Genomic DNA, 71,140 nt, shown 5'->3' with positions numbered 1-71,140 from the left:
CCGTATCCTATCCCTCCCCTCCAGCGTATCTACCACTCCTCCCAGTTTAGTATCATCCGCAAATTTGCTGAGAGTGCAATCCACACCATCCTCCAGATCATTTATGAAGATATTGAACAAAACCGGCCCCAAGACCGAGCCTTGGGGCACTCCACTTGATACCGGCTGCCAACTAGACATGAAGCCATTGATCACTACCCGTTGAGCCCGACAATCTAGCCAGCTTTCTACCCACCTTATTGTGCATTCATCCAGCCCATACTTCCTTAACTTGCTGACAAGAATACTGTGGGAGACCGTGTCAAAAGCTTTGCTAAAGTCAAGAAACAATACATCCACTGCTTTCCCTTCATCCACAGAACCAGTAATCTCATCATAAAAGGTGATTAGATTAGTCAGGCATGACCTTCCCTTGGTGAATCCATGCTGGCTGTTCCTGATCACTTTCCTCTCATGCAAGTGCATCAGGATTGATTCTTTGAGGACCTGCTCCATGATTTTTCCAGGGACTGAGGTGAGGCTGACTGGCCTGTAGTTCCCAGGATCCTCCTTCTTCCCTTTTTTAAAGATTGGCACTACATTAGCCTTTTTCCAGTCATCCGGGACTTCCCCGGTTCGCCACGAGTTTTCAAAGATAATGGCCAATGGCTCTGCAATCACAGCCGCCAATTCCTTCAGCACTCTCGGATGCAACTCGTCCGGCCCCATGGACTTGTGCACGTCCAGCTTTTCTAAATAGTCCCTAACCACCTCTATCTCCACAGAGGGCTGGCCATCTCTTCCCCATTTTGTGATACCCAGCGCAGCAGTCTGGGAGCTGACCTTGTTAGTGAAAACAGGCAAAAAAAGCATTGAGTACATTAGCTTTTTCCACATCCTCTGTCACTAGGTTGCCTCCCTCATTCAGTAAGGGGCCCACACTTTCCTTGGCTTTCTTCTTGTTGCCAACATACCTGAAGAAACCCTTCTTGTTACTCTTAACATCTCTCGCTAGCTGCAGCTCCAGGTGCGATTTGGCCCTCCTGATTTCATTCCTACATGCCCGAGGAATATTTTTATACTCTTCCCTGGTCATATGCCCAACCTTCCACTTCTTGTAAGCTTCTTTTTTATGTTTAAGATCCGCTAGGATTTCACCATTAAGCCAAGCTGGTCGCCTGCCATATTTACTATTCTTTCGACTCATTGGGATGGTTTGTCCCTGTAACCTCAACAGGGATTCCTTGAAATACAGCCAGCTCTCCTGGACTCCTTTCCCCTTCAAGTTAGTCCCCCAGGGGATCCTGGCCATCCCTTCCCTGAGGGAGTCGAAGTCTGCTTTCCTGAAGTCCAGGGTCCGTATCCTGCTGCTTACCTTTCTTCCCTGCCTCAGGATCCTGAACTCAACCAACTCATGGTCACTGCCTCCCAGATTCCCATCCACTTTTGCTTCCCCCACTAATTCTACCCGGTTTGTGAGCAGCAGGTCAAGAAAAGCGCCCCCCCTAGTTGGCTCCTCTAGCACTTGCACCAGGAAATTGTCCCCTATGCTTTCCAAAAACTTCCTGGATTGTCTATGCACCGCAGTATTGCTCTCCCAGCAGATATCAGGAAAATTAAAGTCACCCATGAGAATCAGGGCATGCGATCTCGTAGTAGTTTGAAGGTTCAGAATTAATGACACCTCGGTTCCCATCTCTCCCTCCAGAGGGATCCGGGTGCAACCTCTGCCCCAGGGACTGGCTGCTGCATGGGGACAAGTGCTACTGGCTGTCTAAGGAGCGTAAAGACTGGACTGGGAGCCGTGACGACTGCTCGGGGAAGAGCTCTCGCATGCTTGTGATCCAGAACCGGGAGGAGATGGTAACATAAAATACAGGCTCATCCAACTCCAGCTGGAGAAAGACGTGTGTCAATAGTTACAATGCCAGTGTAGCCTGACTCTACCACCCCCCCCCCCCGGCAAATCAAACTCCACACTGGGGTGTTTTTTCCCCTTCTAGGGGTCTGGCTTATTAACATATAGTTCAGAACAAGAACCCCACAGCTTTCCCACCCCAGACTGCCCAGCTGGCTCCTGTAGGCGTTTCACTCCCAGGCTCTCTGTCTGAGAGCTCAGCAGAGCCCTTCTGCATAGAGCTACTCACACAAACCTCCTACCCCATCAAATCTCTCCCTGCCCAGACTGGCTGCCCTTGTAGCCCCACCAGGCCTGGCTCCTGGTCACCTGCTTCCATCACCTTTGCCTCTAAATCCAGGGGCACCTAGTCACAGGTGAGGCTCAACCCAGGACTCCCTTAAAGGGCCAGCTCACCCTGTGCCACCAAGGACGGGTACTGGTGTTACCATGTCTGCATAGAGAGAGCCACGTTTACCTGCACTGGACCCTGCCCACCCAGGGGAGAGGGTGAACTAACTCAGGGGCTGGTGGGGTCTCCTGCTGGCATTATGGGCAGAGCTGCTGAAGGAGAGAGCAGGCACTTCATGGGATTGTGAGGATGTGACGCACCAGGGAGGGGTGAAGTGTTGACCTGGGAATGTGCCCTGGGGATGGGAGACCTGAGAGCCTGAACCTGAGCCAGGAGTGTGAGGGGGAGGTAACACCTCTGCCCAGGAATGTGGACAGAGGCTGCAGGAGAGAGCTGCTAGGAGGGTTTAGTTTTCAGTTTGGGGCTGGGTGGAGGAACACAGGGAACCCCAGGGCTGGGGTCTAAGCTCCCTGCTCCCCCAGAAGGACTTGACTGAGGGGTCCTGGTTGTACCCACAAGCTCTGTTTTGGACTGTGTTCCTGTTGTCCAATAAACCTTCTGTTTTACTGGCTGGCTGAGAGTCTCAGTGAATCCCAAGAAGAGGGGTGCAGGGCCTGGACTCCCCCACACTCCGTGACAGGGATCACTAAGGGAATTCTAGCATGTTACAGGATACTCATCCCCACCCCCTCTGCTTTGCACATCACAGGATTTCATACAAGATGTTGTACAAGATGCAAACTACATCTGGATTGGCCTTAAAGTGACACCCCCTGGGTGGACGGTTCCCCATTAGATCCAGTGCGGAGAGTGCTGCTTGACGTTTACTCTTTGAGATGTTTGGGAAAAGCTCCCATTGTATAACTTGCTCATGTTAAATGTCCAACGTCTGTTCGAGGCCTGGTCTACACTGAAAAGTCTTAGCCCTGCTCTACACTAGGACTTCAGGTCGAATTTAGCAGCATTAAATCGATGTAAACCTGCACCCGTCCACACGATGAAGCCCTTTATTTCAACTTAAAGGGCTCTTAAAATCGATTTCCTTACTCCAACCCTGACAAGTGGATTAGCACTTAAATTGGCCTTGCTGGCTCAAATTTGGGGTACTGTGGACACAATTCGACAGTATTGGCCTCCGGGAGCTATCCCAGAGTGCTCCATTGTGACTGCTCTGGACAGCACTCTCAACTCAGATGCACTGGCCAGGTAGACAGGAAAAGACCCGCGAACTTTTGAATCTCATTTCCTGTTTGGCCAGCATGGCAAGCTGCAGGTGACCATGCAGAGCTCATCAGCACAGGTGACCGTGACGGAGTCCCAGAATAGCAAAAGAGCTCCAGCATGGACCGAATGGGAGGTACGGGATCTGATCGCTGTTTGGGGAGAGGAATCCGTGCTATCAGAACTCCGTTCCAGTTTTCGAAATGCCAAAACCTTTGTCAAAATCTCCCAGGGCATGAAGGACAGAGGCCATAACAGGGACCCGAAGCAGTGCCACGTGAAACTGAAGGAGCTGAGGCAAGCCTACCAGAAAACCAGAGAGGCGAACAGCCGCTCCAGGTCAGAGCCCCAAACATGCCGCTTCTATGATGAGCTGCATGCCACTTTAGGGGGTTCAGCCACCACTACCCCAGCCGTGTTGTTTGACTCCTTCAATGGAGATGGAGGCAATACGGAAGCAGGTTTTGGGGACGAACAAGATGATGATGAGGAGGAGGTTGTAGATCGCTCACAGCGAGCAAGCGGAGAAACCGGTTTTCCGACAGCCAGGAACTGTTTCTCACCCAGGACCTGGAGCCAGTACCCCCCGAACCCACCCAAGGCTGCCTCCTGGACCCAGCAGGCGGAGAAGGGACCTCCGGTGAGTGTACCTTTTAAAATACTATACATGGTTTAAAAGCAAGCATGTGAAAGGATTACTTTGCCCTGGCATTCGCGGTTCTCCTGGATGCACTCCCAAAGCCTTTGCAAAAGGTTTCTGGGGAGGGCAGCCTTATTGCGTCCTTCATGGTAGGACACTTTACCACTCCAGGCCAGTAACACGTACTCGGGAATCACTGTACAACAAAGCATTGCAGTGTATGTTTGCTGGCGTTCAGACAACATCCGTTCTTTATTTCTCTGTGTTATCCTCAGGAGAGTGAGATATCATTCATGGTCACCTGGTTGAAATAGAGTGCTTTTCTTCAGGGGACACTCAGAGGAGCCCATTCCTGCTGGGCTGTTTGCCTGTGGCTAAACAGAAATGTTCCTAGCTGTTAGCCACAGGGAGGGGGGAGGGTTGAGAGGGTAGCCACGCGGTGGGGGGAGGCAAAATGCGACCTTGTAACGAAAGCACACGTGCTATGTATGTAATGTTAACAGCAAGGTTTACCCTGAAAGAGTGTAGCCACTGTTTTATAAAATGTGTCTTTTTAAATACCGCTGTCCCTTTTTTTTTTCTCCACCAGCTGCATGTGTTTCAATGATCACAGGATCTTCTCCTTCCCAGAGGCTAGTGAAGCTTAGAAAGAAAAAAAATCACACTCGAGATGAAATGTTCTCCGAGCTCATGCTGTCCTCCCACACTGATAGAGCACAGACGAATGCATGGAGGCAAATAATGTCAGAGTGCAGGAAAGCACAAAATGACCGGGAGGAGAGGTGGCGGGCTGAAGAGAGTAAGTGGCGGGCTGAAGACAGGGCTGAAGCTCAAATGTGGCGGCAGCGTGATGAGAGGAGGCAGGATTCAATGCTGAGGCTGCTGGAGGACCAAACCAGTATGCTCCAGTGTATGGCTGAGCTGCAGCAAAGGCAGCTGGAGCACAGACTGCCTCTACAGCCCCTGTGTAACCAACCGCCCTCCTCCCCAAGTTCCATAGCCTCCACACCCAGATGCCCAAGAACGCGGGTGGGGGGGCCACCGGCCAACCAGCCACTCCGCCACAGAAGATTGCCCAAAAAAAAGAAGGCTGGCATTCAATAAATTTTAAAGTTGTAAACTTTTAAAGTGTTGTGTGGCATTTTCCTTCCCTCCTCCACCACCCCTCCTGGGCTACCTTGGTAGTCATCCCCCTATTTGTGTGATGAATGAATAAAGAATGCATGAATGTGAAGCAACAATGACTTTATTGCCTCTACAAGCGGTGATCGAAGGGAGGAGAGGAGGGTGGTTAGCTTACAGGGAAGTAGAGTGAACCAAGGGGCGGGGGGTTTCATCAAGGAGAAACAAACAGAACTTTCACACCGTAGCCTGACCAGTCATGAAACTGGTTTTCAAAGCTTCTCTGATGCATACCGCGCCCTTCTGTGCTCTTCTAACCGCCCTGGTGTCTGGCTGCGTGTAACCAGAAGCCAGGCGATTTGCCTCAACCTCCCACCCCGCCATAAATATCTCCCCCTTACTCTCACAGATATCATGGAGCACACAGCAAGCAGTAATAACAGTGGGAATATTGGTTTCGCTGAGGTCTAAGCGAGTCAGTAAACTGCGCCAGCGTGCCTTTAAACGTCCAAATGCACATTCTACCACCATTCTGCACTTGCTCAGCCTGTAGTTGAACAGCTCCTGACTACTGTCCAGGCTGCCTGTGTACGGCTTCAAGAGCCATGGCATTAAGGGGTAGGCTGGGTCCCCAAGGATACATATAGGCATTTCAACATCCCCAACAGTTATTTTCTGGTCTGGGAATAAAGTCCCTTCCTGCAGCTTTTGAACAGACCAGAGTTCCTGAAGATGCGAGCGTCATGTACCTTTCCCAGCCATCCCACGTTGATGTTGGTGAAATGTCTCTTGTGATCCACCAGAGCTTGCAGCACTATTGAAAAGTACCCCTTGCGGTTTATGTACTTGGCGGCTTGGTGCTCCGGTGCCAAGATAGGGATATGGGTTCCGTCTATGGCCCCATCACAGTTAGGGAATCCCATTGCAGCAAAGCCATCCACTATAACCTGCACATTTCCCAGGGTCATTACCCTTGATATCAGCAGATCTTTGATTGCGTTGCCTACTTGCATCACAGCAGCCCCAACAGTAGATTTGCCCACTCCAAATTGATTCCCAACTGACCGGTAGCTGTCTGGCGTTGCAAGCTTCCACAGGGCTATCGCCACTCGCTTCTCAACTGTGAGGGCTGCTCTCATCTTGGTATTCATGCACCTCAGGGCAGGGGAAAGCAAGTCACAAAGTTCCATGAAAGTGCCCTTACGCATGTGAAAGTTTCGCAGCCACTGGGAATCGTCCCAGATCTGCAACACTATGCGGTCCCACCAGTCTGTGCTTGTTTCCCGAGCCCAGAACCGGCGTTCCACAGCATGAACCTGCCCCATTAGCACCATGATGCATGCATTGGCAGGGCCCATGCTTTCAGAGAAATCTGTGTCCATGTCCTGATCACTCACGTGACCGTGCTGACGTTGCCTCCTCGCCAGGTATTGCTTTGCCAGGTTCTGGTGCTGCATATACTGCTGGATAATGCGTGTGGTGTTTAATGTGCTCCTAATTGCCAAAGTGAGCTGAGCGGCCTCCATGTTTGCCTTGGTATGGCATCCGCACAGAAAAAAGGTGCGGAACAATTGTCTGCCGTTGCTCTGACGGAGGGAGGGGCGACTGATGACACGGCTTACAGAGTTGGCTTCAGGGAGCTAAAATCAACAAAGGGGGTGGCTTTACATCAAGGAGTATTTCAGGCAGGACTTCATGGAGGGTTCCAATAAGAAATGGTGCACCTAAGTTATTGTTCTTATTGGAACAAGGAGGTTAGCCTGGCCTCTGATTGATACATGGCTAGATTTACCTCGCTGCACCTTCTCTGTGAGTGATTGCAGTGTGACCTAGAGGAATGAGTCCCCTAGACGAGGGAGGAGGCAAATGAGTACAAAACAAATCTGGTCTATTTCTTGTTTTGATCTATCTTTTCCATCTATCTTTTACATCTTTGGCTGGCAGCAGACGGTGCAGAAGGACTGCATGCCATCCACATCTCATGGCTGCTCAGCAGAAGATGGTGCAGTAGGACTGCTAGCCATCCTCTTCTCTTGCCTGCCCAGCAGAAGATGATGCAATAGGACTGCTAGCAATCCGTATCACCTGCCTGCTCACCATAAGACAGTTCAATAGGACTGACTGCAGGACTAAAGAGAATGACCTGGTCAAGTCACTCCAAATTTAGTCCCTGCGCCCATGTCTGCCCAGGCGCTCCCAGCCGAAGTGGCCAGGAGCACCTCGGACATGACGAGGACGGCTACCAGTCGTACTGTACCGTCTGCTGCCACAAGGCAATGGGTTGCTGCTACTGTGTAGCAATGCAGTACCACGTCTGCCAGCACCCAGGAGACATACGGTGAAGGTTACCTGAGCGGGCTCCATGCTTGCACAGGTAACTCGGGAAAAAAGGCGTGAAACGATTGTCTGCCCTTGCTTTCATGGAGGGAGGGAGGGAAGGGGGGCCTGACGATATATACCCAGAACCACCTGCGACAATGTTTTAGCCCCATCAGGCATTGGGATCTCAACCCAGAATTCCAATGGGCAGCGGAGACTGCGGGAACTGTGGGATAGCTACCCACAGTGCAACGCTCCGGAAGTCGACTCTAGCCTCGGTACTGTGGAAGCGCTCCGCCGAGTTAATGCACTTAATGTACTTAGAGCATTTTCTGTGGGGACACACACACTCGAATATATAAAACCGATTTCTAAAAAACCGACTTCTATAAATTCGACCTTATTCCGTAGTGTAGACATACACTAAGCAAGTCATTTTTAAGTCAGGAGAAACTTGGGGTGCGCAAGACAAATCAGACTCCTGAAAGGGGTGCAGTGGTCTGGAAAAGTTGAGAGCCACTTCCCTAACTCACCTCACAGCCTGGGACGTCTTCTCAACTGACGCTCCGCAGGGAAGTTAGAGATGAAGGACAACACCAGAGCCCAGCTTCCCATTAGCGGGAGGGGGAGGAAAAACTCACCCCTGGGCCTTTCCTTGTTACACGGACCCACAATGACATGGACTCTCTCTCACTCTGCAGCTTCTCAGGCTCTGCTGCTGGGAACAGCTGCGGGTGGATAAGAGGCAGCCAGGTTCTGTCTGAGACGTGTGCCGCGGAGCTCAAATGGATCTGCCAGAAAGAAGCGGCCCTGATATAAACAGTGCAAATAAGGATCCACATTTGTGTAGCTGTAATGTGAAGTACCCCCTGTTTAGTCTCCTGGGTACGGCCCTACCAAATTCACCCATCCAGTTTGGTAAATTTCATGGTCATGAGATTTTTAAAAGTCTTTTAAATTTCACAGTTTTAGCTATTTCAATCTGAAATGTCACCCTGTTGTAACTGTGTGGATCCCATCCCCGAAGAGGGTCATGGGGGGGGTCTCAGGGCTATTGAGGGAGGGGTGTCACGGTATTGCGACCCTGACTTCGGCACTGCTCCTGGCAGTGGTGCGACCTTCAGAGCTGGGCTCCCGGCCAGCAGCCACGGAGCTTTCTGCTGCTGGGGGAGGTTCCTGGCGGTGGCTCTGATCTGGCCCTGGGAGCAGCCCATGCAGGGGACGAGGTCCGGTTCCTCCCCAGCCCAGCCCGAACTTGCAGCTAGAGCCTGGCACACGGTAGGAGCCCCTGCCCGGGACGCTCCCAGCCCTTCCCCTCCCCCGTTCCAGAGTCCAGTACTCAGAGGTTAAAAGGGCCTGGAACTGGCGGGTGGCGGGGTTCCCTCCTGACCACCGCGCTCGGAGTAGTTGCCTGCATCACCCACCCATAAGGTTGGCCCTTCCCCCCTCCCCCCACATGCCACCCTCACTTCTGCACTGTTGCTGGCAGCAGCGCTGCCTTCAGAGCTGGGCACCAGACCAGCAGCTGCTGCTTTCTGGCCCCCCAGCTCTGAAGGCAGCATAGACGTAAGGGGGGCAGTACTGGGACATATCCCCTCCTCCCCCGGCCAGATTTCACAGGGGAGACCAGATTTCACAGTCTGTGATGCATTTTTCATGGTCATGAATTTGGTAAAGCCCTACTCACGGGGCGGGACTGGGGCTTTAGGCAGAGCAGAGCTCTGGGCGGTGCTGGGACTCAGGTGCCCAAAGCAGTCACAGTTCCTCTCCTTGGTCCTCCTCACTGGGCTGGGGCCTTGGGGTGTAATTTTTAACTGCCCCAAACCTGCAGTAAGTTAATACCCTGCAATGCTTCCCAGGGTACCCAGGGCTGGGAGGCACCTCTCCACCGCCTGCCCTTTGCCTGAGGGAGCCTTGTCTGTGCCTGCCAGGGGTCAGCTCCCCAACTCCAGTGGCCACACGCACTCACTGCTGGGCCTGCCGTCACTGCAGGGTAGCAATAGGCCCACTCTGCCCTCAAGCCCTCTGAGCATCAGTCTGGAGCGTCCAGTCCCTGGTCCCCTGGGCATTGGCAGGATTCACAGATTCACTATTTCCAAAGGAACAGTTAACATCCTCTGCCCCAGCTTACCAGCTCCAGCTCAGATCACTGCTCCACTTAACACACAGCACTGTCCTAGGCTCACAGTGAAATCACACCTCAGTTCAACAAAGCCAAGAGTCGAGTGAAAGTGTTGGAAACAAATGGTTACATATATCAAAGTCACAACATACATTCTAGAGCCGAGACTGAACTAACAAGATATTCTCCTGTCTAACCAAGTACAGCTCACCCGAAATCCTTGCAGCACTTCACAGCCAGGCAGGCTCGGACCCTTCTTTCATGAGACATGCATGCTGTCAGTTTGTCTCCAAGGGGAAGGATCCAGTATGTCTCTGCACACCGAGAGAGATCAGACTGATCCTTTGTCTTTATGCTTAAACACGACAGATGGACACAAACACACAGCCCCCTGCTGTAAGTTTCTTCCTGTAGATTTCCCCTTTTTGTGGATTTTGCACTCTAATTTTGCACCTGGCTCAGTGCGCAAAGAGACATCCTATGTCAGGCTCACAATACACAGATGGCCAGACAGGGAGGGAACCTCAGTTGCCTCCTGTCTGAAAGGAGCATCTGAGGTACATCACCTCCCGTGACCTGCCTTGACTCCAAGACCTTAAGGGCACCATTGTCAGTCTGGAGACACAGCTCCTTACATAGTATCTGTACAGAGGTCTTGCTCCGATTATGGTGACCATTGGGCTACTGGCCCTTGATACAGACCTCACATGCCCCCTTTGGTGAACTATTCTGTAGACCACTGGTTCTCAACCAGGGGTATATGTACTCCTGGCGATATGCAGAGGTCTTCCAGGGGATACATCAACTCATCCAGATATTTACCTAGTTTTAAAACAGGCTACACAAAAAGCATGAGCGAAGTCAGTAGAAACTAAAATTTCAGATAGTGACTTGTTTTACACTGCTCTATATCCTATACACTGAAATGGAAGTACAATATTTATATTTCCATTGATTTATTTAATTATACGGTAACAATGAGAACGTCAGCCATTTTTCAGTAATAAAGACAGGATTCAGAGTAGCAGCCGTGTTAGTCTGTATTCGCAAAAAGAAAAGGAGGACTTGTGGCACCTTAGAGACTAACCAAATATTATTTGAGCATAAGCTTTTGTGGGCTACAGCTCACTTCATAGGATGCATAAAAGTGGAAAATGCAGTGAGGATGTTTTTATACACACAGATCATGAAAAAATGGGGGTTTATCACTTCAAAAGGTTTTCTCTGCTCCCACCCCCCACCTCTGTTCCTCAGACGTTCTTGTTAAACCCTGGATTTGTGCTGGAAATGGCCCACCTTGATTATCATACAAAATGTAAGGAGAGTGATCACTTTAGATAAGCTATTGCCAGCAGGAGAGTGGGGTTGGGGGAGAGAAAACCTTTTGAAGTGATAAACACCCATTTTTTCATGATCTATGTGTATAAAAACATCCTCAGTGCATTTTCCACCTTTATGCATCCGATGAAGTGAGCTGTAGCCTATGAAAGCTTATGCTCAAATAAATTGGTTAGTCTCTAAGGTGCCAAAAGTCCTCCTTTTCTTTTCTCAGTAATAATGTCTGTAATGCTTCTGTATTTTTTATGTCTGATTTTGTAAGAGAGTAGTTTTTAACTGGAATTTCACTTTTTAAGTAAGGTGACAAATCAGACTCCTGAAAGAGGTACAGTCATCTGGAAAGGTTTAAAATGACTGATGTAAAGATGAGACCCAGCGGATTCCTGTAAAACCTTCTGTGCTGCCTGCCAGTTGGCACCAAGGGGTCCCTGGGTCACATACGTCTTTCCGCCAAACTTCATCTCTGGGCAGGCTCAGCTCCTCTCTCCTGCAAGGAGGGAACTGGAGCCAAGGCCATGCAGTAGTGCTGTCTGCAGTGTCTTGAGAGAGTGCGCACCAACCTCAGGGCAGACTGCTGGGAACCAGGACACAAATCCAAACTGGTTGAGAATTCTAGACATAGATTTCACCAACCAAACATGCAGGGTAATCTCCTCCGGCATCCTAACAACCTAGCCATGCAGTCCCCTTGGGTACTCCGATCTGTCTTGCAAACCAGGTGAGCCTGCCTTTGTGAGACGGATGGTCTCTTGCACTCAGAATCACAACAGTATTCAGGTTACTCCCAGTCCCACAGGTTCAGGCACCCCAGGTGAACTGCACCTTAGACATCACACCAAAGACAGCGCATGTAGCCAGTCTTATTCTATGATAATTTATTAAAAAGGAAATAAGATTTATTTACAAGGCTAAAGCGGGTGAACATACATACACAACTAAGCTACAAAGTTTCAAAAAGGTAACAGAAGCATCTATAGCAGTGATGCTCCGAGCTCAGTGGTTCAGGAGCCAAATTAGTGACCAACCTTACCCAAAGAGACACAGTAGCGTGAATTCATTGTTTCATTTACTATAGTACTTCTCCTATTTAAACAGAAGGGCAGGGGAAATATTTAGATTTTTATATAAATGCTCGCAGCAAATAACTTAGTGGCTAATAACATAGTAAAAGCATCCTGACTGGTTAACAATGAAATCAGTGTTTTAATATCATGTGCTACAAAGAGCGGCAGGAGACACATTAAAGAGTCACTTGCAGCTCGTGAGCCGCAGTCTGTGTATCACTGGTCCATTATAAACTCTGTCCTTTAGGGCTAACCCAGGCTAAGCAGCTGGGGAACTCTTGCTTATGCCTAGAAAACCTTGCCCCCCAGCATCAACGAGCTACATTCAGTTCCTTCTTGTATCCCACCTCCTCCCTTGTGCTCTGAGCTGCTGGAGATCAGCACTTCACACTCCTAAATGCCTCAATTCACTCTCCTGTCTGGTGATTTACACAGTCACAGAGGCTCCCAAAACAAACGCTCCAATATTACCTTACAATGTGGGATACAGAGGTCAGAAGAAATGAGATTAATGCTGCAGCAGCTCACAAGCATTCAATAAAGGCTGAACGCAGTCTTATAATGCTAATACCTATTTTAACACACAGGTGAGCCAGCCTGATCTGTGGGGGAATGTCAGGGCAGTGAAAGTGGAGGCTGGTGCCTTGGCTCAGTTAGCTCTGTCCAGCTGAGGTAGGTTGGAAAGGCTGGATTAGAGCCATTCCGCTGGCGGAAAAAGAGATGGCACGGGTTGGGGGGCAAGATGTGCAAATGGCATCTCTGGTTTTCACCTGCATCCACAGTGCTCTGCCCAGTCATGCGCAGAGCATTCCCCGATATTCTGGAATTGCTCAGATGTGATCTTGTAAAGAGATTAGTCTGGCTTTTCCGGGACTAATTCCACAGTACTCTCCTTATGAGCCCCCTACCACGGCAGCCTCCTGTGCCTGTGTACATGCATCGGGTTTGGTGCAGATCCAGTGTCCCTCACTGGTGCATCGCAAGCTGCTGACCGCACTCAGATCGTTCAGATACGCGCAGTCTCCTCCTCCTCTTATCACAAACCTGCAAGACAGAAGCCAGGGAGCTGGTGTCAGGTCGGAGTTGGACATTTCCCATCAGTCACAGGCAGGGAGAGACGCTCTCGCACAGTGCAGGGAGCTGCTGCACTCACAGCCCCTCACAATTCCCCTTCCTGCACCTGCCACAGGCCCCAGCTTGAAAGGGGGCAGCGGGGCAGCAAGGCCAGGAAAGGTTCTAAGATCAACTGACCTCCATGGAGCATTTATGCCAGGTGGGTATTAACCCAGTTCCTACTCTCTCCCCCGCTCCCCCCGACCCCGGCCCAGCTGGGTCTGGATGGGCCCCTGCAGGCCCAACACACCCAAACTGCCCTGGGCGCAGGTTCCAGGTGACTCTCAGCGTGGCGAGGAGCAGCCGTAACGCCGCACAGAAGAGCTGGGTCCAGGGCTCCATGGACAGTTTACATCAGTTCTCAGGCCAGAGGCCTGTCAGGACAGGCTGTATTGCAGGGGGCGGCTGGAGTGAAATGCCAGCAGCACAAACCCAGCGGCCATGGGGTGACCCCAGCCACTCACACAGAGCTTCCCGTGAGAGCTGGAGGCCAGCGCTTCCCACCTGGGAACAGGGTGGGATCCAGGCCCACAGGCAAATCCTCCCCCATGGTCCCATCCTAGCTACTCACAGCTGTCATGTGCTGGGCTGGGAGGAGGCCCAGCACTACTCTTTGGGCAGGCCGGGATCTCCCTGCCCTCAGGCCACCAGCCTCTGGCTCGGGGTGAGATCTGCCCCAGAGAAGGGAGAGCCCAGCTCACAGCCACCTGAGCAGATGGCTGTGGGTGGCTCCCCCACCAGCATCACCCCAGACGAGCTCTGAGGGGATGGCAATGATGCACCCAGAGCCTTCTGCTGGGTGGGGCGCCCACAGGGTGGCAGATTTCAGGGTTAACACCCCACTGAGATGCCTGTTTACCCAGTTCCGGTAAATTGGCGTCACATTAGCTATCCTCCAGTCATCGGGTACAGAAGCGGATTTAAATGGTAGGTTACAGACTACAGTGAGTAGTCCTGCCATTTCACATTTGAGTTCCTGGGACTGGTGACTTGTTACTGTTTAGTTCCTCAATTTGTTCCAAAACCTCCTCTAATGACACCTCCATCTGGGACAGTTCCTCAGATTTGTCACCTAAAAAGGACGGCTCAGGTTTGGGAATCTCCCTCACATGCTCAGCCGTGAAGACTGCTGCAAAGAATTCATTTCGTTTCTCTGCAACGGCATGGTGCCAGCTGCGGTGTGGACAGACCCCAAACAGGCCGGCTAACAGATGGGCTCCTGAGGCAATCACAAAGACAGACTGCTGCCGACACCAGGGCATCCTTGCTGGAATATGTGAAAATATCTGGCTGGGATCAAACAACAAGTCATCAACTGACTTGTTTTCTAAGCCTCCTCTGGGCACATTTTCCAGCTTCCCATCAATCGCAAAGGGCTCTTGTAAAAATGCCATTCAGCTGTAAGTACATAAGACTGGCAACACTGGGTCAGACCAATGGTCCATCTAGCCCAGTGTCCTGTCCTCCGATACTGGCCAGCGGTAGGTGCTTCCGAGGGAATGAACAGAACAGGGTCAGTATCGAGTGATCCATCCCATTCACACCCAGCTTCTGGCAGTCAGATGTTTATGGACACTCAGAGCATGGGCACGATTTGTGGTTTCTCGTTCCCTGCTCAGCAGCCCAACCCCCTGCCAGAGGCGGTGCCATGATGATAAAACCCCCTTAAACGCCATCAGCCCCTCCACCCCCCAAGGCTTCAGAGACCTGATCTGTGACGGACCCCACCCACCGGGCACCACCCACCTGTGACAGGCACCCAGCTGGGGTTGACAGGAGGAAAAAACCCTCCCTCCCCACACATACCTCCTGCAATCAAGAGCAAGTCGAGAATCCTAACAGGAGTGGGGAGTTGGTGTGCGGGGGGAGAGAAACAGGATGGACTGAATAAAATCAAGGCAATTAAATCACCAAGTCCAACGCCACAATTGAAATGATCAATTTTAATCAACTTTTCCATTTATACTTCAGTAATTTTCTAAGGCCAAGTGCCCACTCAGTGGGCGATAGAACCATTAAAACTTCATGTCCAAAACTTCCCCCACGGGGGTGGGGGGGGAATTGTGCGAGTGGCCCTTTCCTTCCCCCTTTTTCATTGGGAACGCAGGCAGGGGGAAGATTCCCATGGCAGCTGGGGTTAAGTCCCAAGTGTTCTTCTGCCTTTGTTTCCCAAGTGATAGTCCCAGTGGATAGTCCAGTGGAAAAGGTCTCAGAGCGAATCTCAATTTTCCCTGGCAGAGCATTCTTCTGCAGAGCCCAGCCCCATCACTACATGCTCACAGAAATACCAAGTCCCCCGTCTCCAGACAGACAGAACACACACTAGCCTGCTGGCTCATATGAGGACACCCACCTCACTTTAGTGTAACACACTGACAGGATTTGATAGCATCACCAAAAATAAGTTTATTAAGAAAGAACAGAGATTTAAATTGTGCTAAACATGGACAATAGAGAAGAAAATTGCTACAAATAAAACAAAATAAAGCATGCTTTATAGTGCCTGGAACTGAACAAGTCACAAACAAGGCTTCAGGCAATTTCTCTCCAAAAAGCTGTACTTAGAGTCCTCAACCCATGTGGCTGGGGGATCCACCTTTCACAAGAGCATGGGCCTCTTTGTCCCTTAAATGTTGAACAATGAAGCTGTCACCTTTTTTCTATTTTAAAGTACAGAAAACATTTGAAATCTATTCTTTGAAAACTAACCAAGGTAAAGTTCCTCTGCCCTGCTGCTGCGTCTTTAGGCTACGGGCGCCAAGACCCTTCTTTGTCCTCTGGTCACTTTGCTTTTCTGATTGGCTTGATCACTTTGTTTACCTTTAGATGTGAATGTACTTTTATTAGCCTTTGCTTGTAGTCAGGTGATGTTATTTTCTCATCCACCTGTTCGCTTGATCCAGGCAGGCAGGTAAATCCACCTTCCTTTGTCTGGGGCAGGCTTGTTTATCAACTACCTCCACAACAACACATTTCCAGCACACACAAAACTCTTCATACAGAACATGTACATTCAGCAAGCAATGACCAGCATGTCACCAGTTTTTATAAAGCACCTTAGAAGACAATGTTTGGATAAACATTTGACAACAGTGCTTTGGGTGTGGTGAATTTGTCAGACCTGCTAGGATTTACTGTGACATGACATAGTGTGCAACATGACTCACAGATTGGGCATCCTGACTTGAACGTAGGGGGTGGGGGCAAAGAGGGGAGCTGAGCAAGTGCCCATGTACTCACAGACTGCACCACGAGGCAGCCAGATGAGGAGGCAGATTGAGGTTCCACCACCTTCTTCCCTCCAGCATTTCCCACCTTTGGGAGTTGTGGCCCTAGGCACCAGCACTGAAAGCAGGGAGCCAGGCAGGTCTTAGGAAAGGCCAACCCCCAGGCAGATGGCCTGGAGATGGACTGGGACGGAGAATCCAGAGTGGGGGAAAGTCTCCACTGAAGAAGCACTGAGGAGCAGCAGCTTGGGTAGGAGCCATCCTGTTGTCTGATCCCAGCTTCTGGCGGTCAGAGATTTAAGGACACCAAGAGCATGGGGTTGAGTCCCTGACCAACTTGGTTTATAGCCAATGATGGACCTGTCCTCCATGAACTTGTCTAATTCTTATTATTTGAACCAATTATGCTTTTGGCCTTAACAATCTCCCCTGGCGATGAGTTCCAAAGATTGACTGTGCAGTGTGTGAAAGAAGTATTTCCTTATGTTAGTTTTAAACCTGCTGCCTATTAATTTCACTGAGTAACACCTGGTTTGTTTGTTAGATTAAGGGGTAAATAACCCTTCCTTAGTAATTTTCTCCATACAAGTCATAGTTTTATAGACCTCTATCATATCTCCCCTCAGTTGTCTCTTTTCTAAAATGAACAGTCCCAGTCTTATGGAAACTGTTCCATACCCCTAATTATTTTGGTTTCCTCTTCTCTGTATTCGTTCCAATTCTTTTCTTTTTCTTGTCTTTTTTTTTTTTTTTTTTTTTTTTGAGATGACGGTGACCAGAACTGCATGCAGTATTCAAGGTGTGGGCATACCATTGATTTATATAGTGGAATTATCTATCCCTTTCCTAATGGTGCCTAATATTCTGTTAAATTTTGTGACTTGCACTACACTTTGAGCAGAAATTGTCAGAGAACTAGCCACAAGGACTCCAAGATCTCTTTCTTGAGTGGTAACAGCTAATTTAGATCCCATTGTTTTGAATATTTTTTGTATTTTTGTATGTTTTCCCCAAAACCACCTCTATTGACCCCTCAATCTGGGACAGGTCCTCAGATTTGTCACGTAAAAAGAATGGCTGATGTGTGGGAATCTCCCACACCTTTGCAGTGTTGACCTGAATTTTATGGGCTAATGTGTTTACCGCTCAGCACTGATCTGATCAGAAGATACTTTAGGTTCTTGTCCCAGTTCAGGCTACAGGGATAGAGAACACAGAGAGTTCAATATTCTGGGAGGATCTTCCGGGTGTGTGGCAAGGACACTTATACTGAGGACAATACCAACTTGTTAAGATCTTTATTAAAATAAAAGAAAGAAGCATAAATGCTACAAAACACAGAGTCACAAAGAAGTAATACAATTCTATGAGCCCTGGTGGTAACATTTCTATTCTAAAAGACTACTAAAGCTAGCATATTCACACCCTTCCCTGAAGACCTGGTAGTAGGAGACAGAGGATCAGTCTTGTCTCTGGCATGTCCGAGGAACTAATGGTCCAGGCTTCCCAAATTGGTAGGGATTAGGTTCAAGTGTTGAGTGGCTAGGATATATTGTGAAACTGAGGTGATAGCTTGATAGAAGATAGGAAAATGTGACCCCTTTGTATGGTTGTTTGCCATCTTATAGGGTCTCGGTACTGCCCACTGTCAGAATCTAGGCCCAACCTACCATGCCTAAATCTTATTTCCTCAACCCCATAAATCTTCAGGTACACTTACTCTACAGGTTAACATGTTATGCCATATACTCATATGTATTAGTATCGATTATCTCATTCCCGAAACCATTACCCCTGGCCTAACTCATGACTTCCATCTTCTGCAGTGTGCCTTGCAGTTACCGGTCTGCTCCAGACTTAAGGTTAGCAGATTCAAGTTTTTTGTTCAGTTCCCCAAAGCTAAGGGGGGCAACTGGTATGCCATTTATCTATGCCAAAGTTTACAAACACTTATACTAACTTACTCTAGCTAATCGTACAGGATACAGGCCTGAAGGTTACTTGCATTACAGCCAACTATTATGAATAACCATGAATAACCCTTATGAATAGCATAAACTGGAATTCCACATAAACAAACCCCAGAAAATACTATGATTAATTAATAATAGGATATGATAACAAAATAATATGAATCAAACCAAAAGAAAACATATTACGCAATATGGCAAGCTAGCAAACTGACCTTATGGGCTACAGCAATGAAAACCCATGCAAAGAATATATTTTGCTTCTCTGCAATGGCCTTGTCTTCTGAAAGTGCTCCTTTGGCACCTCAGTTACCTTGTGGCCTCACCGATTGTTTGGAAGTCTTCCTGCTTCTGATGTACTTAAAAAAAATTCTGCCAGGGAGGAGTGGGGAGCCCAGTCTCTCAGTCCTTCTCCCCCCCCCCGCCCCCACCCCACTGCCTCTCTTAAGTTGATGGAAGCATTCCTGGTAAGGATGCGCATGACTGACAGAAGGAGAGTTGTGTGGATGTGAATAGTTTGACTTACGTTTGTAGTGCAGACATGCCCTCAGTCTCTGAGGACCTTGAACTGCTTTCACCAAATGCCCACGCATGCCACCACCCCACAAGACAGGTAATCATAGATGCTGCATTCAGAGCAATAATTTTTACTTCAGCAGGATTTTGTTGTTGTTGTTTGTTAGTTTGTTTGTTTTGCAGGGGGGTGCTTATTGGCCTACATTTAGAGAATTAATGATATGGATGGTGGGATGAATTGCACGCTCAGCAAGTTTGTGGATGACACTAAGATTGAGGGAGAGGTAGATATGCTGGAGAGTAGGGATAAGGTCCAGAGTGACCTAGACAAATTGGAGGATTGGGCCAAAAGAAATCTGATGAGGTTCAACATGGACAAGTGCAGAGTCCTGCACTTAGGATGAAAAATCCCATGCACTGCTACAGACTGGGGACCGACTGGCTAAGCGGCAGTTCTGCAGAAAAGGACCTGGGAATTACAGTGAACGAGAAGCTGGATATGAGTCAACAGTGTGCCCTTGTTGCCAAGAAGGCTAACGGTATATTGGGCTGCATTCGTAGGAGCATTGCCAGCAGATCAAGGGAAGTGATCACTCCCCTCTATTTGGCATTAGTGAGGCCACTTCTGGAGTATTGCGTCCAGTTTTGGGCCCCCCACTACAGAAAGGATGTGAAGAAATTGGAGGGCAACAAAAATGATTAGGGGGCTGGGGCACATGACTTATGAGGAGAGGCTGGGGGACCTGGGGTTATTTAGTCTGCAGAAAAGAAGAGTGAGGAGGAGGATTTGATAGCAGCCTTCAACTACCTGAAGGGGGGTTCCAAAGAGGATGGAGCTAGGTTGTTCTGAGTGGTGGCAGATGGCAGAACAAGGAGCAATGTCTCAAGTTGCAGTGGGGGAGGTCTAGGTTGGATATTAGGAAAAACTATTCACTAGGAGGGTGGTGAAGCACTGGAATGGGATACCTAGGGACGTGGTGGAATCTCCATCCTTAGAGATTTTTAAGGCCTGGCTTGACAAAGCCTTGTCTGGGATGATTTAGTTGGGGTTGGTCCTGCTTTAAGCAGGGGATTGGATTAGATGACCTCCTGAGGTCTCTTCCAACCCTAATCTTCTACGATTCTATGAATGTTTGTTAGGTATATCTGGCTCTCGTTTTCCATCTCTAAACTCCCTCGCAAAGCTCCCTGATTTGCTAGCTCCTCTGGTAGTTAGGAGCTGCCTTTTAAAATTTCTGAGTTAGTCCTGCCCCTTCATGAAGGCCTTCAAAAATCACAGCTGGGAAATTAAAGGGAAACAAGCCAATAGAACTTTTTGTAGGTTTCATTTACATTAAGTAAATGTCAGGCTTTAAAGCAGCTGAGAAGATCTTCAGTAACCAGAACATATGGGAAAATGTCCAAAAAATTGAAGCATAGTTCTTTTGAGGAACTAAAATGGCACAAATGTCCATGAACTAATGTATGAAATTAAAGAGTTACAGCTTCACTTTCAGTAACATTTTATAAGTCATCTCTCCCTCTCTCACACTCTCTCTTTCCTTCTCTCTTTACTTTCATTCTATCCATTTTTGCTCATAATCTTTTTTAGCTTTTGTTACCCACCCTGGTTTATTTCTGACTTCTCCATTCTCCTCTAGTCACTGTTAACTGATTATTTTTCTCTCATAGTCTCCATTCTGTCCCCCAATTTTACCCCTTCCCCATTTGCTCCTCCTGGGTGTTTCCCCTCTCAAGAATGTTTTCCTTTCACTCTATCCATTTCTGTTTTTCACCCTTTTTCTAGGACTCTCCCTTTATTCTTGCTTCCTCTGCTCCCTCTGGTTAAACCCACTCTGTCCCTGCATCCTTCCAGTGTTCATTCCCTCTGAAGCACCTGGCATTGGCCACTGCCGTAAGACAGGATACTGGGCTAGATGGACCTTTGGTCTGACCCAGTCTGGCCATTCTTATGTTCTTAATTCTCAGAAAATCATGAAATTGACACACCGCTCACCCCCCCCCCCCCAAAAAAAGAGATTTTTAAAGAAGATTCTATAATGGTTTCTGGTCTGTCTCTTGGTTTTTAATTTTCCCCGCCTATCCCCTATATCTGTGTGACAAATAGAGACATCCCATATCTACAGAGGAATGTGACTTTGGCCCCTGTTGCAGGAGCTGTCACTGGGGGGCCCCAATGAGATCTGATTAAAGAGTTTTGTACAAAACGCTCCCTGCTGGTGTAGAGGTTCCAGCTTCTCTCTAAACCCCAAATCCCAATTAATTAATTCTCTATCCCCGCTGCCACCACATCTGCCTGTCCCCCAGCCCAGCAATTACTTCTCCCACCAAAACCCTACATCCCTCCCTGCCCCGCAGTGACCCTCTGCTTCTCCTGCAGCTTCAATGGGTCTCCCTTTCTCTCTCCCCCCCCCGCCTCCCAAAATCCCTGGTGCTGCAGAGATGGAGGGGGAGGAGATGGAATAAGGAACCAGAGGGTTGGGTACACGGGAGTCCTCCAGGGTCATAGAGACTAGCATGACTGTGGCTAGGGAAGCCCATTTTTTAATTCCCCCCATGTATTAGTGACACTGTCTGACTGAAGATCCCCAGAGTCCTCCTGGACCATAGAAGATAGCGACAAACAGTCTAAATAGCTCCTTGGGCAATGACATTGGCTTCTCCATCTTGATTACTTGCTTCTTTCTGTGGTTTCACAGTCCAGACATGAGACCCCAAGGACCCTCCAGGGTCATAAAGACTGGAGTTTCCAAGGCTAGAGAGGCTGATTTCAGGGTCCTCAGTGCAATATTCCACCCCCTGTGTCTCAGGGACACAGTCTGAGCTCGGATCCTGCCCCCACCCAGAGCCAGGGGTAGATTCTCTCCCCAGGGACAGAGGCTAGTGGGAAAGTGAAGACTGGGGCCTTGTTATCAGCATCAAAAAATGTCACTTGGCCCCATTCACAGTCCAGACAAACCTGGATTCTCCTGGGGACCTGGCTCAGGGGTAGTATGGTTGCAGGGGAGGTGAGAGCCTGGAACAGACCCAACCACTGCACAGCCCAGATCCCCACTTCAGGGTTAAAGCTGACTTCTCCCTTCCTCCCACAGCCCAGAATCCTCTGTCCCCCACCTCCACATCCCAGCAATATATCCCTGAAGTGAATCCCTCAGAGCCCAGCACACAGGCCCAGGAGTCAAATCTGTTGCGTCTATATAAATCCATGCAAAATCTTGAATATTGCATGCAGACCTGGTCACCCCATCTCAAAAAAGGTTCAGAAAAGCACTACAAAAATGATTCTGGTTATGGAACAGCTTCCATATGAGGAGAGATTAATAAGACTGGGACATTTCATCTTAGAAAACAGACGGCTAAGAGGGGGGCTATGATAGAGGTCTATAAAATCCTGACTGGTGTGGAGAGAGCAAATAAGGAAGTGTTATTTACTCCTTCTCATAACGAAAGAACTAGGGGGTCACCAAATGAAATTAATAGACAGCAGTTTTAAAACAAACAAAAGGAAGTATTTCTTCACACAACGCACAGTAAACCTGTGAAACTCTTTGCCAGAGGATGTTGTGAAGGCCAAGACACAAACAGGGTTCAAAAAAGAACTAGATAAGTTCATGGAGCATACGTCCATCAGTGGCTATAAACCAGCATGGTGTTCCTAGCCTGTGTTTGGCAGATGCTGGGAATGGTGACAGGGGATGGATCACTTGACGATAACCTGTTCTGTTCGTTCCCTCTGGGGCACCTGGCATTGGCTGCTGTTGGAAGACAGGATACTGGTCTGACCTAGTATGGCCATTCTTATATTTTTATGAAATGTAGAGTCAATACACTCTCCAAGCCCTTTCACAGCATCGTAAAGAATGAGGGGAAGTGAAATAGAGCCACATACCTGCTCAAGGTGCTTCTGACATCCTAGAGAGGAAAGAGACAGAAAAACAATTTTAGTCCCAAATGCTGCCCACTGGGGATCCCAGAGAAGGGATTTTGCAGATATGGGAAAGAGAGGCCCTGCCTTGGCCCTAGGGCCATGGATTTGCTGAGTTAATGTCATCTCTAATATAAATGAGTCTGTAATTCTTCAAAGAGAAACAATAATTCACATTTCAGGAATGCACACACTGAATTACACTGTGAACTCTGACTGCTGGTCTCCAGTGCCCATGATTCAGGAGCTGTCCTGTCCCTGTGTTTGGATCAGGGATGTTTATAACTCAGTCTCACCTGCAGGAATTCACTTGCTGGCTTCTGACACTTCCCCTCCAGCTCACTGATCAAGTTGCTGAGATGGAAAATCTCCTCAGACATTTTAGTGACATTGTCATTCTGTATCTTCACAATCGCCTTTTCCAGATTTTCCAGCTGGCCCAGCAGGAGTTGCTCTTCTTCTTCTAGAAACTGCCGCAGTTGCTGAAATTCAGATACAACCTTCTGCCTCTTGTTTTCTGTCTGTATCTATTTTTTTTAAAAGAAAGGACAGGTAAGGGTTAGAGAGAGAGTCTAGGGTCCATTCATGGAGTGCTGACTGTGCAGGAGAGAGAATTTCTTTGAAAATTCTGTGATGTCTAACACATGATTATACCCTGTCGTTAGTAGGGAGAGGATTTTCTACCACTTTCCCATTTGTCCCTAATATTTTATCATGGGATGTTTCTATGTCTGACATAGTCAGCACACTGTGTTAAGCCAGACCCAGAGCAGCAGCCAGCAGGACTGAGCACTACATTAACAGAGATGCGAGGGGAGAGAAATAATTAACAATGCAAGAAATGTCTGCAGACTCAGGCAGACAGCACTGCACGAGACATAGTCTGCTCACCTTGGGAGGAGTTTTGTGAAAGACACAAGGGCTAGAAATTAACTCATTAATTGGAATGGAAGCTTAGATTCTACAGAATATGATGTGGTCCTGCTCCTGAGAGAGGATTTCTCAGGGCCGGTTTGTGTAGGTGTGCGAAGACACAGGACTCTAACACAGACATCCATGCTCATGAAGAAACACAAAGCCCACATTCCCCAAGTCCATGGAGGAAGCTGCCTACAAACAGATGTCCTACCAGGTGCACCTGAAAAGGTAAGCCAAGGGGCCTGGCCCATCCACTTTTCACCACAGACCCAGCCCTCTCCCCGTCCTCTTCTCGCCGAGGTCCAGCCCCCCGGCCAGGCTGGAAGCTGGAGCCCGGCCAGGGTAAGAGAGGCCCAGGGAACCCAGGCTGCTGGGAAAAGCCATGGGTGGGGGGTCCCAAGACCAGATTCCTAACAGATGGCCCACTGCAAGTCCCTGCAAGTTAATAACAATGGTCACCTACCAGATACTCCAGGCTTTTCCCCTCTCCAGTCACTTTAAATCTCAGAAGCTTTTCTCTCTCTTCCTTCAGAATCTCCAAATGGGCCTGAATCTTTTCCCGAAGAAACAGAAATGATGTTGGGAGGTTTCATTTTGAGAGTGCTTGGGGTGGGGTGGGGGGTTTCCATGTCAAACCGAAGACTCTGTAGGTGACTGTCAACCCTACCAGGTTTATGACATCAGGAACACCAAGGAAATGAAACCTCATTAACAGAGACAGGGAGTGTTTTATATTGAGACTGTTTTGAATTATTTGTCCCCTTTCTCCATAGAATTAAACGAGCAAGAAACTGGAGTCACATGATGGTGAATCAATTAACCTGTTTTTGAGAAGGTTTAACTCACAAAATGATACAAATCCCAGGTGTTATATGCAGTGTTGTATTTGTGTTGGTCCTGGGATATTAGGTGTTAATGGGCCATGGTGGGGAACAAATAAATCTATTTTTGAGAAGGTTTAGCTTACTTTGTGATACAAACAACAGGAACTACCAGGACCATTGAACTTCAGCCCTGAACCCCTGGGGAGCATACTAGTTGGGCAGAACTTGCTTAAGCACTAAAGCAAACCCTACTAGAGATGCTGATTAGTGTTAAGAATGGCTGGAGTTTGACTTAGTGCTGTTCTAAACCCTTTCAGTGGCAATGCCCGCTGTGTAGTTACCCCAGCGTCCCTGGAAAAGTGTCCAGAAGCAGTGGATTCTGGAAGATTTCAAAAGGCTGCACTGTAGGACTAATGGAACCACTCTGGCTGGTCCTTGCCCACATACACAATAAAACAGTTCAGACTGGCACAGGACAGCTCTTCCCAGGTTAGTTTTGCGGCAACCCAGGCTAATGCCCATGGTGTTCGGCATGGACCTACGCTGTCTGGAGCCCTTTTGTGTGTGGACTCAAGCTGCTTGGGGTCCACACAGGGTTTAGCACAGTGACCTCCTCTAATGCAGGCTGGCATCTGAATTTAATCCCTTACGGAGGAACACAGGAATTCAGAATCCCAGTGGGAAACCTCATCTCCCTGCTGGGCCTGAGGCCTTTATTAAGGAGTTGCTATATAATTTTTCATACATTTTTTTTCTTCACAGAGCTGAATGATGCAGATACATCAATAGCTGTAGGAGAGAGAGAATATGTGTGACTGGCAACTTGTGATTAAATGAACCTGCAACTAACATTCAAAATTATTTCCCATTAGGCTGGAGAGAAGTTCCCTACCTTGTATTCCTGGGCAGCCTCCTCTATGGGAACCACAGCGTGAGCTCTGTGAGCCTGGGATCTGTCACACACCACACAGATGGGGGTTTGGTCCTCTTCACAGAACAGTTTGAGAGGCTCCTGGTGCTCATCACACACACTATCCCCTCCTGACCCTGTTTCTGCCTGGAAACTCAGCTGTTTGGCTATTTCTACAACATTTGCCAGCTGCCTGTTTGGCCTGAGGTTTCTCTGCTGAACAGTTTCTCTGCACTGAGGGCAGGATACTTCCGAGTCAGATCCCTCCCAGCACCGGCTGATGCAGCCTCGGCAGAAATTGTGCCCACAGTCTATAATCACTGGGTCTTGAAAATATTCCAGACAGATGGGACAACTAGCTTCCTCCTGGAGACTTTCCATGGGGTTCTCTGCGGCCATGGCTCCCTCTGGACAGTGTAAGTGTAAGTTTCACTTTCCTGAGCTCAGAAATATGCCCCTCCTGCAAAAACAACTGGGTGTTTCCCTACCTGGCACTGACTCATGCGGTTTGGTGAGCTGGAAGGTGCCAGCTGGTAACATTATAGCCCCAGAGGCTTTTCTGAAAAATGAACCACTAGGCCTCTGGTGCTGCAACCAGCCCCCCCTGTGCTGGTGTGGAGGGTCACTGGGGCTTCACAAAGACACCAATGTCCACCTGTGATGGTGAGCTTGCAGAAGCAGGGTCTGTGTGTTTAAGGAAGGAAATTGTTAAATTCACAGGCTAAAAACTTGGTTAAGTTGGAGTGTTTCCAAGGACTGATTCTCATGCATGCTAAGACTGTTCTGGTTCAGTGTAAAAGGGCCTTGCAGTGTTGCCAACCTTCAGGATTTTTTCATGAGCTTCATGACAGTTGATGTGTTTGTTAGAACCCCAAGCTCCTTGAAGCTTGTGATTAGGTGAGACTCTGGCAACTTCTATCTAAGCAGAGCCCTTATGCCTACAGCCCTCATAATGTACAAGAAAGTTTTAGCATAGTGTTATTCCCCACCAACCTGGGCCCTGACCATGTTCCAGGCACAAGCCATTTTTGCTCAGGTCAGAATTCAGGATTTCCTTTACATTGTGAGTGAGATGAACACACTCAGTGTTGTGTGTAGAACTCTTCTGTCAAAGGCACTTACCTGGGATGGGGCAGTGTCCTATTGCCAGTGAATGATTTTAGAAGTGTGTAGCCAGGAATGGGGTAGGGATTCTCTTTAAATCTATATTTCCTTCTATGAAGGAGAAGAGAAAGTGCCGACTGGCACAGCAGGGATTAAAGAAACCCTTTGGGTTCAGCTAGCCCTGCCCCGCTATACCTGCAGCCAATGCCAGGCCTGGAGGGAGGAGAAAAGAAGGGAGCCGGCTCCGCCAGGGGATGACTGGTGAGGGGCAGGAGCTCCCTGTTTGCCTGCCTGAAGGGACGGAGTAGCGACTTGCCAGCCAACGCAGCCACTGGAGGCAAGTAAGCCAAGGGGAGCCTGCAGATAAGCCCCAACTGTGGGGCGACTGGACTAGTGGGGCTGTGCCCCAAACTAAAGAGACTTTAGAAGGAAGCAGCCCAAGGAAACTGGTTTTGAAGGCCCCCCTGCCCCCCCGACAGGGAGAGAGACTCATCTCCCCTGTTTAGGGGTTGAACCACACAGGGCCCTGGGCTGGGACCTGATGGGGGGGGGTGTGTGGCCCAGATCCCCCTAAGTCCCCTTTGTGCAACTAACTAGCCACTAGTTCATCTGGCCATTGAAGGCTCTGTCACACCTTGCTTTTAAAGATTGGGGCTAGGGTGGCCAGGATTTGGCGTAGCTGAGGCTGCCCAGTGCTGGGGGGCCTCAGGCACCGAGGCCATGCCGCCTGCTACTTGGGGGAGGGAGGGGAACGGAGGTGCTGAGGTGGCCTGTCCTGTGCGTGGGGTGGTCAGGGCGGGGGGTGGTGGTGGTTGCATGCCACCCGCCCTGTGCTGGGGGCCTGGGGGGGCACGCACCGCCTGCCCACCCTGTGCTGTGGGGTGGGGGAGCACATGCCGCCTGCTCTCCCTGTGCTCTGGGTTGTGGGGGGGGGCTGGCAGACATGGAGAGGGGGGCTTCGGCAGGGGAAGGGGGTGGGTCCTAGGGGAAGGGGAGTGGGGCTGGCCGGAAGGGGGGTGAAGAGGGGCAGGGGGCTCTGAGAGCCAGAGGGCACTGAGGGGTTAACAGCGATGTGTGAGGGGGCAGGAGGGTGGTGAACAGGGATGCATGGGGCAGGATGGGGCCATGGAGATGTGGGGCTGCTGAAGGGATGCTGAGGGAATACTCAGGAATCAGGGGGCGGGGGAGAATTCTGGGGCTCAGGGGAACAGAGCTGGAATAGAGGGAAACTCTGAGTGGCGGGATAAAGAGAAGGAAAGGGTGGGATGTGTGGAGAGGGGCTGTGGGGAGGCTGGAGGGAGAATATGAGAGCAAGCTGAGACTGGCTGGAGAAGGGAGAGCCGGAGGGTAGAAGGGAGGGGGATGGTGAGAGAGAAAATAGCAGTGCCCCCAGCCCATGGGGTAGGAGAGTTTCAGGGGGGAATCTTTTCCCCTAGAAATGGTCAAACAAGCATGGGGGGAAGGGTGGGCAGTGGACTTCCCCCAAGGGCTCAGAATTCACTAGGCAAATATCCCGCCCCCCTCCACACACACACACACACACACACACCCTGCTCCCAATTTACTCTTTGATTTTTTTCAGACAGTCTCATTATTTGAGAGTCCAACTCCTGAATGTTAAATGTTTGGGGTTGACAGGACAGAACAGGGCCCTGCTCTGACTGATGTGCAGGATTCTGGGTCAAACCAAAGTCACTGCTAGCAACAGCAGGCAGGGAGTCCAACTGGTATTTATTTTGGTTTGGTTCAGTTCGGGTTAAGTTGCATTAAATATGTTCAGTTTCATGGATGGTTCAAGCCACCCAAAGAAACAAAAGTAAAAGTTCAGTTACATGTTCAAATCCTATTTAAATCTCTGTGGAGATAACTTGAAAAAACAGAGCTGCAACTGAAAACTGTTTTAATTTTTGACTATTTATTTATTTTTTAACTTAAACTTTACATGAATTTTCCTAGTGTTTTTGTGTTGTTAAATAAACATCATTTTTTTGATGAACAATTTGTTTGAAAAACCTAAAATAACATCTTGAAACATTTGGTTTGTGATATTAGACCTCTGCAGTAAAAAGATACCTTTGAGGTCTGGAAATTTTCTTTTAAGACTCACTTGTGTTGCTGGAACTGCTGGTACAATTTTTGCTAGTTGATACAGCTTGGGCATGACATTTTTCTCATGTTTTCAATAGATTGGTATGTTTTCTTTCTTATTGATAAGTGGCTCATCTGCAAACGAATCAAGAATTAGCCCAATCCTTTTGGGGCTTTCCTTGGTCCAGATATTGCTTCCGTTTTGGAGATTTCACAAGCTTCAGAAGAAGTTCCAATTCATCTTTCAATTTCAAATGTGTCTGACATTGATGCTAAGATATAATTATTTCTGACTTCTGACTCAAGCCTATCTGCACCCACATTTTGATGAAACGAAATTTTGCCGAACTCCATGCTTGCCACCCCTTCTCGTCTTTCCCCCCGCCCGCCCACAGATCTGTTACGGTTCAGGTTCAGACAGTGAAACAGTTGCTCCCATTGTGGGAAAATCACCAGCCCATTGTGTATTTTGTTTTCATCTCTCAAAATGAAAATAAGATGACTGTAATTTTTTTAAAATGATGAGCTTAAAAAATGCGAAATCTTAATTTTAACTGGACACACACACACTCACACACAGTTTTTTTTGTTTTGTTTTGTTTTTTTCACTTCAGTGCAGGTTCAATCAGTAAACAAAATTATGGTTCAGGTTCAGCTCCAGTTCCAGTACGAAATCCCGGTTTGAATTAGTTCTCCGGTTCCAGTGTGAGACCAGATGGGCAAATGGGATCAGCATCGGAGCCAAAGGGAGCTGGCGGCAGCTTTCCTGGGCCCAGGGCAGGGAATCGCAGCCAGCTCCGCGGGGAGCAGCCTGAGGCCAAACCCTCCCCCTGCAGCCAGGATGGCACCGGGGGGCACCTCTCCCTGGGGGGATGGGCAGGTCTCTCTCACCTTCCCTCCAAGCGGTGCCCTCCCCGGGAGCAGGGGCTGGAGCCCGGGATGGGGGGTCCTGGCCAGGCTGGGGTCTCTGCACCGGGGGAGGCTCCTGGGGAGCAGCGGGAATGTTACTGCTGGAAATTCCCCTCTCCCGGCTGCAGCCAGGGCCCCGGGGTCCCCAGCAGCAGCCGCCGGGGCTCGGGGATCTTGCAAGGAGCCTGGGCTCCCCACAGCGCCGCAGAGTCACTGCAGCGAGAGCGATTCACTTCCTGCTGCTGGACTGAGTGACCCCAGCGATCACTGCAGCCCCCAGGGACAGTCAGGCCGATGCTGATCTCATTTGCTGGGAGCCAAAGGGCTCCCTTTGGCTTCTTTGTTATGTAACTGCTTATTCATTTCTTTAAGTAGACTTTTGCTTGTTTGGGGGCTTTGGGTGGGGTGGGGAGGCTTCTATTAGGAAGCCTATAATGGCTTCTTTGTACTTGCCCATTCATTTCTCTCACTAGCCTGTTGCTTTTCTTTAAGCAGCCTGTTGCTTGTTTTGCCATTGAAGTGTGTGGCTTGTTTGGGGCTTGGTGAGTGGGACTGGGCGGTGCCTCCGAAATGGGATTGGCTTGCTTTGGGCTTGCTGGGAAAAGGCAGTGCAGATTTTTTATTTTGTGAGACTTGGCAGCCTTTTCCAGACTGCGCTGTGGGGACAGCTGGGTCAACGACACCTGGGGAGTGGGAGCTGGAAGGGGGCTGAAAAGGGGCAGGGGGAGTGTGGGCCAGAGGGGATTGAGGCATGAAATGGGATGTTTTAGGGGGCAGGAGGGAGGGAACAGGGGTGCGGGGCATAGGATGGGATTGGGGGGCCGTGGGTGCACTGGAGGGAGGATAAGACAATTCCTGAGAATCAAGATGCAGGGGGAGAATCATGGGGCGGGTGGGAACAGGGCTGGGAGAGAAGGAAAATGTGAATGGGGGACAGTGAGAAGGGAAGAGGGGGAGAAAGTGGGGGGGGGTGAGACTAGGGCTGGAGAGAGAGTGACAGAGGAGACTGGCTGGGGGAGGGGGAGAGAGGCTAGTGATAAAGTAGAGGGATGGTGAGAGATCCAATGGCAGCTCTCCCAGCCCATAGTACAGGCCAGGGGCAGTAAGAGGGGGAGGGGTCTTCCCCACCCAGCAGCCAGGGGAGATTTTGTTTTTACTGGAAACGGTCAAAGTGTTGGGGGTGGGGGGGGCGGCAAAGGACTAACCCCTATGGGCTCCAAAGCTACAAGGTGAATATCCCCACAGAACTCACCCCCCAACAGACACACTATTGCATTATTTTCTTAGGCCAAAATCATGATTTCTGGGCTCTGGCTTCTGCCTGGGACTGTTTGGGGTGACAGGACGGACCAGGGTCCCTCTTGGATTTCTGTGCAGGATTCAGGGCTCAGAGTCACCCCCAGAATAGCAGGGGGTGGGTCCAGATGGGCAAATGGGATCAGTATCTGCCTGGCTGTCCCTGCGGCTGCCCAGGGAGCCCAGTGGGGCACAGTCATTAGCCGCTGCCACCAGCAGGATCTCGGTATTACTTAGGGAGAAGAGGCTGGTGTCTGCCTCTCTCTGGCCTGAAGAAGATCTCTGTGTAGCTCATACACGTATCTCTTTCACCAGTAGAAGTTGGTCCAATAAAAGCTCTTACCTCACCCACCTTGTCTCTCTCTGCTCATGCTATTAGCGCTCTGGAGTTGGTTTCCCTGGGGCAGATGCAGCCCTGCACTGTGATCTGGGAACCTGAGCAGCTGCTGCTCCCCCAGTGCGGTCTGTTCTGGGGAGAGACCTTCATTAAAGCTCCCTCCATGCCCAGCCCAGCTGGGGACTTTCTCTGGTGGCTGGAATGAGACCCCTGGGGCAGCCCTGGGCTCTGCTGACTCCAACTCCTGAGCTGAGTTGGAGCAGATCCATTTGCTGCCCCACTCTGGGAAGATTGCCTGTCCCGGGAACAAAGTGAGGACCAGAGAGCAGAAGCCAGTTTGTGTCTCTGCTGAGTCACTGCTGGAGGGATGCGCTGCCCTCGAGGACAGTGTCAGGGGAATTCCCCAAAGTGGCTCTTTTGATCCTACTCTTTTCTAGCATTTGCTTCAGAGACTCTTTTCCTAGGAGGGTTCAGAATTCCCACTCTAGCACTTCGAGTGCAGAAGGTGGAGGCCGACAAGGATTATAAAAATTAATACTGGCCACTCCAAGCTTGTATTAAACTCTCAAGTTCACAGCTTTTCTCTGACCTTGGATGGGTTGATGCTGCCACCACCCAAGTGCAAAAAACCCCTTTGAGAACCCAGGAAGGCGCACTTGGGAATTCCTTCCTGTAGGGTACCCTCAACCCCTTAAACCCCCGCCCCCTGGGGAAGAACTGAGAAAGAAAAGTTTCAGAGTAACAGCCGTGTTAGTCTGTATTCGCAAAAAGAAAAGGAGTACTTGTGGCACCTTAGAGACTAACCAATTTATTTGAGCATGAGCTTTCGTGAGCTACAGCTCACTTCATCGGATGCATGCCGTGGAAACTGCAGCAGACTTTGTATATACACAGAGAATATGAAAAAATACCTCCTCCCACCCCATTGTCCAGCTGGTAATAGCTTATCCATTGTCCAGCTTATCCATTGGTAATAGCTTATCCATTGTCCAGCTGGTAATAGCTTAATAAGCTATTACCAGCTGGACAATGGGGTGGGAGGAGGTATTTTTTCATATTCTCTGTGTATATACAAAGTCTGCTGCAGTTTCCACGGCATGCATCCGATGAAGTGAGCTGTAGCTCACGAAAGCTCATGCTCAAATAAATTGGTTAGTCTCTAAGGTGCCACAAGTACTCCTTTTCTTTTTGAGAAAGAAAACAAAGGAAACTAGCTGTTGCCACCAGCTAATTAAACAACATATGCACAAACCTTTTAGGACACAAAAATCCAATCCTGTTCTTAAAAAAAGGTAAATTTTATTAAAAACAAAAAGAAAGAAAATACATTTGGAACTTAGGCTTTTTGCTAGATTTAAAAAAAACAAACAATCAATTACAAGGATTAAGCACCAAGATAGCTCTCTTGAAGTCCAGCTTAAAGGCTACAAGCAAAACAAAAGCACCTGGGGTTAGCACAGAGGAGTCCACAAGCCATAAAGAAATAAAAGAGATAAACCTAAGTGCATCTTTCTAGACATTTCCTGATCTATTACATATCTGGGATTTCAAATGAGTAGTTTCTAGGTATGATCTGATGATTTTTTCATACCTGGCCCAAAGGTTTTACAGCATAGTTCCAGCCCTGTCTCTGCTCCCCCGGAGAAGAACAACAGACAGACAAAGGGGAAGTTTTTTCCAATTTTAAAAAGTTCTGGCCTTCCCATTGGCTCTTTTGGTCAGGTGCCCACTCCCTTCCTTTTCCAGACCACATGACACTAAATTCCATTTTGGTACCTGTGTTTTTCCATGAACTGGGCTGGGAACTTAGCTTGAAACAAAAGGTTTCTGCCATATGGAGAGACTATATAAGGTGGGGAGTGACATCATGATTTGTCTTCACTCCCCCACAATTCAACACCTGAAAGAAGCTCTGGAAGACAAAGGATTGGGAACAGGGGAGGGGAAGCCAAGCTGCAAGGCACATATTCCTTGTGCCTTAAGAATGTGCAAGCCTGCTTGTATCATCAGTCACGGGGAGATATTGCTAATTCATATCTATCTAGTAATTTAGGCTTAGTTTCCAATTTTGTTTATTTGCTAGGTAATCTGTTTTGATCTGTTTGCTATCACATATAATCACTTAAAATCTATCTTTCTGTAGTTAATAAACTTGTTTTATAAGAACATAAGAATGGCCATACTAGGTCAGACCAAAGGTCCATCTAGCCAAGTATCCTGTATTCTGACAGTGACCAATGCCAGGTGCCCCAGAGGGAATGAACGGAACAGGTAATCATCAAGTTCTGTCGCCCATTCCCAGCTTCTGGCAAACAGGCTAGGGACACCATCCCTGCCCATGCTGGCTAATAGCCATTGATGGACCTATCCTCCATTAATTTATCTAGTGCTTTTCTGAACCCTGTTATAGTCTTGGCCTTCACAACAGCCTCTGGCAAAGAGTTCCACAGATTGACTGTGCGTTGTATGAAGAAATACTTTCTTTTGTTTGTTTTAAACCTGCTGCTTATTAATTTCTTTTGGTGACTCCTAGTTCTTGTGTTATGAGAATAAGTAAACACTTCCTTATTTACTTTCTCCACACCAATCCTGATTTTATAGACCTCTATCGTATCCCCCCTTAGTCGTCTCTTTCCCAAGCTGAAAAGTCCCAGTCTTATTAATCTCTCCTCATATGGAAGCTGTTCCATACCCCAATCATGTTTATTGCCATTTTCTGAACCTTTTCCAATTCCAATATACCTTTTTTGAGATGGGGCGACCACGTCTGCGCACAGTATTCAAGATGTGGGCATACCATGGATTTATATAGAGGCAATATGATATTTTGTGTCTTTTTATCTATCCCTTTCTTAATGATTCCCAACATTCTGTTTGCTTTTTTGACTGCTACTGCACATTGAGTGCATGTTTTCAGAGAACTATCCACAATGACTCCAAGAATTCTTTCTTGAGTGGTAACAGCTAATTTAGACCCCTAAAAAGTATGGCTCTGGTTTGGGAATCCCCCTCACATTCTCAGCCATGAAGACTGATGCAAAGAATTCATTTAGTTTCTCCACAATGGCCTCATCATTCTTGAGTGCTCCTTTAGCATCTCGATTGTCCAATGGCCCCACTGGTTGTTTAGCAGGATTCCTGCTTCGGATGTCCTTAAAAATTTTTTTGCTCTTAGTTTTTGACTCTTTGGCTGGCTGTTCTTCAAATTCTTTTTTGGCCTTTCTAATTATATTTTTGCACTTCATTTGTCAAAGTTTATGCTCCTTTCTAGTCTCCTCATTAGGATTTAACTTCTATTTTTTAAAGGATGCCTTTTTGCCTTTCACTGCTTCTTTTACTTTGTTGTGTAACCACAGTGACACTTTTCTGGTTCTCTTACTATGTTTTTTAATTTGCGGTATACATTTAAGTTGAGCCTCCATTATGGTGTCTTTAAAATGTTTCCATGCAGGTTGCAGGGATTTCACTTTTGGCGCTGTACCTTTTAATTTCTGTTTCACTAACCTCCTCATTTTTGTGTAGTTCCCCTTTCTGAAATTAAATGCTATAGTGTTGGGCTGCTGTAGAGTTTTCCCCACCACAGGGATGTTAAACCTTTACTAGTGTGTCTTTAAGTGAGGTGTTTGGGAAAATCTCTGCTTGGTAAACAAAGGCTGTTGCACATCTTCCCCACATCGAGGGGGGAGAGAATTAATTAATGAGCTTGCATTGTACAGATCCTGTGCAGTGCAAAATGATACAATTCTGGGCTCATACTCCAACAGGGGTGCAAGGCTGGGGAGCTGGGAAAATGGAGGTTGTCTCCTGTTTGTCCTTGCGTGGCTTAGGTAAAGCACTGAGGTAACTCAGTTAGGTGTGTGGCGTCACCCGCTGTCATGTTGGGTGATAACAGGGCCTGGAGGGGCTGGCTGTGTATCACCAGTAGAGCAGTGTGCGAAAGGACAACTCAGCTGAATTGTTAGGAGGCACAGCAGTTCCAACCACTCCCAGACTACACCCCGGGGAGTGACAACCTCTCACAGCGGGCAATGACCCTAACTCAGGCTGAGCAGAGGGAACCTTTTCCCAGTGCCTTCCCCAGCAATCCTCCCACCCTTTGCCCAGCCCAGTGCTGCCACGCTCTCCCTGCCAAAGTTACCGACTGGGTGTGAGAGACCTTTCCTTCTCCTGCTGCACCTCCCCCTGGCATTTTTCTGGCTCACTCAGCTTCTCTCCCTGGCAGCCAGGCCCAAATGTGGAGCAGAGGGGGCAGGACAGAGATGCTTCTCACGTTTGAGGGTGGCTACTCTGGTTTGCTGCCTTTGTGTACAGAGCCTGGCTGGGGAAGGGGTGGCTCGCCTCCTGTCTCACTGCCTGGACCTGGCTGCCAGGAAGAGGGGGCTGGTTGCAGGACCACAGCCCAGCCTAGTGGTATTGTTTTCACAAGAGCCCCAGGGCTGTAATGTTACCAGGGGGCTCGCTCCAGCTCAGCAAACAGCAGGAGTCAGTTCCAGGAAGGGAAACACCCAGGTGCTGTTACAGGGGGGGCTTGTTTCTGAGCTCGGGAAAGTGAACCTTACCCTGTTACACTGTCCAGAGGGAGCCAGGGCTGCAGGGAGCTCTGTGGAAAGTCTCCAGGATGAAGCTACTTGTCCTATCTGTCTGCAGTATTTCACAGAACCTGTCACTCTGGAGTGTGGGCACAATTTCTGCCGAGCCTGCACCACCCAGTGCTGGGGAGAATCAGACACAGGCATCACCTGCCCTAAGTGCAGACAAGCTGTGCAACAGAGAAACCTCAGGCCAAACAGGCAGCTGGCCAATGTCCTAGAAATAGCCAAATGGCTGAGTGTCCAGGCAGCGAAGGGATCAGGAGTGTGTGTGGAACACCAGAAGGCTCTAACACTGTTCTGTGAAGAGGATCAAACCCCCATCTGTGTGGTTTGCCATCTGTCCTGGACTCACCGAGCTCACACTGTGGTTCCCATAAGGGAGGATAACCGGGAGTACAAGGTAGGGAATTGCTGTCAAGTTCAATGAGTAACAGCTTTGGGTTTTTATGCCAGGTGGAAGTTGCCTGACAGAGGTGTGACTGCATTGTTCAACTCTGTAAGGCCTTCATTGTATGGGAGATGCTATAAACAATAAATGAGACAGCTGGGTGGCAGGAATGGCAAACAATTAAGACTTGAAAAATGTCTAATGTGGGAAAGTTTTACCTGAGAAGCAGAATCCTTTTCAAACCCAGCTCCCACTGGTGAACTAAGGGAACTCTCTATGGAACAGAAGCTGTTAAATGATCAGTGAGGTTTAAATCACCTGCAGGCCTGTCTATGTGAGACTGTTGCCTTCAGACTGGAGAATATCAAGTTAAAAAGCTGATGTTGTCATTGCTGATTTGTATCTTAGCATTTATCATCATTGTTGTTATTTGCATGCCAGTAGCCACTACAGACCCCAGATGAGATGTGACCTTGATTTTGCTGGAAACTGCACAAAACAGTGTGAGGGACAATCCCTGCTCTGAGCAGGGATAATCTAATGTATAGGCTAATCTGAGAAGAAAAATGCAGAGTGGGATAGGAAATGGAGGGCCAGAGTGGGGAAGTTAATTGCCTAAGGTCACCCAGCAGGAGAGTGACTGGGTGGGCAATAGGACCAAGGTCTCTCAAGGCCCACACCAGTGCCTGAACCATGAGACTATGCTGTTGTGGCCCTAGCAGCTCCTAGCAGTGATGAAGTCTGTTTGAAGGGGAAGACTCTTTGAGAAAAGTCTGAAGCCAGTAAGGAGATTAATGTAAGCAGTGTCAGGATGAGCTCCACCCTGACATCTGGTGGTGAGGTGTGGCAAGTTGTGGAAAAGAACTTCAGGGGCTGATCTCATTTGCATAGGCACACCCACCACGCCTAGAATGAGACCATAGCTGCCCAAATGGTCACTTTGGCTGCTGTGGGATCCCCAGTGTCTCTGTTATTGGGGCAGGAAGAATAAATTGTTATTACTCTGATTATGGGAACTGTGCTTGGAACTGTATGTGGCCTTTTGTTATGATGGAGGGATTCACCATCAACTAAGTAGCACTCGCTAGGCAAGGGTCATGGGTTCCAAAACTGTGTGAATGGAGAGAGGCTGGGGATAAGTATTAATACTTGGTGGTGTGGGCCCCTTGGTGAGTGCCTTACATGCTAATGACACTTTCTCTTCTCTCCACTGTGGAATATCAGAGCTAGTTTTGATTTCATTAGAAGTCTAGTTATAGGCTGCTGAGCTCACTTTGGGCTGACAGTGCACCAGCACTGGGGCTCCCCTACTACAAGCTGAATTTACCTAAAAGCTGAAATCACTGAGTGTTGTGTTAAGTAGTGGGGGAGCCTGCAGATATATTGTGGACCAGTTTGTGGGACAGCTGGTGAAGCAGTTCGACGTGGAGCAGTTTGTGGATGGCAGGAGCTGCTTGTGGGCCATGGAGCTGAGCGACGGAGTTCGTGGGGCGGCTGGCGGAGCGGAGCGCAGCTGAGCGAAGGAGTTCGTGGGGCGGCTGGTGGAGCGGAGCTGAGTGAAGGAGTTCGTGGGGCGGCTGGCAGAGCGGAGCGCCACTATGGAGCTATGGGGCGGTCAGCTTCAGATCATGTAAAGTGTCTCTTACCCCCATCCCATTTCCACCCAGGTTGGGAGGTAAAGCTCCGCAGATAAACTTTCGAACTCTGGGGCTGCCCTGACCAGGGACAGAGACTTTTTGGGGCATTGGACTTTTGGGACTTTGGGTGATTTGGGGTTGCTGGACTCAAGAACCAAAGGGAAAAGGGCATGCCCCAATTTGCCTGCGGTGGGTTTTTTTTTTGCTCATGGGTTGTGTTATGAATCCTGTTGGTGGTGTTTCCCCAACATAATGCCACATTGTTTCTCTCTGTTATTAAAAGGCTTTTGCTACACTCAGACTATGTGCTTGCGAGAGGGGAAGTATTGCCTCTTGGAGGTGCCCAGCGGGGGTGGTATATATTTGTCCCAGGTCACTGGGTGGGGGCTCGAGCCGGTTTGCATTGTGTTATTGGAATGGATCCCCTAGATATTGAACCCGGCCCTTGTTGCTGCCAACTCTGACGGGCAGAAGGGTTACATAAACAAAGTGCAGCAAATCAGTGTTCCATTTTTTCTTGGGCAGTGTTTTGTTTCAATTTTGACCACGAAGAAGGACTTTTTGAAGCAAAAACTAATTTCAAATTGAATAATCAAAACATTTTCTTGATTTTTTTCAGAATTTATTTATTTATTTATCTGCTTATTTATTTCTTTATTTATCCATCCAAAAAATGTGGGTGACATTGAGAGGAATTCATTAAATATTTCAGAGTCAATGAATCTGCCTTTTCCCTCCAAAAAAAGTTTAGTGCAAAAAATGTCACCCAGATCTAGTGCTGAGTCTTGCCTCCAGCTGCCTTGGATCTGCATTTTTAAAGGCCGCTGGTAACATGATATCCTAACCATGTCAGGCATGAGAATATCCCTTTAGGAGATATAGGGGCCAAATGGGAAGGTGTGAGAAAATCCTCTTTCTACTAACCACAGGTCACAGGCAAGTGTTAGATGTCTTAGAATGTGCAAAGAAATTCTCCCTCCTGCACACTCAGCACTCCATGAAAGGACCCCAGGCTCCATTCACTTCCCAAACAAGCCCTTTCCCTATTTTCTTACAGAAACAGACAGAAACAGAGAGGCAGAAGATTGTATCTGAATTTCAGAAACTGCGGCAGTTCCTGGAGGAACAAGATCGACTTCTGCTGGCCGAGCTGGAAAAGCTGGACAAGGAGATTGTGAAGATACAGAATGAAAATATCACCAAACTCTCAGAGGAGATTTCCCGTCTCAGTGAGCTGATCAGTGAGATGGAGGGAAAGTATCAGAAGCCAGTAAGCAAATTCCTGCAGGTGAGACAGAGTAAGAAATACCCCAGATCCCACCACAGGGATAGGACCGTGCCCAAATTGTGAGCACTGGAGTCCAGCTGTCAGTGAATTCCTGAAATGTGCATTACAATTTTTCTATGACCAATTAGAGATATATAGATATGAGAGATGGAAAAGCCCCATTAGCTGAGATAATCCATGGTTCTGGGGCCAGACCAGAGCTGCTTTTTTCAAGATTTGCAAAATCCCTTCCCTGCAATCCTCAGTGTGTTTCAAGTGGGTCTCAGATTATTTTTCTCTCTCTTTTCCCTCTAGGATGTCAGAAGTATCTTGAGCAGGTACATGGCTCTTTCTCACTCCCACACCCACTTCACATGCTGGGAAAGGACTTGGAAGCCATGTTAACACCACTTCTCTCCAGGGCTACGTGGCAAAATGTGTGGGGCAGGTTCACACTTTGGATACAAATCTCTCTAATGAATTTAATCCTGATGTTCTCACTTGCTGTCTGGAATGGCTTACAACTGTGAATGCCAAATTCAGGTCAGATGCCAGAAAACAGGGCAGACACCCTAAACTGGTGGTATATTCTATAATTAGATTTCACCGAACCAGTAACGAACATGCACTCCTGGATCACTGTATCAGTCTTACCATGGAGTCAAAGACAGTCCCCTTAGGATCTCCAGCCCTTCTTGCCACCCAGACAAACTGGGCTTTGTGATATTGGTCACTATACCAAATATCACATCACATTAGGTTACTCCCAACCACAAAGGGTCAGTCACTTACCCTGGTCAAATTTGTACTCTGGATCTCACCAAAGACAACGCTGAAGTAAATTCACTAGTAAACTAACTAAAGATTTATTAGCTAAGAAAAAGAACTGAGACTTATTGAGAGGTTTAAGCAGGTAAAATACATTAACAGGTGAGTCAAAGTGTATAACTCCAAGATGATAGCAGAGATGTAGTAGTCTGCTAGTTTTCCAAAAGTCTCAGGGATACCCAAAATCACTTTGGGGACCTCCTTCCACTCGCTCAGTATTCCACCCTCTTCGAATCTAAAACAGTTCAGAGATACAGGATCATTCCCTGGAATCAGTATTTACAGCTTCTTTCCACAGAAAGCAATCATCCAAGTGTTTTCATCACAGTGTGCATTTTTCCTTTGTTGACTAAATGCAGTCTGAGCCTGAAGATTTCCATTGTCGAATGCAATGACCCATGCTTGAAGTCAGCATGCTTCTTCATTTCCCGTTCCAAGGCCCCAATCCTGTCTGATGGGCAATTAAATTACAGAGATATTATGTTATGTATGTCCCTGTACTTAATTGACCCTAGATCAAAAGTGTGTGTTAGCATCAAGATGAGAATTTACCTGATGTGTAAACTTCATGAAAACTAATGGATTGTTACGTGCTATTACCGAACAATATGCATTATGTATGAGATAGCAGAGAACAGGTTACAGATGAGTGAAGACAATATCATTCACATTTCCTTTGAACTAGATTAATACTCAAACGAATTAGTACACTTAACATTTCTTTGATATTCACACAGAAGTGAATTGGCCTATGGCTTTGACCTGAGCTGGCCTGGTGGTGTCACACTGACCTTTTTTAGAGAAGACTCTGGAATTATCCATTCAGTGGGAAAGATTAACCTAAAGTATTTCTTAGAGATGTCACATCCCTGGGGGACTGGCTGCCTCAGGATTATGTGGGTGAAATGTGAGCCTTTCACTGCTGGGACACTGCAATCCAACCCAGATCAGCAGTGATGAAGAGTCTTTCCCACCTGAGGACTGTTTGGAGAACTATGTGCAATGAGCTTGGGAGGGGGAAGTTGGCATGGGAACTTCCTGTCCATCATAGCGTGGAGGCCAAGGAGTGAATTGTCCATGGAGACTCACTTCCCCTTTTATCCCCAGAGCTTGTCTCTCCAGGCCAGAGTTGAAGAATATTAATGGGACCTTTAAGCAAAATGTCACACTGCCATAGCCTGTGTTGCACCTACTTTGAGGCTGGGAGAAGTAGAGGAATTCTAACTCCAAGCCCATTAGAGCAGCAACGTTCACTAACAAGGAATTATAATGAGTCACTAAAGGAAATAACACAAAGTGAAATGGTTTCTCTCCAGCTATGAAAAGAGGAAGTTCCAGCAGCCTGTGGAGACTTTCCCTGAACAAGAAAAGAGACTCAGTGATTTCTCCCAGAAAACTATTGTTCTAACGGAGACTCTGAGGAAATTCAAAGGCACTGAGAAAGGATCTAGGAGAGGAAATTGGGATGAACCTCTGAGTCTGTGGGAGGAGATGTGTTCTTGATTTAAAATACTGTACATATCTATTGAATGAAAGGTGGAGAGTAGAGCTATTGAGCAGGTGTAGCAGGGCCCAAGCATCAGGACATCTCACATTAATTCATGACTTACCGAAGGTGACAACCTTAAGGCCCAAATTTAGCAAAATGGCCTAATTTTGGGTCCCTGAGAGTTTCTCTCTCCTAACCACAAAACTTGCAAAGTCCCTGGGGGTCACAGAAACAGGGGTGTTTACTCTGGCCGGATCTCAGGACTTCCCTAGCCTGTGCCAAGCAGCCACTGAATAGGGGAGTCACAAACTGCCCCCCTCTATCCCTTTGCCAGTTCAGGGGGAATCTGACCCATTGAGCCGACCCTTCCCAGCTTGAATTTCCACATACATAAAAAAACTTACTATTATTTGTATTCCTGTCTATGGAGGACAAAGGCCCTGTTGTGCTGAGCACTTCATTGACACTGAATAAATAGACCCAAAGAGCTCACAATTCAGAGCTCTGACCCTGCAAATTCTTAACATCCTATTAATGTCAAAGAGACCAAAGTGTGTACAGTTACATTGACACTAAGGTCTTTGCAGGATCTGGGTCTAGGGTCTGACAAAATGCAATAGGTGAATGAGACAAACCAGCTGGGATGTAGAGGGTGGGAGGAGATGAGGAGGGAAAAGTAAATATTTCTTACAGATTGTATCTCGTAGGGTGCTTGTGAGCATAAGTGCCGACTCCATGGGTACTTCAGGGCTCAACCATAATTAAAAGACAGTTATATTAGTTACAAATGAGAATGCTGTTATAAATATGACAGCATGAAATCTCACCTCTCTTTTATCCTTTTCCTCTTCAGACACTCTGCCATCTGAACTGGAGATAGGGGCACACAGACATGGTGAGATTGCAGGTGGACATTATCTTTTAAAGAAGGAGAAAATTCACATGAAAACATTTCATGAATTTGAAGCTAAAGTTACCAGCCAAACCAACACAGACCATGACACTCACAGCCCTAAAAAAGAGAACATTCACTACTAAGGAGATCCCAAGCTGAAGTCACACAAACAATCCTGACAACAACCTTAGTGCTCAATTCATGCGCACACCAGTGAATAGAAACAGTCACTGACCAACATCCAAACACCCTTAATTCTGACCCCGGGGTTTTCATAGACATTGACAGGCCCTTTCAATATTAAATTGAGAGGAATGAGGACAGAGCTCTCTCCCCTGAGGGCTGACACATCCCTCTCCTTCACCCTGGCAGAGGCGGGTCTTGCCCATCACTCTTCTCCAACATCCTACGTTTCCTTTGGGCAGGATGGTGCTCTGCCATTCGAGCTGCTCCCTGCTTCATGGATTGGGGAGATGCTCTGCCTCAGATGGTGGCACCGCCTCCCTTCTCTCGGAGCTGAAGATGGGGCTACCCCTCCCAATGCCACCTCCTACTCTCTGGTCTTAAAGCATTCTCCAGTGCTGAACCTTCCTTTCTATTCCTCAGCCTGGGAGTGGAGGCTGCATTTAGGGGAGGGAGCTTCCCTCTGGGGTTTAGAGCTGGTACCTGCCTCCTCTGCTCCCTCCTCACTAAAAGCTTCTGAAACCTTCCTTTCTGTGTCTCTGCAGCTGGGAATGGAGCAACCCCAGCAGGGGAATCAGGGACCTGAAGCCTCTATAAAACACATGAAAGTAATGAGTGGCTCCCATTAAACAGAATGAGAAACTGCAGTGACCCCTCTGCTCAGTCTCAGGCGCCCAGGACAGAGGCAGCTCCCTGGGACCCAGGACTGTCCCAGCCAGAACAAGGCTGCTGGGAGTGTGAGAAATGGTCCTAGTCTCCCCCAGGGCTGAGCTCTGCCTCTAATGCTCTGATTCTTTCTCTCCCCAGAAAATGTGACTCTGGATCCAGACATGGCTCATCCCATCCTTATGCTGTCTGAAGATCAGAAAAATGTGAGATGTGGATTCACGTGTGAGGATCAGCCCAGTAACCCAGGAGAGATTTGACACTGATCCCTGTGTGCTGAGCTGTGAGGGATACACCTCGGGGAGACATGCCTGGGAGGTGAAGGTGTGGGATAAGGGATGCTGGGCTGTGGGGGTTGCAGGAGAGTCTGTGAGGAGGAAGGGACATCTCATCCAGAACCCTGAGGAAGGGATCTGGGCTGTGCAGCGGTGGGTGGGTCAGTACCAGGCTTTAACCTCTCCTGTTACCCACCTATCCCTGTGCAAGGTACCCCAGATGATCTGGGTTTCTCTGGACTATGAACAAGGGCAGGTGACATTTTTCAGTGCTGGCAATGAGGCCCCAATCTTCACTTTCCCACTGACTTCTTTTGCTGGGGAGAAAATCCGCCTGTGGCTCTGGGTGGGGGGCAGGATCCCAGCTCAGGCTGTGTCACTGAGATACATGGGAAATACCTCACTGGGGACCCTCAGATCAGTCTCTCTAGCCTCAGACACCAGACTCTATGACCCTGGAGGACTCTTGTCTGCTTCCAGACTTTCTACTGTGTAGTCTCTACTGCCCTGGAGGTTCTGGGGGTCTGGTCTGTCAAACCATAGGCAGCTGGGATTGACTGTGATGGAGAAGTCAATCTCATTGTTCCAGGGATTGTGCAGCCTGTTTGTCACTGTCCTCCATGATCTGGGAGGACTCTGGGGATACTGTGTCAGACTGTGTCACTGAGACCTGTGGGGGGAGGGGGTATAGCTCACTGGGAATGAAAAAATTGGCTTCTCTTTCAACAGTCGTCCTAGTTTCTATGACCCTGGAGGACTCCCATCTGGCTAGGCTCATCTCTATGACCTTGGATGACCCCTCTTTACCAAACCCACAACATCCATATGAGCCCTCAAATCTCCCGCCCCTTTCCTCCATGAATAAGAAGAGAGGGAAAACCCTGGAGCTGCAGGAGGAGCAGAGGGGCTCTGAGGGGAAGGGGCAGATGTGGGGCTTCAGGGATCAGAATTGATATAGGATTGAGGGCAGAATTGATTTGGAGGCTGGGGGCAAATTACTAGCTGGGCTGGGGGACAGGGAGATGTGGGGGTGGCAGGGAAACATGAGGAGAAGCAGGAGGCTCTGCACCAGCAGGGATCCTAGGAGAAGGAGACCCAGTGACTGGAGAGTGTGACCTCCAGGACCCCAGGGAAAAGGAGCATATAATAGGGGAGTGACATCATCTGGATGAAGATGAGCTGGCTGTGTGGAGTGGAAAGGCACATATGGCACATATTTGACCAGAAGGGAGAAAAATCATGAAAGAAAAAAATCAATTAAAACGAGAGTAAACAGTGAAGCCTGGGCAAGTGGAGGGAAACTGAAATGGAGAGAGTGAAAGCAAAACAATCCTGAGAAGGAAAATGCTCAGGGGGCAGCACAAGGGGAAGTGATAAACTCAAGCGAGAGAACTGGGAAACCAAGTTGGAATGATCTGTGATAGGGAACAGAGGAGTGTTAGAGGGAGACAGAGAAGCAGTGATGGAAAATGTGTGCTAGAGAAAATGATGTGCCAAACTGGATGAAATAAAAGAAAAGTAGTAATGGGCTTAATCTGCAGCAAGGGAGATTTAGGTTAATGTGACACGTACCTCAAATTAGCACTCTGTACCCCCATATTCATCATCCATATATGGTTGGGATATTTAATACAAAGCATGCCATGTAAGATATCATATGAAAGATTATGATCTGCTGAAGCCCATTGTTCTGTCGAAATATGTATATCATTAGCGTGCATGAAGTTATGAAATTTTGCTTTATGTTTGTTACTGAAATACATTGCAAATTTGAGAGTCTCTATTACAAGGGTGATGATCTCCACCCAGGAGGGAGTTCAACGACCATTAATCACCAGGGGAGTTGTAATCAAGGGATATACAATTCAATGACAGTTTCACAAGCACCACACAATGGGGACTGCTCAACTCTATGACTCAGTCGCAAAAGACCACACCAGGGGGATTCAGCAAAACCCACCAGAAAATGTCTGGGCTAGTGTCTTCTAGGCACATGGACTAAGGATATAAAATAGGAGACAGTAGTTTCGTGCTTTTTCCTTTCTTCTCCCTCACCTACGCTGGAAGCAACAAGAATGCTGGGAAGACAGAAAGACTCAGCTGAGGAGACTAGTCTCAGGCTTGAGAGAGAGGCCTGTGTATTATGAATTGTAACATCCAGTGGGGTGAGAAAATTGCTTGATCTTAATACTGCTGAGAGTAGTAAGGTTTAAGATTTAGATTGCATGCTTATCTTTTATTTTCTTTGGTAACTATCTCTGACCTTTTATGCCCACCACTTATAATCACTTAAAAATCTATCTTTCTGTAGACAATAAACTTGTTTTATATTTTACCTAAAACACTGTGTTTCAGTTGAAGTGCTTGGGAAATCTCAGCTCAGCTTACAAAGGCTTGTGTATGTCATCTCCACATTGAGAGAGGGGCGGACTGGGTAATAAATGTATACTGGTCAGGTTCTGACCAGGGCATGATGGTACAGCTCTGGGGTGCAAGGATGGGTGCTGGGGGGAATTGTCTGGTGCCTTTCTCTGTGTGATTTGTGAGTGGCTTTGGGAGCATTCATGCATTCTAGCTTGGCTCCACGTACTGTTGTGCTGAGTGATAACAGTGTCTGGAGGAGTTTGCTGCTTGTCACTAACAAAGGATTCTGAGAGATAGCCCAGGCTGGAGAGTTAAGAGGGCACAGTGGTACCCCAGTTCCAGGTTGTACCCCGGGGACCCCATCACAGTTAGATATTAGGAAAAACTATTGAAATATAAGGGTATTTAAGCTGTGGAATAGGCTTCCAAGGAAAACCGTGGAATCCCTATTATTGGAGCTTTTAAAAACAAATCGGACAAACAGCTGTCCGTGACTGTCTAGGTTTATTTGGTCCTGCTACAGTGCTGGTGGCTGGACTTGACTTGATGACTTCTTGAGGTCCCTTCCATCCCTATAGTTTTATGATCTGCTGATTCTAAAAAGAAGAATGAAAGGGAATGTGAGAGGGAGAGGGAGATCTATAAAATGTTACCAAAAGTGAGATTGCAACTCATTCATTCCACCCCATAGTTCATGGACATTATTTTTGCTGTAGTGCCTTTCAGAACAACGCGTCTTCAAATTTTTTATGTTTTTACAGTGGGTTCTGTTTAGGAAAGATCCCTCTCAGTTCCTTTTAAGCCTGACATTCGCTTAAATGAAACATATAAACCATTCTCCTTGTGTATTTCCCTTTAATTACCCAGCTGTGATTTTTGAAGGCAGTGAAGGGATTCTCCCTTTCCCCCAAGCTGATTGTGTTACCCCTACATCAGTGAGTGTGTGTGTGTGTGTGTGAGAGAGAGAGAGACTCCGTTGATAGCCTGGGTCTTATGCTGCTATCCCACCTGCACTCTGGGTCATGTGCTTTATATAAATATATACATCAGGAATTGTTCATCTATGCTCTGCAGAGAGCTGATTTGATCACTTCACCTCTCAACCCCCAAACCTGCCAGTGGCTGACATCAGCACTCAAAAGGCGTGATAGATCTTGGCAATATGGAACACTTGAATTTTATGGCACAATATACCAGATTCAACAGATTATAATGGTTTTAATTATTGTGTGAATTAAATAAACTATTAAAAAAGGAAATTAAAATATGTATCAAAGAGAACCACACAATCCCCACTTCCACGGCAACAGGGCTGGTGCTATGGCCACTCCTGTCCCCAGCACACACCTCCACCACTTGACCTTCAGGAGGAATTGCTATTCTTGCTGAGGACCAAGCACTGGAATGGGCCTTGACACACACACTTTGCCAGGAGGTTCTCTTCCTGGCTTGAGTGTGGGATAGCGATAGATTACCAAATCATATCTATTACAGGCATTGATCCTGAAGAGCAGTAGAAGTGAGTGGCTAGCATCTGGGCTTTCTATAGTGGAGAGCTGCGTTTTCTTCCCAGTTCCACCTGAAGTGACCTTGTGCAGCCTCTCAGTAAATTGAGGGAGAAAGTGTCTAATAGTTGCCTGCTTTCCAGGGTAGGGGATGTGGTGTGTCATTAGGGATATGGGTTGTGATGTGCATGGAAATGCAAACAACAAAAAGGAGAGGTGATATTTGAACTCATTGGCTGCTAGCTCTTAGTTTGCTGCACTTTGCCATCAGCTACTGGACAAATGTCTCTCTTTCCCTTGCGTCTGTGACAGGCTGCTATCTTCTTTGGAGCAACAGAACAAGCAGCCAAAATCAGCACAACTGATGAACATTCCATCTGTAAGCAGAGTCAGGCTAAGCTCTACCCTGACATCTGGTGGTGAATTGTGGCAAGTTGTGGAAAAGAACTTCAGGCGCTGATCTTGTTTGCATAGGTTTCAGAGTAACCGGCGTGTTAGTCTGTATTCGCAAAAAGAAAAGGAGTACTTGTGGCACCTTAGAGACTAACCAATTTATTTGAGCATAAGCTTTTCGTGAGTTGCATCCGATGAAGTGAGCTATAGCTCACGAAAGCTTATGCTCAAATAAATTGGTTAGTCTCTAAGGTGCCACAAGTACTCCTTTTCTGTTTGCATAGGCACACCCATCTCGCCTAGCATGAGCCCACAACAGCCCAAATGGTCACTTTGGCTGCTCTGGGATCCCCAGTTTCTCTATTATTGGGGCAGAAAGAATAAAGTGTTGTTACCCTGATTATATGAATCAAGGACAGTGGAACTATTTTATGATGGAGGGACTCACCATCAACTAAGTAGCACTCGCTAGACAAGGGACATGGATTCCAAAAGCCAGTAGCTTGAAAGAGGTTGGGGCTGGATATTTGTGCTAGGTGGTGTGGGTCTGTTTTTAGGGGTCTGAACTACTAATTACACCTTCTTGTCACTGTAGGCTATCAGAGGTATTTTTGATTCTATTAGGAATCTAGTTACAGGCTGCTGAGCTGGATTCACTTTGGGCCAATGGTGCTCTAGCATTGAGACTCTCCTATTACAAGCTGAAGTCAATAAAGAGCTGGAATTGCTGAGTGCTGTGTTGGGGGGGCTGAAGATACATTGCAGAATGGATGGCAGAGCAGCGCAGTTTGCAGGATGGCTCGCAGTGAAGGCTATAGCAGAACCTGACAGAGAGGTGGGGCAGTTGGCCTCTGACCATGTAAGGTGCCTCTTAACCACCCCACCCGCATTTCTACCCAAACTGGGGGGAAAACTTTGCAGATAAACTTTTGAACTCTGGGGCTGCACTGACCAGGGACAGAGACTTTTGACTTGTGGGACTTTGGGTGATTTTTGGATTGCTGGACTCAAGAACCAAAGGGAAAGGACATGGCCCAATTTGCTGGGGTGAGTCTTTGCTCATGGTTTGGTTTATGGACCCCAGTTGTGGTGGTTTCCCTATTTAATGCTGATGTCGTTTACCTCATGTTATTAAAGATTTTCTGCTACACTGAGACTCTGTGCTTGTGAGAGGGGAAGTATTGCCTCTTTGAGGCACCCAGGGGTGTGTGTAAGATTTTCCCAGGTCACTGGGTGGGGGCTCGAGCCAGTTTTGCATTGCGTTGTTGAGAGGGAACCCCTATGTACTGAACCTGGCCCTTGCTGCTATCAACTCAGCCTGGCAGAAAGGTTACACACCAATCTAGTAACTTGGGAGCTCTGCCCATCATATGGTGCTGATCTTCCTTCTTCTTTCCAGTAGGTAACTTACATTCAAAGGCAACTAAAATATAAGGCATGTGTTGTTCACATTTCTTTTCCTCACCAGCATTTGCTGTGGTGGCCACAGTGTGTTAAGGGGAGGGGAACTGCTGCTAGAGACAGTCACTTTGAGATGGGGTCCAAACTTTGCAAAAGTTTGAGCTCCCCCTTCCCCCCACCTTGCTGTCAGAGCTGAGAATTTGTTTTCCATCTGTTCCTTAATGAAATAGCTAGCACACTGCATATGGCTGCCAGGGAGCATCAGGGCCTGGGAAGCTAATTTACAACAACACGGGTAGGTCACATTACTCAGCTGCAACAACATGGCCAGTGTGATGAAACAGCAGTGACGCTGAGCCAGTTTCTCAGCTGGGGCACTGAGTGTGTTCCCTGGCTTCAATGGATCTCAGCGAGCTGGTGCAGCTTGAAGAAGTAGCCTCTTATTATAGCCAGTTACAGAGCAACCTGTGCAACTGCCTGCATCCCCAAAAGCATCTCCTGCCAGTGCTTCCTTCCCTTCATGGTTGACTCCCCTTTCCTGGTCCCAGGTGCCGTGCCCCAGACTCTCACAGGCCCCCTCAGTCTGGCCCCTGATCCCCCTTCTGCAGCTGGGGTAAACCAGTGGCCTGAGGACTTTGCCGTTCTCTATTTTGCCAAGCCCGTGCGCTGTGCAGGAGCTCTAAAGAGGGCCGGGACCTTGCTGGAAGTGGGGACACTGGCAGGAGAACAGAAGTAGTAGCCAGGCCACTACCAGGCCCTGAGACCTCGCATAGATTGTCACAGTTCTTTGTGTTTCTTTAGAGAGAGCTGTTATTTTTTAATACCACAAACAATGAGTTTACTGAAGTCCTGCTTTGCTCATTCACTGTCACATTCAACCTCTGTGACTGCAGTAGAGGGGGCACATTAAATGCTCTTTAAAATTGTTCAAATGTCTTTAAGATTTGAGGAACATCAAAGAGTTGGGGAAAATATTTATGCCTTAGAAGGAAACTTGAAATATGTACTGCACGATAAAGCTTCTGGCTCGACTCTAAGGAAGGGGGAGCTGGGAACTCCCCAAAGACTGTGCCCCTGCTGAGCAGTTTCTGACAGTTTAATGAGACAGGTGAAGGAATCCCCACTCCAGCTACATGAGGATTCACCTCAGGGAGACATTGCTGGGAGGTGGAGCTGGAAGATGGGATGTGCTGGGCTGTGGGGGTGGCCAGAGAGTCTGTGAGGAGGAAGGGAGGGATCAGACGTAATCCTGAGGGGGGGATCTGGGCTGTGATGTGGTGGGTGGATTGGTATCAAGCTCTCACCTCCCCCGAGACTCCCCTGACCCTGAGTCATGTCCCCAGCAGGATCCGGGGTTGTCTGGACTATGAAAGGGGCCAGGTGACATTTTTTGATGCTGATAATGAGGCCCCGCTCTTCACTTTCCCGCCAGCCTCTTTCCCTGGAGAGAAAATCCACCCCTGTCTCTGGGTGGGGGCCAGATCCCAGCTCAGACTGTGTTACTAAGACATGGAGGGAACACCCCACTGAGGACCCTGAAATCAGCCTGTCTAGTCTCAGATGCACCAGTCTCTATGCAGACTTTCTTCTGTGCAATTTCTTTGACTTTGGAAGTTCCATGGGGTCTGGACTGTCAAACCATAGAGAGCAGGGGGTGATCAAGATGGAGAAGCCAATCCCATTGTCCCAGGCATTGTGCAGCCCCTTTATCACTATTTGCTACGATCTGGGAGGACTCTGGAAATCATGGGTCAGACTGTGTCACTGAAACTGGATGCGAGGGTGGGGAGAGAGGGGGAGAGTAAAGCACACTAAGGTCTGTTCCACATTACAGAGTTAGGTCATCATAAGGCAGCTTTCTGACGGGATCCCCGGGGAGCACCCTGGGGCCATGGGACCACTGTGCCCTCTTATCTCTCCATCCTGGGCTGTCTCTCACAATGCTTTGCTAGTGAAAAGCAGCAAACCTCTGCAGGCACTGTTATCACTCAGCACAACCACACGTGGAGCCCCCCCGGGCAACTAGATTGCATGAATGCTCCCAAAGCCACTCATGAATCACACAGAGAAAGGCACAAGCCGAATCCCCCCTGCTCCCAGCCTTATACCTCAGTAATATACCATCTTGCACTTCTCAAGACGAGCTGTGCAAGTTCATAATTGGTTCACCACTTCATCAATGGAAAGTGGATATAAACCAGCCTTTGTAAACCTGAGCAGATTTGCCACGCACTTCATTTAAACTCACTGGTAAAGATGAAAAGTAAAATAAGTGTATTGATTAGAAAAGATAGATTTTAAGTGATTATAAGTGATAGGCAAAACGTCAGAGTGGCTACCAAAATAAAATAAAATAAAATATAAGTATGCAGTCTAAACTCTCAATCCAATTAGACTGGGCAACATCTAGATTAAGCAGTTTTTCTCACCCCACTGAATATTGCAGTTCATAGTACATAGGTTTCACTCTTGAAATCTGGGCCAATCTCCTCTGTTAGAGTCTTCAATCTTCTGAATGTCCTTATTGCTTGCAGCACAGGTTTGGTGGAGGATAAAAGGCCAAGCATGGGGCCACTGTGTTCTGTTTTATATCCTTAGTCCATGTGCTTGGAGAACACAAGTCCAGGCATGTCTGGTGGACATTGCTGAGTCACAGGGTGAGGTATGTCACCTGTGAGTGAGTCATTGAATTGTAACTCCTGTGCTGGTGATGTCTGTTCAGCACCCACCCTGGGGTTAGTTACCTCCCTTGTCATTATCTCTAGAGAGCTAGTATCTGGGCTCTTCCCAAACCACAGCATATTTTAGTGAAAACCATACAACACAATTCTTATAATTTTATATACATTAATGGTACACATATTTAGATGGAACAGTGGGTTTCAGCAGATATTCAGGCCTGTCTGTAAAGGCCTAGACTCTAAGAATTTAGGTGTATTCTTATCACTTGGCTAGTTATAGAGGTATAAAAGAAAGAATCAAAATCACTGTCTGCCGGTGTAAGGGCCTTCTCTTACTGTGACCGTCTGAGGCCCTGTGCTTAGGCTAAGGCCTTTGGCTAAGCAACAGAGGCAGCCATAAGCTGGGAAGTGAATGGTCACATCCTCACATTCCAAACTAGTCACATTGAAATAAGGTGCTATTGCGCTGTTAGGAATACAATCCTGTCCTGATAGTGCCTATCACCTCCAGAGAAAGGGAAGTGCCTAGAAAATGTAAAAGGAAACTTAGTTTGATAGCATCCTGTCTGGCAAGAACTCACTTATCAATAGCTGGGATGTGAAATCCTCACTTCTGTATTGTTTTGTCATTATAGTTCCCACTTTGCTATTGTTTGTCTGTATAATCTCTGTCTGGTTCTGTGATTGTTTCTGCCTGCTGTATAATTAATTTTGCTGGGTGTAAACTAATTAAGGTGGTGGGATATAATTGTTTACATAATCATGTTACAATATGTTAGGATTGGTTAGTTAAATTTCAGGAAAATGATTGGTTAAGGTATAGCTAAGCAGAACTCAGGTTTTACCATATAGTCTGTAGTCAATCAGGAAGTGAGTGGGTGTGTGTGTGTGGGGAAAATGGGAACAGGGAATGGGGGTGGGGAAATTGGAGTCATGTTTTGCTAAAGGGGGAAATGGGAACAGGGAATGGGGGTGGGGAAATTGGAATCATGTTTTGCTAAAGGGGGAAATGGGAACAGGGACACACGTGTAAGGCTCTGTGGTGTCAGAGCTGGGAAGGGGGACACTAAGGAAGGAAACTGGAATCATGCTTGCTGGAAGTTCACCCCAATAAACATCGAATTGTTTGCACCTTTGGACTTCGGGTATTGTTGCGCTCTGTTCATGAGAGAAGGACCAGGGAAGTAAGTGGGTGAAGGAATAAGCCCCCTAACACAACACTATTCTTATAATTTTATATACATTAATGGTACACATATTTAGATGGAAGAGTGGGTTTCAGCAGATCATAACCTTTCCCACAATACCTCACATGGCATGCTTTACATGAAATATCATAATTATATGTAAATGAGGAATATGGGGCTTACAGGGCTCTCCCCCAAGGTATAGTGTGTCACAAGCTTATGTTGACCTAATAATGTCAGCGTTTACACTCCAGAGTTTCTCTCTCTGATGTAACTCCCTTGCTGCATTGACTTAATAACTCTACCTCTGTGAGAGACGTAGTGCTTAAACTGATGTAGTTAGGACAACACTGTAGACACTGCATTGCTTATGTTGACTTAAGTGGCCTCCAGGAGGTGTCCCACAATGCCCCACTGTGATCACTCTGGTCACCATTTTGAACTGTGCTGCCCAGTTTCCAGGTGCACTGGAACAAGCCCCTCCCCGTTAAAGAACCAGAAATTTTTGAAATTCCATTTCCTGTTTGCTTGGCCTGGAGAGCTCACGTAGAAACTGCCCAGCTGAGCGTGCTGGCTACACAGTCCAAATGTGCTCCTGTCTGGGCTAAGTGTAGGAGACGGTGGATCTCCTGGGTCTGTGGGGGGAAGAGGCTGTATAGACACAGTTCCTATCCAGCCATAGAAATGTGGGCATCAATGAGCAGATCGCTCGGGGAACGGGGGAGAAGGACTACGAGAGAGACACCCAGCCAAGGAGCTGCGGCAGACATCCCGGAAGGCAAGGGAGGCAACCAGTTGCTCTCGTGCAGCGCCGCAGACACGCCACTTTTACAAAGATCTGCATACTGTCCTCTGCGATGACCCAACTTCCCCGCCAAGGGCTCCCTGGATACATCGGAGGAGATGGAGTCAGTGGCCACTGCAGGCAACCCTGAGGATGAGGTATTGGACAAGAAAGAGGAGGAGGAGAAAGGGGCACAGGCGAACAAGCGACCCATTGTCACGCCGAGCCAGGAGCTGTTTGTAACCCTGGAGCAGTCCAGCATGGGCAACCGTAATATCAGGGAATGAACGTCTGGTAAGTAAGCAGTTTGCATTGATATTGTGGGAACATATCTTCTCATTCACTATTCTTTAGTTGTGTTACAAGAGATAGTGAAATACCCAGTTGAGGTAGAGTGGCTGTCTGCTTCTCATTGCCAGGCACAGCTAGGCAAAGGGGACCCTGCAAACCAGTTGGTTATGCACACTGGGATGTCCTGTGAATCCTCCATAGAGATCTCAAGGAAACTTTCCTGGAGGTAATCTGCAGTCTGTTGCCGAAGGTTTCTGGGAAGGGCTGCCTTATTTCTTCTGCCACAGTAGGACAATTTCCTACGCCATTCATCTATTAATTCAGAAGGCATTATTGCAGCACCCAGGCTAGCACCATACGGACCAGGACTGTGCAGCAGCTGTTCCCTTTCCACCTCTGCTACCCTCAGGAGTGAGATATCAGCTAAAGTCACCGCTGCCTGTGGGAAACGATGCCTGTACTTAGTTCAGTTGCCCAAACCGCAAACACTACTGCCTGTATGCCCCCCCGCTTCCGTCTTGTGCCAGCTCATCCCCTACTCCCTCTCCCCTCCCCCGCCTGGGCTCTACTCACCATGGCTGGGAAGCCAGCGCTGTCCATGAATACCTGGCCAAAGTGAGATGGTACTTCTTTAAACTTGCATGGATTCAGGGGAGTGATTTCAATATAGCCTTATAGCTTCACTATGCACTCACAATAGTGCCTCTGTACATTGTTTCTTTTGCAGCTGAAAATGCAACCTTCATCTCTCCCTCCACACCAGTGGAGAAGCTGAACCAGATAAGGAGGTGAAGGAAGAGAATGCGGGATGACATGTTTGCAGAGATCACGCAAGCCTCTGGAGCAGCGAACATTGAGCAGAGGGCATGGAGGTCATGGTCTCGCACAAAATGGACAGGGACATTGAGGATAGGAGAAAAGCTCAGCAGAATGAGCGTGACACGCAGCAGGAGATGACAGCACTTCTGAAGGAGCAAACAGACATGCTGAAGAGCCTGGCTGACTTTCAAGTGCAACACATTTGAGCTCGCCTCCCTCTGCAACCCATTCAGAACTGCATTCCAGCATGATGCGGCAGTCCCCACACACACTGCACATGGTGTCAGGGGCTGGTGCCCTATCACTGCCACTCCACCCTGCAGGAGAGTACAGACATCACAGTCACATATACACTGATCTGTGACAGACAAGATCAGTGTATGTGTTTTTAAAAGGCAAATGAATGCGCTTTCCCCCTCCCACTTTCGTTCCACATTCGTAAATATAGTTTATTTCTGTTGTACATATATTTCTTTGTATGTGTTGTTCTTTCTTTTTTAAAAAGAATTCTTTAGACATTTTTCCAAATCAATTTTCTAAAACAATATTTGTTTTATTGTTTCATACAATGGAGGCTTTACAGAGCTCAGAGATGCAGTTACACCAATAGCCGTGATAGGCAACTTGCTATCAAATTAATCTGTAATTAAAATCCCAAGTTATTACTCTTATTAATCATTTCTTAGGTTATCCAAAATCTAAAGTTAGAGACAGCTGCCAGGAAGCAGGGCTATGGAGGAAAGGAGGCTGGGAGAAGTGGGAGAGAGGTGAAGGGAGATCTCAGAAAGCTGGTCTCAAAAGGGAGAGGGGAGGGCTGGGGATATTGGTGGAGTATTGAATTAATGATCATTAATTACTGTGATTGTTATACATATTAATACATGATGGGCCAAATATATATATTTTATTGATTACATTATGCATTAGTATTTATTATATTAATTTCTTTAATATGAGTATTTATTCATCATATTTTCGAACTGAAATGATCTCTGGAACATTTGGCAGGGGAGGAAATAGGTAAAAAAATCAAACATTTGACCCAAGCCAGGATTTTTTAAAAATATATATATTTTAAAATACTCCTGAATTTTAGGGCAATCCCATGATTTCTGGTGGCCTGGCTCACCGTTTTTGAACTCTGAGGCAATAGCGGGTAGAAGACAATGGGGACTGGAGTGGGGAACCTGGGAATTGAAGGGGAAAAAATGAATAGAAGTGAGAAGGAAAAAGGCCCAGATAATCAGACATATTTATGCACCTAATTCCCATTTAAATCCATGGGAGTGAGGCACCTAAAAACCTTTGAGGAACTGGTCTTACATGACTAAGCTGTTTGACAGTGAGATTTGTAGATTGCATTGAAAGTGATGGTGTCATTTGTTGTTTAGAGAATTCATTCCTTTAATGCTTTAGTCCTGGAGAAATTTAGCCATTTCAGTGCCTTGAAAAAGTTTGTACAAATTTTGTTCCTGGTTTCTGTTCTGATTATTAAATGATCCCTCACAAGGTATTCAAATCCTGCTTATTTCCTATGAATCACAGTTTAAAATAAAGTTATTTTCTGCCTGGTGAATTACACCCCCCTGCCCGCCCGCTTTTTTTTCCCAGGAACACAGGGGCGCCATTTCAGATTTTGGTGGAGGGTGGGGGCGCAATTTTAACCATGATTCCAGGGGTTACTTAGAAATTAGCTGACAGGAGCACTGTGTCTAATTCCAATATAAAAAAAGAGAATTAAATAAATATTACACTCGCTCAGCTCTCATAGTAATGTTCTCACATCTTGTGTCAATTCACTTAAGGGACATTGGTTAGGTTTAAAATTTTAATGTATATTCTGACTTTGTTATTAACTCTTGATTACAACAACTAAAACAACTGTAGAAAAATCTAGATTACTTTCTATCACCTTTTTGTAGTTCACCAAGCATGGAACAGATCATTTAACCTTTGGAAACATTCTTCGAGGGCAAGGCCCTCTGAGTTTATACTGTACTGCCTCGGGCTCTAGGGGTGTTACCCCACTGCAAATAATAAAATAGAAATTGACCCTAAAAAGGAGTGAAACTGACCCTTTCAAGTAACTTTTACAGTATTGCTGACCCCAAATGTTCAAAAATCATGAATCAGGCCCACCAAAAAGCATGAGATTGGCATTGAAATCATGAGATTATATAAAAATAACAGCTTTGGAGTTCTTTTTATTTGCTGTCTGCTTTTTGAGCTTTTAGGGTGCACTGGGGTAACATTTTGAAGCTATCTCCATATCCATGGGGGCTAGAAACTTCATTTTTGTTTAAGAATGAAGGCTGAAATCTTCACATATCCACTTGACTCCAGGAGCTGGGGCTTTAAGGAAAACAATCATTATCATGAGACTCATGATGAAATCATAAGAGTTGGCTAGTTACTTTCCAGAAGGCTCTTAAACATAACACTACAGTGACTGAGATGTAGCTCTCACAGGAGATGATACAAAATTACTCAAGATTGTACATTGTCTTTTTTAAAACCCATTGCAAATTAATTCCAATTCAGCAGTCTCTCCTTGGGGTCTGTTTCTGAAGTCTTTTTGTTGTAATATTGCGACTTTTAGGTCAGAGATCGAGTGACCAGAGAGATTGACGTGTTCTCCGACTGGTTTATGAATGTTATAATTCTTGACATGTGATTTGTGTCCATTGTACAGTTTGACCAATGTACATGGCAGAGGGGCATTGCTGGCACATGATGGCATAGATCACATTGGTAGATGTGCAGGTGAACGAGCCTCTGATAGTGTGGCTGATGTGATTAGGCCCTGTGATGGTGTCCCCTGAATAGATATGTGGACACAGTTGGCAACGGGCTTTGTTGCAAGGACAGGTTCCTGGGTTAGTGGTTCTGTTGTGTGGTGTGTGGTTGCTGGTGAGTATTTGCTTCAGGTTGGGGGCTGTCTGTAGTCAAGGACAGGCCTGTCTCCCAAGATTTGTGAGAGTGATGGGTCATCCTTCAGGACAGGCTGTAGATCCTTGATGATGCGTTGGAGAGGTTTCAGTTGGGGGGTGAAGGTGATGGCAAGTGGCGTTCTGATATTTTCTTCGTTGGACCTGTCCTGTAGTAGGTGACTTCTGGGTACTTTTCTGGCTCTGTCAATCTGTTTCTTCACTTCAGCAGGTGGGTATTGTAGTTGTAACAATGCTTGATAGAGATCTTGTAAGTGTTTGTCTCTATCTGAGGGGTTGGAGCAAATGTAGTTGTATCGTAGAGCTTGGCTGTAGACAATGGATCATGTGGTGTGGTCTGGGTGAAAGCTGGAGGCATGTAGGTAGGAATAGCGGTCAGTAGGTTTCCAGTATAGGGTGGTGTTTATGTGACCATCGCTTATTAGAACTGTAGTGTCCAGGAAGTGGATCTCTTGTGTGGACTGGTCCAGGCTTATGGGTGAGGACAAAATCACAAAGTTCAGCCACCAGGTTTGCCATGACATTATCGGGGATACTGTTCCTGACAGCTTGTAGTCCATCTTTGTGTGGAATGTTGGTGTAGAGGGCTTCTACATCCATAGTGGCCAGGATGGTGTTTTCAAGAAGATCACTGATGGATTGTAGTTTCCTCAGGAAGTCAGTGGTGTCTCGAAGATAGCTGGGAGTGCTGGTAGCTTAGGGCATGAGGAGGGAGTCTACAGAGCCAGTGTCCTTTTTCTTTTGTAGAGAAGCAAAGTGTGTGTTGTAAATGGCTTGCCTAGTTTTTGTAAAGCTCTTCAACACCACTTTCTACAAACCATTACCCTCTGATCCCACTGAGGGTTACCAAAAGTTAGTGCCTGTCTCACACCCCACAACCTGCAAGATCTCATGCCAGCAAAGGGAAGCTGCTCCCAGATCTGGAGCTGCATTCGCATGTCCTGAGGGCTGTCCTGCACCACGGTCACCACGGACAGGAAGGTCATCAACCTCCATCTCTGTCCCAGCTGCAGGATGGCCTCTGGTGCCTGCTCCCTCAGGCACCTGGAGATGCTGAAATAGGGGTGGGGTTGGCGGAGCAGGAGAACACCCCATGAGGTTAAGAAACGGCAGTGAGAGCCTTTTTCCTCCCTGGGAGATTACGGTGTCCCTCTGTGGGGACTCCCTTCCTGGCAGATGCTGTGTTTTCGTTCCTGGATACTGCCAGGAGGCCCAGCTCCCAACCCTAGCAGCTTGGCTGTTCCATCCCCTACTGTGTACCGAAACTGCCTTGAAAGGACTATCCAAGCCCCTCCCAGGCCTGCTCCCATTGCGGGTCTCTCTCCTGGCTGAGCACAGACTGTTCTTATATCGCCCAACAGGCCTGGATCCTAGTTGCATGCTGCTCCTTCTCATGTGACCCCTGCACTTACTCCCTTCCCCGGGGGATAGGCTCAGTTGAGCTACTACCGCTTTCATGGCCATCTCACCCTGGGACAGCCTGAAACTGGAAACCTGTTCTCAAACAGTAACTGTTTGCTAGGAAAGGCGCTGAAGACACAGTGGAAGAGGAAATCCTTTGGACTGGATTGAAATTATTCCAAAGGAAAGTGAATGAGAAAAAATGTCCAGTGTTATCCTCCTAGCGAAAGAAAAAAATTAAGGTCAGAAAGGACCATTCTGTCCATCTTCTGCGTAACACAGGCCCTAGAACGGCACCAAGTGCTTCCTCCAGAAAACCTACGACATGTGACGAAGCCAGAGCATGTCTTCTGGAAAGACATCTCCATGCATTAGAGCGAGCTGGTCAGAAACAATCTTTCTTCTGCAGTGACATGAAGTTAAAGGACACGGAGAAGAAGAAAACCTTGACTCGGGTTGTTACTGGAGCTGAAGCAGAGAGGCCAGGACAAACACGGCTAGGGTCCAGGCCTGACTATCAGCAGATCTGCCATTTTCTATTCCTGGCTTTTTGACCATGAGCAAATCTCTTTGCTTCTGTGTGCCTCAGTTTCCATGACTATAAAATAAAGCTACTCAAGGTTCTGTTTTTTTCTCTCCTGTTTTTCAAGGCGGGACAATTAGATACATTTGGGGCCTGTCTACCCTACCGGTCTAGAGTGTATTTGTAAGCTGATGACCCCCCATATGTTGTTCAGAAGCTATGGATGACACAAGCTCCGAAGTTTGTTCTGTGCTTAGCCCCTCTGGCACAGCTGGGCTGGGTGGCCTTTTCTCACTGTGCTGTGTGCAGCAGGTTCTGGGCACTAGGGATATGAAGAGGCTGTCGGGGACTAATTTTTGAAAATAAATATCAATGAACTGCAACCCAAATAAAAAATCACTGCTGCTAACATTGGTGGGTGATAAAATGGTAGCAGAGTGGTAATTGATGATGAGGACAGGGCAGTGACCCAGAGCAATCGGATCCCTTGATCAGCTTGACCCATTCAAAGAAAAAGAGTTGGAAAAGAACCAAAGGAAGGGTCCTATAGCTAGCAACAAAGCATGCAGGCCACACCTACAGAATGGGGAAGTGTATCCAGGAAAGCACTGACTGTGAAGAGGATTTAGGGGCCATGCTAGGCAAGCCATTCAACATGAGCACCCAGGGTAATGCTGTGGTGAAAAGAGCTAAAGCCATCATTAGATGTATGAAAAGAGCAGTGAGGAGCATAGGGAGGTGACACACCATGAGGAAGACTGATCATGGAATCCTGCATCCAGTTTTGGCATCCACCTTTGAAAAAAGATGTTGAAATCTTGGAGATGGGGCAGCAAAAAGCAATGAAACATTATGAGGGCTGGAGAATAAAGGCCTGCTAGTGAGTTAGTGAAAGAGCTCAGCCTGTTTCGATGATAAAAAAGATTGGGAGGTGACGTCATTGAAGTGTTGAAGTGACTTCATGGAGAGAAAATATCGGGTAGGAAAGGGCTCATTAATTTAGCAGAGAAAAGCATAACAAGACCCAGTGGCTGGAAACTCAAAAGAGACCAATTCGTATTCGAAAGAGGGTACACAAATTCAACCATGAGGATGAATCACCAAAGGAACAAACTAGAAAGGGAACTGGTGGGAATTCCCCACCTCTTAATGTCTTCTAATGAAGACTAGATGGCTCTCTGGAACGTGTGTAGTCAAAAACTAGCTCCTATGCTCTACAGAAAGCATGTGATATGCAGGGGGTCAGATGACATGCTCTAATTGTCTCTTCTGTCCATAAAGTCTGCTAATTGATGAAAAACTGAGCATAGCATGGGGAGAAGCCTCTGATGTTTAACTGTGTTTGGCTTGAGCCAACAATGAACGTTCATTGCGTGGGGTGATCCAGGGGAAGCGGCTGAAACACCCAATGTGGCTGGACAGGAACATGACATCAGCACTACAGGGGAGGGGTGGGCGTGGAAGTGACATCACAAGGGCCTTTGGCAGGACCTCAGCCTATTGGACAAAGGTGATGGGGAGGCAATGATCTCACAGAGAGATCTTGACATCAGCCAGGCAGGACAGGGGTGCAGGACAGGGGCAACCTCGGAGATCCCTGTGGCTTTGCTTCAGCACGTCTCCTTCTCGAGGTCTCTCTTGGAGGACTGAGAGAGCATTCACTTTCACGTACGTGAGCGCAAGGAGGACCCTCTTCGGAGTTTTCTCCTTTTCTTTTAGTGGTTTTGCTCGAAAAGAGACGTCCCTGTATAGAAGGTAAGAGCCTTGGAGAGGTTTGGAACCTGTTCAGTCTGATCCATCAGGTGCCGGCTGATTTTTAGGAAAGGAAAACACTAGATTGTGGGGGCAGCATTTTATTTCCGACCTAGGACTTTGTCCCTTAGAATTACTGGGGACATTAGGGTTTCTCCTTTTTGTTTTCCCTTTTCCTCTGTCCCTCCTACCTTTCTCTTCTTGCTTCCTTTTTCCTTTTCCTCTGCTCTCCTCCCACCACCAGGAGCTCTGTGGGTGGCCCGGGGGCCGGGGGGGTGTTATGGGAGGCCTTCACAGAGAGGTGAGACTGGACTAGTGCTCCGAGAGTGATCCCCTCGATGGTGACCAGGGCCATTCTTTGGGCTATTTGATGAGAACCCTTAGCCTCCCACCCCTCAAAGTCTCCACCTTGATTGGCTGAGGAGGGGGCTATTGACAGTGAGGAAACTCTGGTCTTTGTTGTTCTCTTTTATGACCAAGCAAATAAGTCACAATCAGTTTTATGTTTGACCAATGTGGATGCTGCTCTCCATTCATTGTCTCAGAGCAGCTCATGATCCTCTTGAACATTCCAATTCTTCTCAAATACTTGTTGAATATTTACTATGAACAATTGTTGGTCTGTAGCTCATTTGAGAGCAACTCTGCTACTGACTGGCTGCATCAGCTAAGAGAAGTCACTGCTCCTTTCTCAGCCTTCGTTTCTCCTTCTGTCAAGAACGAATAACAATCCTCTCCCACTTACCTCGCCATGGGTGGATGCTGGGGATCCACTGAAGAGTGTCACTCGGAGCAGTGCAGACTAGGGGGTGTCCTATCTCACTGAGCCATATCAGATTATGACCTAATATTCGATTTGTTTTGTATTTTATTGTTTTGAAATTGTGAAGAGCAGCAACTACTTAGCTCAGAATGAAGCATCTCATCTAATTGTCTAGATCATAGTGTCTCCCCTTTTTGTACGACGAGACAGTTTCCTGCACTGTGACAAACAGGAGATGCTCTTGTTTTCTAAACATATATTTTTGCAAAGAATTTTCATCCTATTTCTTATGATTTCAAGAAACAGAGTGGTTTTGTCTGAATGGATTTTCTGACAGAAAACAGTTCCCATGAAAATGTTGACACCTTATTTCCTGGGCTTTATCCCTGCCTCCGGGGGGTTGTTGTCTGTTAGTTAGAACAGGAGTCAGGACCATTGTCTTCTCTTTCTGGCTCTGTCACTGCTTTGCTATGTGACACCTTGGTTAGGTCCAATGGGAATAAGGTCAATTCTCTAACTCTAGGCAGCAGGAAGCCAGGGTGAGATAAGGGATGTTAAGGCCATCTGCGAAGGAGAAAGGGATGTTTCCAGGTGTTGAATGTCAAGAATTCTAAACTTTGCTAAAATGGCTAGTCTTGAGAAACAAGAACTAGTTGGGGGCAAACTTTAACCATTGTCTTTTTTAAAGCCCATTCAGGGATGTGAGTCGCAGAGAGCCATAGAGAGGGGGAGCAACTTGCCCAAAGTCCCACAGATCAATAGGAAGCAATGGAAGCAGGAGTGACCCTCCCTCTCAAAGGCAGGGAGACCAGACATTAGGGCCTGGTTGTAATTGCCAGCTGTGGGAGGGAGTGTGCGGCAGTGGTTGGTGAAGGGGTCCATCCATGGCTCTGAAACTCAGTGTGACCCTGAGCTGGTAGCTGAGGCCCGTTTGCCATCAGTCGAGTTGGGGTCCCATCCCTACAGCCCAGTGGGTTTGGGAGGCTCCAGGAAGATGTGTAAAGTGCTGGGATGTCAGGATCCTGGAGGTGCTGTCACCTCTGCCCTAGGGCAGTGTTCTGCACCCCGCTGCTTCTGGCTGAGTTTCTCCATCCCCTTGGCAAAAAGACTGACTCTTCTTTTCACAGCCAGTTGAACGCCCTAGTGTCATCACCCTGCCTGCTGGCTGGGCAGGGTAACTCCTGAGGTCACCACCCTCTCCAGCCTCCCTTGGGCTTGGAGCGTGAGGAGGAGGGCGAGGGACGTCTGCTGACCCTGAACATCCGCCATCCACCATACCATCACTGAGAGCAAGTGAGTGGCATTCGGATTCCTCGGTGGCTTCCCCGTCTGTGTGGGGAGAGGCAGAAACGGGGAGATACTATCTCCAAAGTGGGATTTCATTTGCAAACAGCCCCCAAGAGCCCCTCACTCTTAGGCCAGGCAGGGGCTTCTCCAGAGCCGTCTCCAGTGTGTTTGGAAATGTTCCAGCAATGGGGCTCCCAGCCCTTCCCTTGTGGGACACTGTTCCCCAGGCTGAGAGTCTCTGAGCTGGGCCAGACCCTGTGAGGTGCTGAGCCTGGAAATTAATGGGGAACGAGGAGGGCCCTGGTCTTCCTGTGCTTAGGGTCTTTGTGACTTTGATGTGGAGAATGGTTTCGCAGGAGAAGTTCGGGTTCCTGCGTTCTGTTCCTTCTCTAGCCTGGGCGGGAGAGTGGCCTGGGAGGACAGGAGGGAGCTCCTTGTCCAGAGTAACAGATGGTCTTTGGAACTGACCCCATTGCTGGAAAAGGATGAGACTTCCTGGCTATTGCAGCAGCAGGGATTACGAGGGGGAACGTTGGGAGCAGATCATGCAATGAACTCCTGCCCGTGTGTGTAGATGGCACTCCCTGCACTCCTGTGGGGGCAGAGGGGGCGGCTGTGGTTGGAGCAGGGAGGAGGAGGGACGGAAAAGGGCCAGAAGTGAAAGGCTGCCTTGAGCCCAGACTCACCCCTGCTCCCCGCTCGGTTCCAGGATGGCCAGGCTCCTGCGGATGTTGCGGAGGAAGGCTCTGCAGGTGGCCCCAGAGCCTGAGGGAAGCAGCTGCCGTCTTCCCAAGGGGCAGAGCAAGCCCTGCGTCCCCGCTGGCGGGGAAGCAGCTCCCGTCCAGGCCAGACAGCGGAAGTGCCCGGCCTTCTGGAAAAGGACCCCGGCTCCCGGCGCAGGCGCCGAGCTGGGAGCGGCCCCAAACCAGGTCCCAGTGGAGCTGGCCCAGGCTGCGGTTTTGCAGACAGGACCCAGCCCAGGAGGGGCGCCGGGCAGGGTGGCTCTGGGGCTTGTAGTGTGGGCAGCAGCGGCCCCAGGAGCCCAGCCCTCCTTCCCATCAGGAGGCCTCGCCCTGCCCGCTCTCTGAGGCCCTTCCAGCCCCCGCAGCCCAGGAGGGGGAAGGTCCCTGTCCCAGCACCGGCAGCTCAGCCTGGGACAGCGGCAGCACCTGGGCCTCTGGCAGCAGCCAGGCCGACGGGCGCCACTGCTTTGTTCCAGGTGAGGAGCCAGGCTGGGCTCCGGGAGGGCTGAGGACGGGATGTGAACTCCCTGGGCCCAGACGCTCTCCCAGGGATACGGGGGCGGGGGGTGTCCCCAGCCCAGGTGTCTGTCCTGAGCCGCGCGAACCCCACGGACAGCAGCAGCCGTCACACAGCTGCCCCTTCCGCATGGGGACCTGGGGGTGGGGGCATGAAGAGCTGCTGCCAGTTGGTCCTTGCTGCTCCGGGCGGGGGGAACAGGCACCTCCCCGGAGTCCTGGGCAGGGGAAGGGGGCTCTGCTCTGGGCTTCGGCAGCTGTTGGGGGCTTAAGGCATCCCTGAGAGGGAGGTTTCGGGCACCATCTGCACTGGGTGCCTGAGGTGGGTAGGGGGGTCTTGAATCCTGCTCTGCCCACCATGCCCCTGTCCTTCCCTCCCTGGTGCAGGGACCCCCCTGGATTCGGAGCAGGAGGAAGGGGTGGACGTGGCCAAAGATGAAGCTGCTCTCAAGGTCATCCGAGAGCAGCTCCAGTGCAGAGATAAGGTACAATTGTTCCCCACCTGGGCTGGAACCAAGATTGCCCTGTCCCTTCCCAGCATCCCCACCCCCGCCGAGGGTCTTGTCCTGATCCACCAACCCTAATGGGGTCCTTTTACATCCATGATGTGGGACCCCCAGATGGGGGTCTTTGTCCCACAACAGCCCAGGTCGTCTGCCCCGACAGGCACTGTCCCAGTTCCTGATCCTGCTTGTGTAGGAGTGGTGGGGGATTTGGACAATCGGCGGGTCCCCACAATCTACCATTGAGGCCTGAGCCCTGGAGCTGGTTTGGGTGGGGCAGGAAGGTCCCTCGCTAACAGGTTCTCTCTCGCTGTACCCCACTCCTGGTGGGTCTAGTATGAGGAGCAGCAGCTCCTGTTCCTTCAGGCCATCTACCCCGCATGTCTGGCTGCACGGAGAGGGGGAGGACACGCTGGAGCCGTGCTGCTGCAAGGCGGCTGTGGTGAAGAGGATCGTGGTGAGTGAGACATGCCATACGGCAGCTGGCGAGAGGAGAGAGCCATGGAATTCGCAGGGGTATGGCCAGGCTAATGGGTGGGGGCTGGGTACTGTTGGAGGGGACAGCAGAGGACAGGGATTGCTGTCGCTGAAGACTTGGGAGAAGAGAAGGGAGAAATTCTGAGATTGGTGGGTAGTGGGCAGGGGGGGAATTGTGGGGCTGGAGGGCAGCTGAGAGTGGGGGACAAGGAATCACATGGTCCCAGCTCGGTCGTCCGGATGGGGCTGAATGGGGGCAGTTTTGACAGGGAGGAGGAGAGAAGGGGATTGGGAGTGAGCTGGGCAAGAATCCGGGAAGGGGGACAAGTCGGATGGGCAGGAAGGAATCGGGGGAGCGGGAGGTGGTGGGGGATCCTGCTGGCCATGTGGGGCACTGGCTGTGTCATCTCCTCACTGGGAGGTGTCAGTGGGGCCTGAATCTTGCACGCTCCTTTGTCTCCTTCACGTCTCACAGGAGCTCATCGAGGAGCTTCCCGATGACTCGTCACCCAGCGCCATCCTCGCCCACTCCCTGGCTGCAGTGGGCAACCTCTGGTACCGAGACAGCCCCACCCCCCAACCCCGCCGGCTCCCCTGACCCCAGTGCTGCTCGGGCCCAAGGCTGGGAGTCACCGTCACTGTCCCTCCCAGGTCACCTCCCAAGAGTGGCACAGATGGTGGGGTGGGAAGTTTCACTCTCTCCTGGCAGGGCTCTTCTTTTCACTTCCATAACATTTCAGGGGCCTTGGGGAGGGGCTCACTCCCAGGCTCAGATACAGGAGGGGCAGTAGGCTCCAGGGAACAGGAGCTATTCCTGTCCTGCCACTGTCTGTCTGGGATGCCTTGGCCTTGTCATTCCCTAGCTAAGTCCCTCAGTTTCCATTCTCACCAGCCTGTGCCTCTATCCCTGTGGGTTGGTGTCCGTGTTGGCGACAGTCCCACTCCCGTACTCCACAGTCTAATACCAGCTCCTCTCTCTTGCCAGCACCATGAAACCTGCCCTGGAGCCAGCCCTAGAGACCCACCTCTTGCGAGCTGCCCTTCACTCCGTCTTCACCCTGGGCACGGAGAAGGACACCACCGACTTCCAGGTACCTCCTCCTCCTCCATCCTCTTACTTTTCCAGAGTGGTCCTTGGTCCCTGCTCCCTTGATTTGCTGGAGCTCCAGATTTAGGGGTGGGATAGCGGAGTTGGAACAAGCTGCAGGGTTGGATCCTTCCCTCCAGCAGGGAAGAGATTACCCCTCCCTGGGGGATTTCTTTCTTTCTTTCTTTCTTTCTTTCTTTTTCTTTCTTTCTTTCTTTCTTTCTTTCGCCATGTTTTCTCCAGAAGCCCAGCTTCCATCCATAGCAACTTGGCTGTTTCATACTCTTCTGCCTACAAGGCCCTCTGCAGAGACCTGCTAAGCTCATGGATCAAAGGTCCAGGGGTCATCAATTCTTGCGAATTGCCTGCCGTGCGATGTGAAGGAGAGAGGCCAGGAGATGTGTTTGGAGTCTCCCCAGTGCTTCCCAGAGACCCCTCTTTCTGTGGCAGGTGTATGCCCAGGTTCCCTAACTCTGACCCATGCTTTGCAGGCTCTGCACAAAGTCATCCCAGAGGTCCTGGATGCCATGCTGGGGAACCTGCTGGCAGAGTCTCCAGACACAGACAGGCTCCACTTCATCTTGGAGGTGAGCCCCATTTCACCTGAACTCTTTGGGGGACTGGTAAGGAGAGACTGGAAGATCCATTTTCTACTCTGTCCTCCTAGCTGGATCCCCAGTGGGCCATCCTTGGTTGGGGAGGTCAGTGCAATGCAGTGTCAGGTCCTTCCTTCTTGAGGGACAGAGGAAAGAGCTGGGACTTCAAGCCAGAGCTCTGCCTGGTTCTGCTGAGCACTAACCACAGGGCTCCTGGCTGTCTTGGGGAATGAGAGTCTGAAAACCCACCCTTCCCCCACCCCTCCAACACACACACCCCATGAGATTTGGGAGATGGTTCTCAGAGAAGAGGCACACGCTCCTTCCTAGAGAAACAGGAGAAGCCCAGGGAATCAGCCCTTCCCTCTGATCTGCTCTGAAATTCCTGGGGGGATTGTGTTCTCAGTCACTCCCTCCATCCCCCCAAGGATTTTCATAGCAGGGAAGGGCCGAGGGTTCAGTCTCCTTTCTGGTGAACTGTTCAGGAATCAGGAGTTCTGGGAGGATGGGACCAGCCTGACCCCGAACATTGTCCCAATCTAGAGAGAAGCTAACAAGTTGTGACCGGCAGGGTACAAGCTGCGTCCTGGGGGAAAGAATCCCCTTCTAAAGCTCTGCCATCAAGGCCTCAGATATTCCCCCCATGCAGAATGTCTCAGGCCCCTGGGGCTGGAGGCGTGGGAGACTCATTTGCAAAGCAGGTGCACCTGGCCACTGAGTCTGACCTGCCTCCTTTCCCCACAGGATATCAACTTGTGGGTCGTGTCCGGGGTGTCGCAGGAGCGAGCCAGGGCTATCAGGAGCAGCACAGCCCTGCTGAGATACACAGTCACCCTCCCTGAGTTTGATGTAAGTGACCTCTGACCCCAGCTTGCTGGCTCCAGGCGGAGGCGGGCTGGCTCCAGCGGGCTGCAGGATCTGCTGCTGCTGCCGGGGCTGTGGCTTAGGAGGGTTCTTCATGGGGAGGCAGAGTCAGAGCAGGGACTGAGCTCGGCTTGAGTCAAGTTCTTCTTGTCCTGGTTCAGTGTTGTCCCTGGGCCTTTAAGGAGCCCATGCTCCACCCCTGCTTGGCATCCCAAAGCAGCTCCGTGCTTCCTTGGCAGCAGAGCAGATGAAGAGTCGATCTCAAGTTCCTCTCCCCCAGCATCTGCTGCAGAGGAGCTAAGGGGAAGGAGCCCTCTGGCCCAGGGGAGCTGACAGGAAAATGCTGATGGAGTCCCCTCTCCTCTCCCTTCCATTAGATCTCAGCCGAGTTCCCTAGGATGGGGCACCATGTGGCCCAGCTGGCTCTATTTGTCAGCGATCCAGACAAAGACATCAGCCGGCAGGCCAGGGAGGGGACTTACCGGCTCTACCAACTGCTGCTCCAACAGAGGGGTAAGGAATCCAGCTGGGACACAGAACCCAAAAGGGGACTAAGAGTGACCACAGGTGGATAATGGATCCCCAGACCATTTCTCTCAGACTGACCCCAGCTGGAGGACAAGTCTCTCTCTGCCTCTGTTCTTCTCCACTCCACTGTGGAGCCACCAATGGGATTGGAAGGACACAGAAACTGCAACCAGAAGGAGAAAAGTCTCTCTCTCTCTCTCTCTTCCAGGCCTGACCATACATGACGCGGAAGATCTCTGGTGCTATGACTGGCACCAGGACAGAAGGCTCTTGGGCTACAGGAATACAGCCAGAGTGGGGGAGGTAAGGGCACTGTGCCAGGGCATGACACAGCTCAGGGAGTGTAGCTGGCTGGGTTCCCTGCAGTGGATGCCTCCTGGAGACAGGAAAAGAGCCCACTCCCTATTTCCAGCTCAGAATTCCTCATCCAGGAACCAGTGGGACGGGCTGGTGCTTAAGGTCCCACTTTGGAACCTCGCTAGTTGCTGTGATTTGAGTGTCTTACATGGCTGCATTGCTCCGTGGCATAAGGAAGATCCCCGGGTGGGTGAGTTAATATAGGATTATGGCTCTGGGTGTCTCTCTGCTCCTTGTCCCCCTGGCTGATCCCCAAGTGTCTGAGAGGAGAGCCCTGAGTCAGTCAGTCACGATTGCTTGATCAGACCCTTGTTTAATTCCCTGCACCCTGTAGAAGCAGAGAAAGGAGGTGGGCTTTGCCCAATTCCATTGGCAGTCAGGAAGCAGAATGCCCCAACCTGGGAACTGGGTAGGGGACATAGTGAGCTCCAGAGCCAATATGGACCACATGCGCCCCCCTCATATCTCCAGCCCTGGCCAGGGAATGGCAGAGTATCTGGACCTCAGCCACTGTTCCAAAGAAGCACATTGTCACTGAGCCAAGTTGCGGCTATTTGCTGCACAAGTAGAAAATCAGACACCCCCCAACCCCCATCTCACAACTGTGGTGAGAATATCCAAACCTTCGTACACACTGTAACACAGTGCCCCAAGCCTGGAGTCAAAGGTGAAATGGGTGATTTCCACAACATCACAGAGGAGGCCTTGGAGTGGCTCCTGGATCGACAAGGGCATTGACAGAACGCTGCTCCAAGACGCCCCGTGAGAGAGACTGTGTGAGCTTGTCCCGCCTCACACAAGCTGAATTGCTGCTGTGGAAGAAAAGTCTCCGAGGAGCGTCTGTGATGGGGACTGGGCTATGAGTCTCCTTGTCCTAGTCAGGCTGCAGGTTGGATTCCCTGTGAAGAAACCAAGGAGATGCAGAGGCCGTTCCCAGCAACGAGAGAAATCACAAAGCTGGGGTGAAGAGACCTTTGGTTTGTCAGCTCCAACCCCCTCGCCCCACACAACACACACACACTCCTCTAGCCACTGAGGTGCAGGAGATCTCTCTGCTGGAAGCAACACAGGGTCCCCTGTCATCTCTGTGCCCTGCACAGCAGAGTGGGCCTGCTCACACACATTAGAGATCCATTTCCAGCCCATCCTGGCCCCTGCCAGAAATTGCCCTCCCGAAAGAGCCACTGGAGGCTTTGGTCCGTCAGCATCTGCACCCTTTTAATAAAGGGGCTTCCCTGAGCCCTGGGACCCTGAAAGCCTCCTGGGGAATGAACTGCCTTGGCCACAGCAGCTCTCTTCCCCGCCCTTTGGGGCACTAGACGCCATTGTACCGCCAGGACTTGGAGGCTGGCTCTGGGCAATCTGCTTGATCCTCGTGTCCTCTTGGTTTTAGGTCTTTGGAAAATTCTTCTCCATCGGTCAGAAAAGATCCTTCCTTCAGACAGCAGTGCTGGCTATCCACAACCCCCTGCTGCGTGTCAGCCAGGCTGGGCTGCTGCTCGTCTACTCCCTCCTGGGGGAAGCCCAGGAACTGATGGGGGTCACGGTAAGCAGCTGCAATCGACTCAGGAGCTTGGGGTGGGGGCCAGGGCCTCATTCCCATCCTATCGCCATTCGCTGGCCTGGTGGCAAGGAGCCTAGTGGGGACTTCTGGAGTTCATGGACTTCTCTTCTTAGGATGTGGTGCTCTGCTATCACTCCTGGAAAGGACAGGAGAGTCCCCTAAGAGCCCTCTGGGAACCTTTCCTGCCCCACAGAGCTGCCCCCATTTCCCCATAGCCTAGTGTCCATGTCACCTGAGCCACCATCGAGAGTTGCTCCCTTCCCCGGCAGCCTGGGAGGCCAAGGACTGACTGGTGATGGCGACCGAGCAGGAAGGGCTGAGGCACATGGGCGTGGGAAGCTGGTGTTGTTGCTGGTAGGGCTGGACCCACTTTCGAGAGATTGGGAGGATTCAGT

General features: G+C 48.9%; 2 protein-coding genes across 2 annotated transcripts; one reads left to right on the top strand and one right to left on the bottom strand.

Moving 5' to 3' along the window:
- Positions 1 to 22,723: 22,723 nt before the first annotated feature.
- Positions 22,724 to 25,856, bottom strand: LOC144276699 (zinc finger protein RFP-like). Its single transcript, XM_077836960.1, has 4 exons — positions 25,440 to 25,856; positions 24,187 to 24,276; positions 23,102 to 23,332; positions 22,724 to 22,792 (listed from the first exon to the last, which is right to left on the bottom strand). The coding sequence occupies exons 1-4, from the start codon at positions 25,854 to 25,856 to the stop codon at positions 22,724 to 22,726; spliced, it is 807 nt and encodes a 268-aa protein (XP_077693086.1).
- A 9,210-nt stretch (positions 25,857 to 35,066) lies between these two features.
- Positions 35,067 to 50,580, top strand: LOC144276698 (zinc finger protein RFP-like). Its single transcript, XM_077836959.1, is given in 9 exon segments — positions 35,067 to 35,073; positions 35,768 to 36,183; positions 38,866 to 39,096; positions 39,391 to 39,413; positions 41,220 to 41,335; positions 42,246 to 42,287; positions 43,278 to 43,384; positions 43,386 to 43,460; positions 50,248 to 50,580. Coding segments are annotated over 9 exon segments (1,350 nt in total).
- The last annotated feature ends 20,560 nt before the right edge of the window (positions 50,581 to 71,140 follow it).

Source organism: Eretmochelys imbricata, chromosome 17 (genome assembly GCF_965152235.1).
Source record: "Eretmochelys imbricata isolate rEreImb1 chromosome 17, rEreImb1.hap1, whole genome shotgun sequence".
NCBI classification, from domain to species: Eukaryota; Metazoa; Chordata; order Testudines; family Cheloniidae; genus Eretmochelys; species Eretmochelys imbricata.
This window is presented reverse-complemented; position numbering and strand designations above follow the sequence as displayed.

Bases quoted from the DNA above. Each gene is read 5' to 3' on its own strand.
- LOC144276699 (XM_077836960.1), bottom strand. From the start codon at position 25,856: ATGGCCGCAGAGAACCCCATGGAAAGTCTCCAGGAGGAAGCTAGTTGT. The intron at 23,333-24,186 runs GTAGGTGACCAT...TAAAAAAAATAG, and splicing joins GGAAAAGCCTGGAGTATCTG to ATACAGACAGAAAACAAGAG. The intron at 22,793-23,101 runs GTGAGACTGAGT...TTTCCTCTCTAG, and splicing joins CAGCAAGTGAATTCCTGCAG to GATGTCAGAAGCACCTTGAG.